This window comes from Ischnura elegans, chromosome 2 (assembly GCF_921293095.1).
Source record: "Ischnura elegans chromosome 2, ioIscEleg1.1, whole genome shotgun sequence".
Lineage (NCBI taxonomy): Eukaryota > Metazoa > Arthropoda > Insecta > Odonata > Coenagrionidae > Ischnura > Ischnura elegans.
In genome coordinates, this window is record NC_060247.1 from 5,033,911 (window position 1) to 5,094,858 (window position 60,948).

General features: G+C 38.5%; 1 protein-coding gene across 2 annotated transcripts; it reads left to right on the forward strand.

Annotated features, from left to right (window-relative positions):
- Positions 1-15,388: 15,388 nt before the first annotated feature.
- On the forward strand, positions 15,389-59,990 carry LOC124153337. Of its 2 annotated transcripts, XR_006863628.1 has the most exons (7): positions 15,389-15,783; positions 40,715-40,923; positions 49,812-49,947; positions 51,956-52,089; positions 57,747-58,035; positions 58,885-59,479; positions 59,570-59,990. XR_006863628.1 is itself a non-coding variant. In XM_046526439.1 (6 exons), exons 1-6 carry the CDS (start codon positions 15,738-15,740, stop codon positions 58,992-58,994), a joined length of 924 nt encoding a protein of 307 aa, XP_046382395.1. In that variant the 5' UTR covers positions 15,389-15,737; the 3' UTR covers positions 58,995-59,990. The 2 variants fall into 2 exon arrangements, 1 of the variants encoding a protein (XP_046382395.1); XM_046526439.1 differs by having other exon boundaries at positions 58,885-59,990.
- Positions 59,991-60,948: the final 958 nt, after the last annotated feature.

A 60,948-nucleotide genomic window follows, 5' to 3' on the forward strand; every position in this document is an offset into this window, starting at 1 on the left:
TAACGTATTTGCTATAATAATCGAATCGACTTTTCGATCATACTGACATCTGTACTTTGAAATTCGCAATGTTTTTGGTTTAATTTCGGGGATATGGGTATCTACTATGTATTTCCTTGTCTACTATGTCCTTAGATGTAAAATCCTATATGCTATAGCAATTTGATATATTTTAAGAAAAAGTAGATTCGATATATATCGAGCGTGAGACTATCTACAAAACATGTTTCCATTGCGCATTGTGAGGAATACCATGATGTACCAATTCACTAAATTTCATTGGTCCAACGTATACACTTATCATTTTATGCCAATTTCCGTATTTGCTATAAAAATCGAATCGTACATTCGACTATACTGCCACCTGTATTGAAAAATTCGCATCCTATTTTTAACCCCTCCATTCGATGGCCATACCCTTATCCCTCTCTTCTCTACTATCCCCGCTTTCAAAATTTCGCCTATGTTCTTATATTGGTGACGTATATAGGGCGATGCGTGTATTTCTTACGGGGACCTAATACAAAAAGATATAAATTCATATTGATATATCTTCGTAAGGAAACAATACTCATCTAAATAATTAATGTGTACGCATAGCTCATTCCTTCTTTTACATATTGCCATAATTTTTATTCCCGTAACTATGTAAATAGGTCTGAAAAATGGCTCAATCGAATGCAACCTTTTATCGATCATAACTTCGACTGTAATCGCTCGATTTGCTTGATTTAACTTTTGTCGAAGAAAAGACATTAACAGTAGTATTATATATAACTTTCACATTCATGCCTTGATTTAGAAAAAAGTTATTAGCGATTTAAGCGTAACCAAGGAGATTGGTATCGATATAACTCGCACATGAATCGATCGAGCGAAATGGTCATCATTGCAAAAGTTGACCATTTTGATAAAAGTATTACTCTGAAAATTTCATTTCTCTAGCTTAAACGGTTGCTAAGATATTCAAGATTGCATGCTCCACAAAAAAATGGCGACAATGATTTTTCGCGTGCAGGACATTTTTCGGAATTTAATTATGAATAACCCAAGAGGGATACGGAGAAAGTGAGCTCAAACGTGAGGGTTCGGAGAACCCTCTAACGGTTTTTCCTAAAGAGTCCAAATTTTCATATGGCACATGTCTCAAGGCTGAAATCCTAGTTTGAAAATTCGCCCATCACGACAATGTTAAATCGAAATCGTTTATTCCTCGGAATTGTATCGACGTACGAAAATTTTAAGATAGCCAAAAAATTAACCAAAGAATTATCTAACTTTTTGGCAAAGGAATTTGTCGTACGATTATTGGAAGTTGGTCAAAAAAATTCCCAAAGTTTTCCCATAAGAAAAGCATGGAGAGCATTCAAACAGTAATAAAAAATACTAAATATCAATTCGTCGCTATGACAACCACACCAAAAAATCGACCAAAAAATCTAGTCCATGTCCATTGAATATCATGTTCCTCGGGCGTTTAAAAAAACAAAATAAATGCGAAAAAGTCGTAGTCCCATAAGGCTCCCATGTTAATTCAAGTCGATATATCTCGAAAACTAATCGACTTTTTCAACTTTTCAGATTTTTCCTCCCGATGAATTTTTTTTTACTTTTACGTCCAATATTCCATATACCCACACCTATCACAGTTTGGGCTACTAATTTGTGTCAATCACCCAATCAATGAATTACTTTCCAGCTTTAAATATGTAACGAGTGGATGGGTGCTTGAATTCTTCAAGCGGGTTGGAGAGGGTAGAGAAAACATAATTGTGTCACGTGGTTTCGAGTCTCTTGTCCATACGTTTTTGAAAAGTTCTAAAATTCCACCACGTAATGTCAAAGCAATTCGATATATTTTATGATAGCGCAGATTCGATATTTATCGAAAGATAGCCCATCCTCTGCATTGATTTCTATTGAACAGTACGTGGAATACTAATATGTACTCACATACCAAATTTTATTGGTCTAACTGATATAGTTATGAAAATATATATATATTTGAATATTGGCTACAATAATGGAATCAAATGAATAAAGTGACATCTGTATTGAAAAATACGCAATTCTATTCATGTTTTTATAATGTTATCCATTTTTGTTCATTCTATTGATCCAATATCTATTACTTTATCAACTATGCCCTTCGATGGTGATGATGTGGTATAGCAATTCGATATATTTTAAGGAAACGCAGTTTCGATATTTATCGTATGTGAGACTTCATAGACAACATATTTACCGCGTGCATTATGAGGAATACCAATATGTACCCATTTACCAAATTTCATTCACCTACCTCAAACACTTATCAAGTTATGTCAATATTCGTATTTGTTATAATAATCGAATTGAACTTTCGATTATACTGACATATTTACAGTAAAATGCTCATAGCTATTGATTAGAGTTTCATTCTATGGTCATCCACTATCTATTACCTTATCAGGTATGCCCATGGATTTTAAATTCTATGTGCTATAGCAATTCGATATATTTTAAGGAAACGCAGATTCGATATATATCGAATGTGAAACAACATACAAAACATATTTTCCCTGTGCATTATGAGAAATGACAATGTGTACTTATTTACCAAATTTCATTCATCTACCTCAAATACGTATCAAGTTATGTCAACATTCGTATTTGTTATAATAGTCGAATCGAACATTCGATTATTCTGACAGCTGTACAGTAAAATGCTTATAACTATTGATTAGAATTTCATTTTATGGTCGTACACTATCTATTACCGTATCAACTATGCCGTTTGTTGCTAAATTCTATGTGGTATTGCAATTCGATATATTTTACGGAAACGCATAAACGATATATATCGAATGTGAGACTTCATAAGAAGCATATTTCCCCCGTGCGTTATGGGGACTACCAACATATACCCATTAACCAAATTTAATTCATATACCTCAAATGCTTATCAAGTTATGTCAATATTCGTATTTCTTATAATAATCGAATCGGAATTTCGATTATGCGGACGCTTGTAAGATAAAATTCGCAATTGAAATCATTCAGAATTAATTCTATTGTCATCCACAACAAAATCCAGCCTCAACTTTGCCCGCAGGTATTAAATCCTATGTGTTATAGCAATTCGATATATTTTAAGAAAACGCAGATTCGATATATATCGAATGTGAAACTACATACAGTAACTATTCTCAATGTACGTCAAGAGGATTACCAAGATGTACTCATTTACCGAATTTCGTTGGTGTAACGAAAATACTTATCACGTTATGCCAATTTACTTATTTGGTATAATAATCGAACCGAACTTTCGATTAAATTGACACCTGTAAAGTGAAATGCGCAATTATATTCATTCAAATTTGATTCTCTAGTCATCCACTACATATTTCCTACTCAACTTTCCCCGTGGATGTTAAATCCTATGTGGTATATCAATTCGATATATATTTAGAAAACGCAGATTCGATATATATCGAATGTGAGACTACATACCGTACGTATTCCCACTGTACATCATGAGGAATACCAAGATGTACTCATTTACCAAATTTCGTTGCTGTAACAAAAATACTTATCAAGTTATGCCAATATACTTATTTGGTATAATAATCGAATCGAACTTTCGATTAAACTTACACCTGTAAAGTGAAATGTGCATTGCTAGTGTTAAAAATTCAATTCTTTGCTCATCGACTACATATTTCCTACTCAACTCTCCCCGTGGGTGTTAAATCCTATGTGATTTAGCAATTCGATGTATTTTAAGAAAACGCAGATTCGATATATATCGAATTTTAGACTACATACAGTACCTATTCTCAAAGTACATCATGAGGAATACTAAAATGTACTTATTTACCAAATTTGGTTGGTTTACGATAAATACATGTCAAGAATTGCCAATTTACTTATTTGGTATAATAATCGAATCGAAATTTCGATAATACCGACACCTGTACAGTAAAATGCGCAAGGCTACTGATTCAAATAACCTTCTGTGGTCTTACACTATAATATTCTCCCTAAACTTTGCCCGTGGATGTTAAATCCCTCGTATTATAGCAATTCGATATATTTTAAGAAAACGCAGATTCGATATATATCGAATATGAGACAACATAGTAAACATATTTACACAATGCATTATGTGTAATACCAATATGTATCAATTCACTAAATTTCATTGGTCTAACTGTAATACTTATTAAGTTATACCAATATTCGTATTTGCTATAATAATCGAATCGAATTTTCGATTATACTGACACCTGTACAGTAAAATGCGCAATGCTACTGATTTAATTAACCTTCTGTGGTCTTACGCTATAATATTCCTCCTCAACTTTGCCCGTAGATGTTAAATCCTATGTATTATAGCAATTCGATATATTTTAAGAAAACGCAGATTCGATATATATCGAATATAAGACTACATAGTAAACATATTTACACAATGCATTATGTGTAATACCAAGATGTATCAATTCACTAAATTTCATTGGTCTAACAGTATTACTTATTAAGTTATACAAATATTCGTATTTCCTATAATAATCGAATCGAACTCTCGATTATACTGACACCTGTTGAGTAAAATGCGCAAAGGTACTTATTCAAATTACCTTCTATGGTCATACACTATAATATTCCTTCTCAACTTTGCCCGTAGATGTTAAATCCTATGTATTATAGCAATTCGATATATTTTAAGAAAACGCAGATTCGATATATATCAATTGTGTGACTACATAGCAAACATATTTACACAACAGGTTGTGAGTAATACCAAGATGTATCAGTTTACCAAATTTCGTTGGCCTAACAAATATACTTACCAAGTTATTCCAATTTACGTATTTGGTAAAATAATCGAATCGAACATTCGATTAAACTGACACCGGTACTCTGAAATACGCATTTCTATTGGGTTATATTCCATTAGTATGTCATTCTTCATGTTATGCTGGCACAACCATCTCAAGCGATGGATAATCCAAAAAGTTATTAGCCTTCGATAATATTCAAGAAAATGTAGATTCGATATATATCGAAAGTTAACTCACCAACAGTAGTCATTTAAACATTGCTGTATGGAGAATACCAAGATGTACCGTTTTGCCAACTTTCATTTGTCTATCCTAAACACCAACAGAGTTATGTTCATTTGCTTTTTTCAATGGCGGCATAGGGGACCCTAAGAGCCAATGGTCCTACCCATCCTGTATTCATATGCATATCCATATTCATGAGATAGCAGATATTAATTTGGAAACAATAGAAAAACGCATTTCGAAAAATGGACCGTGGTCTTTGGTTAAGAATCTCCGTATACATACCCAATGCAAGTTCCCAATGCCTACTGCCATGCTCCCTCCTATAAGGCGATGCGAGTTTTTCTTACCGAGTCCGACCACTTGCCGTTTGGCGGGGAGGAATGGCGGCGATCGCCGGGAAGCCAAAAAAATAATTTGGGAAAATTTCAAAATGAAATAAGTCATTAACTATTACGATACCTAATTAAAAAAGAAAACCCAAAGTCTAACGAATAGTTAGGCTTGTGCCAACAACTTCGCGAGCTACATAGCTTAAGTTTCGTTCGCCAGCTCTCAAATCGAAATCACATAAGGTCGCGTGTAAATCGATATCTCGAAAACGGTTCGACCTAGGCGCTTTTTTCGCATGTCAAAAAAATCGGCCAAAAAACTAATGTTTCCCATTTGGATCTCGTCCGCGTGCGGCGATTTAAAGTGGGTCATATCGCAAATTTATTTTTTTTCCATAAGAGCCCATGTTAAAGTAGATCGATATATCTCGAAAAGTATCGCACTTTTTGGCATTTTCAGATTTTTTCTCCCGATGAATATTTTTTTAGTTTTACCACAAAAAACCTCAGCTCGATCGGCCCGGTAGTTTGGGCTGCTAATTATGGTCAATCACGCAATTTTAATGAATTTCCAGCTTTAAATATATAACGAGTCGATTGGGCGCTTGAATTCATCAAGCGGGTAATTAGGGGGGGTGGAAACATAGTTGTGTCACATATTTTCGAGTCATGTGCCCATAAGTGGTTTAATATTCAAAAATTTCCCCGCCGTTTTTTGAAAGGGTGAGGAACTAAATTTTTCACTGTTAGAAATATTTGTTATTTTCAATATGATTTTATTTGACGGATAATTGATTCTTTGATCCATTAAGTTAACCATCGACACATAATCGGAATAAGGTTTTAAAAATTTCAAGAGAGTGTTGATTATGTGGTTATTTTTTAACTGTTTAAGTCCATAAGCATTGTGATAAGCCACTCTAGAAAATACAACGCAGATTCTTTAGAAAAATATATAAAGATATTCCACTTGCAAAACGAATGTCCATAATGCAGTTTGTAAAATACTGAATTGTAACGATTCCTCTAATTTCTTTGGTCTTAAAAAATAGTTATTCCAATTTGCAAAAAAGATTTGGCATATTTGCTATCATAATCGTATCGAATTATCAAGTATACTGACACGTGCATTGAAAATACGCAATCCGATTGATTTACCTTCCAATCTTTGATCATCAACACTAAAATTCCTGGTCGACTATGTGCGTGCATGCAAAATCCTATGTCATAACGATTCGATATATTTTAAGAAAAAGAATATTCGATATGCATCAATCGTGAGACTACATGCAAAACATATTACCTTTGGAAATTGTGAGGAATACCAAGATGTACCAAGCACCAAATTTCATTGGTCCAACGGATACACTATTCAACTTGTGCCAATGTTATGTATTTGTTATAATAATCGAATCCATTCTTCGATTATACTGGCATTTGTATTGCTGAATCCGCAATGCTATTGATTTAACTTACAGTCTATGGCTATCTTCCACATAATTATATTGGTCAACTATGTCCTTGGATGTAAAATCCTATATGTTATAGCAATACGATATATTTTAAGAAAAAGTAGATTCGATTAATACCGAACGTGAGACTATACACAAAATATGTTTAATTTGGGCATTGTGAGGAATACCAAGATGTACCCATTTGCCAAATTTCATTGGTCCAACGTATAAACTAATCAAGTTTTGCAAATTTGCGTATTTGATAGAATAATCGAATCGATCTTGCGATTACACTGCCATCTGTACTGTAAAATCCGCAATGCTATTGGTTTAATTTTCAGTCTGTGTATCTACTATACAATACCTAGCCAACTATGCCCTTGGATGTAAAATCCTATATGTTATAGCGGTTCGATATATTTGAAGAAAAAGCATATTCGATATATATCGCACGTTAGACAACATAGAAAGCATATTTCTGTTGGGCAGTGTGAGGATTACCAAGATGTGCACATTCGCCAAATTTCATTGGTCCAACGGGTATACTTTTCAAGTTATACCAATTTGTGTATATGCTATAATAATCGAATAGATTTTTCGATCATACTGACATCTGTACTGTAAAATCCGCAAGGCTATTGGTTTAAAATCCAGTCAATGGGTATCTACTATTTAATCCCTAGTAAACTATGTCCTTGGATGTAAAATCCTACATGTTATAGCAATTCGATACATTTTAAGAAAAAGTAGATTCGATATATATCGAATGTGAGACTACGTACAAAACAAATTTTCATTGGGCATTGTGAGGAATACCAATATGTACCCATTCACCAAATTTCATTGATCCAACGGTAAATCTATTGAAGTTATGCATATTGACGTATTTGCTATAATAATCGAATCGATTTTTCGATCATACTTACATCTGTACGGTAAAGTCCGCAATCCTATAGGTTTAAAACCCAGTCTATGGGTATCTACTATTTAATCCTTAGTCAACTATGTCCTTGGATGTAAAATCCTACATGTTATAGCAATTCGATACATTTTAAGAAAAAGTAGATTCGATATATATCGAATGTGAGACTACGTACAAAACAAATTTTCATTGGGCATCGTGAGGAATACCAATATGTACCCAATCACCAAATTTCATTGATCCAACGGTAAATCTATGGAAGTTATGCCCATTTACGTATTTGCTATAATAATCGAATCGATTTTTCGATCATACTGACATCTGTACTGTAAAATCTTCAAGGCTATTGGTTTAAAATCCAGTCAATGGGTATCTACTATTTAATCCCTAGTAAACTATGTCCTTGGATGTAAAATCCTACATGTTATAGCAATTCGATACATTTTAAGAAAAAGTAGTTTCGATATATATCGAATGTGAGACTACGTACAAAACAAATTTTCATTGGGCATCGTGAGGAATACCAATATGTACTCAATCACCAAATTTCATTGATCCAACGGTAAATCTATGGAAGTTATGCCCATTTACGTATTTGCTATAATAATCGAATCGATTTTTCGATCATACTGACATCTGTACTATAAATTCCGCAATGCTATTGGTTTTAAATCCAGTCTATGGGTATCTACTATTTAATCCCTAGTAAACTATGTCCTTGAATGTTAAATCCTACATGTTATAGCAATTCGATATATTTTAAGAAAAAGTAGATTCGATATATATCGAACGTGAGACTGAATACAAAACATACTACCATAGAGTATCATGAGAAATACCAAGATGTACCTGTTTACCAAGTTTCATTGGTCCAACGTACACACTTATCAAGTTATGCCAATTTGCGTATTTGCTATACTAATCGAATCGTACTTTAGACACTGCTGGCATCTGTACTGTAAAATCCGCAATCCTATTGATATCCCTTCTATGGTCACTCCCTTATCCCTGCCTTCTCTAATATCCCCGCTTTCAAAATTTAGCCTATGTTCTTATATTGGTGACGTAATTGGACGGGATGCGTGTATTTCTTACGGGGGCCTAATACAAAAAGATATAAATTCAAATCGATGTATCTTCATTAGGAAACATAATTCATCTAAATAATTTATGTGTGCGCATAATTCATTTTTTTCCTTACATATTGTTAAAATTTTTATCTCCGTAACTATGTAAATAAGCCCAAAAAATGGCTCAATCGAATACAACCTTGTATCGATCATAACTTCGAGTCTAATCAATCGATTCGCCTGATTTAACTTTTGTCGGATGAATGACATTTTCAGTCGTATTTTGTAAGACATCCATGTTCAAAACTTGATTAATAAAAAAGTTATTAGCGATTAAAGCGTATCCAAGGAGATTCGTATCGATATAACTCGCACATGAATCGATCGAGCGGAATGGTCATCATTGCAAAAGTTGACCATTTTAATAATATTATTTATCTGAAAATTTCATTCCTCTAGCTTAAACGGTTGCTAAGATATTCAAGATTGCATGCTCCACAAAAAAATGGCGACAATGATTTTTCGCTTGCAGGACATTTTTCGGAATTTAATTATGAATTAACCAAGAGGGTTACGGCGAAAGTAAGCTCAAACGTGAGGGTTCGGAGAACCCTCTAACGGTTTTTCTTAAAGATTCCAAATTTTCATATGGCACATGTCTCAACGCCGAAATCCAAGATTGAAAATTCGACCACCTCTACAATGGAAAGTCGAAATCGTTTATTCCTCGGAATTGTTTCGACATATGAAAATTCCGAGATAGCCAAAAAATCAACCAAAAAATCTAGTATCTTGCGTTTCAAGGAATTTGTCCTGTGATGATTGCAAGTTGGTCAAAAAAAATCCTAACGTAATGCCATAAGAAAAGCATGGGGCACTTTCAAAAAATCATAAAAAATACTAAATATTAATTCATCGCATTGAACACCACACCAAAAAATCAACCAAAAAATCTAGTTTTCGTCCAGGGAATCTCATTTTCCTGACGCATTTATAAATACCGAAAAAAACCTAAAACATTTTAGTCCCATAAGGCTCCCATGTTAATTCAAGTCGATATATCTCGAAAAGTTATCGACTTTTTTAAGATTTCAGATTTTTCCTCCCGATGAATTTTTTTTTACTTTTACGTCCAATATTCCATGTAGCCACATCTATCACCAGTTTGGCTACTAATTTGTATCAATCACCCAATCAGTGAATCAAATTGCAGCTATTATAGGGACGTTAATATATTTCCTCGAGACACATTGTTATATTATCAATGTGATGTATGACTAATGTGAAACATTTAGTGGCAAAAATCTAAGATATACGTTCTGCGTTTCTATGCATCATCTATATTCAGCTGTGTCACTCAGGGAAAAATCGCTTTAGAAAATAAACAAGAAACCCGATCTTTTCTACGAAAGCAGGATATTTGGGGAAATGCTTCGCTCGCTTAAGAGGCGACTTGCAATGTCTCAGCAATATACGCACGAAACTACTAACTACTACTAATTACTTTCACAAATCACTTTCTCTGTCAAAGTCGTATATGGTGTCTGCAATATTTAAATACGGTATTTGTTTATCTTTTGCTAAATTTACTTTAATCATTTCAGTTTATTGTGTCAACAATCACTAAGATACTCTATGAAGCCTAGTTTTAATTGATTTTATCTTTCGTTTTAAGATTTTCAGCCTTAGCTGACAACAGTACATACGCATTTGAGTCTAAATTATTCAGAAATTTACGCAAAAATAACTTCTTGGCTGACATTTTATGATATAGTCAAAGCAAGTTCACGCGTGTCCACCACTGTTTTTTCATTTGGCTTTACAGTTGAGTCTATTGAGAAAATTTCCACACGCTGATTGGACACCTAACTCCATTTCAGAGTCCAAAATTGTAAACCCGAAAAAAATCGTATGACACTTTCACGCACCTCTTTGCTTCGTTCCAAGTTCCTCATTTAATGTCTCCCTTCTTTTTTTCACTTTTTATTTCGCCCTCAAGTCATACATTTGGGTTGCATTCAATTTATTACGGCGTGGTTTGAAAATAACGGCCCCATCCGTCTTTTCCAAGCTCGTCTTCGGGGTTAACTTAATTAACATCTTCATAAGTGTTTTTATATCGAATATAGAGTAAAAGTAGTTGGCGTTTGTACGTAACTCCCCGCTTTTCCATAGCACTGCTGTGTGCTGTGTTTTCCATTCCATAACGATGATTGTACTGCCTGCACACAAGAATTTTTCCGCAGGTTATATCCGAGTGGACATAAAATTATTAGATTCAATGTCATGTATGTACCTATCAAGCGAAACTCTTCAATGCAGAAAATAAATTGAGCCAAATTAAAAAAAAAATAAAGATATCATTTTAAAGCACATTGCAAAAATTCGTTCAAATTTTTAGGGTGTAAATTTTTTTTCAATTGAAAGTATCGTATGTTGTCGATCACCCAGTATAATCAAGAGGTATTGAAACTGCAGCTAAAGAGGTTGAATTAAGCTGATACCGAAATCTCCGGCTGAATTCATTTAAAGTGTTTTTACTCCACGTTAAGGTATTGATCAATTAAAGTGGCACGATCACTTTTAGTCGGGCTTTTTCGTATTTATCACAGGACGATGGAAAGAGTTAAAAATCCCAATCCCTTTGTCGACACTTAGTCAACGCGTTTTCATCTCATTCGCTTTTCATCATTTTCTAAAAGAGCAAGACCGCGTGAGCGAGTGGTTTCATATCATCTTCAGTTTCACGACCGAGAAATACCCCAAAATAACACAAAATCGTTGGGCGGAAGCGCGCATGCATAAATAAAGACCCCTTCCGAAAAAATGACCGTTTTGGCCTGCGTCGCGTCAAAAAATAACGATTCCTGCCGTTTTGGAATGATGGACGGATCATTTCGGAACTTTAAAAACATTTTTGTGCTTATTTCTCCCCGATCAACGTTCCATCCACGATTCAAGCTGATGCGGGTGAACTCCTGTCAACAAACCTCTCCAATGGCAGCAGACAAATACACTCAGAATGACGTAAAAATATAAAAAATTGCGTAATGATAAAGCCAAATCTATGGAAAGCTCGGCCTATTAAAGTTTCAACTGATCCTTCGGAAGTTGGAATCACCTCAGGAATTAATGAGAAGAACAAATGTATAAATGGAAATTAATAGAACGAAAGTAAAATGTGAAGAAATCTTAACCAACAATGGTGGGGTGGTGGTGAATATGGGGTGTGCTCCGCTTAGGGAGAGAATGAATCACACCAAAATCACCCTTACCATTTAGTAGATCAAAGACCTTGGCCTTTAACAGGAGCTATTGGAGCAATAGCAATAGCAATTGGTGTTCAGTCTATCATGGACGTGTGCACGGTGGTATTCAAGGGAGGGAAATTAATTAATGGCTGTCAAGATTTTACTCTTTTAAAAGGGGCACTGGCGTTTATAAATCCCATTAATTATGAGATACTTTTCATTCCTTTAATTTATACCGAGTTATTGAATCACAAGACAATAATAATAAAAAAACGCAAATGGTAAACGACGAAAGTCTTCTCCTCTCTCTCTCTCATCTATTGCAATTCATTTTTATGACTCAAATCACTATTCCCTCATCGTGCTGATGGCTTCATTATTTCACTTCTTTGCCACTTTTCACTTTTTTGGTCTTCTTAAATAAATATTCTAACTTGATCAAGCAAGGTAATTGACTGGAAAAACAATCACCTCAAATTTAGATGTTATCTATGGGACGTAATATGAAAGGATGTGCCTACTATGGCCCTCTAATATTGCCGACATTTTCAACTTCTGGCTGAATTCTTTTGCCTGAGTGACTTTTGCTCAATCCTTGACCCTATTAGCTCGATTAACTTTATAGAAAATTTTAGGTTTTCCCGGAGTATAGATTGAAGAAAAATTTCTTGGTATTCCCGCCGGGTGTGGTACTGGGGTAATTCTCCCAACGTTGAATAGGGATAAGGGCTTCCAACTGAGCAGTGCCTGGAATACCATAATTAATCGCACTCAACAATTACGGCAACCAGGGATATCAATAAATAAATGAATAAATGCCATAAGAAGTACCATTACAAGTGAACCCCTGAAGACGATGGCAGACTCAGCCATTGAAACGTTGGGAGAATTAACCCAATACCACACCCGGTGGGAATCCCGAGAAATTTTTCATCAACTTTATAGAAGTTGTCCGAAGAAGTCTAAAACACAAAAACTCTCTCTCACAATGGTATACTCTATAAATGAAGAATATTTATCTGGTGATAAACGATGATGAAGTCGAAGCAAGCAGCCCAAGTGAAAATTCTCCTTGACCGAGAACCAAGCCCTGGTCATTCCATTTCAAGGTCTCGCCTGTCATTATCACGGCAATTTGTAGGGATTCAAGGACATTGAGTGGACAGAAATATGTGCCAACATTTTAGTCAACCCGCAAAAGTGCTCTTCGAGGGTCGTCATGTTGCGCGGGAAAGGCGATTATAACCTCCACCACCTCATCCTCATCCGACCCTCGACGCAGCCAAAAAAAAGCCATTGAGAACCGTGTGTACTTAAATACGTAATCTTTTGCTCACGAAATTATATCGAAAATCAGTTTGTCTCAGTTGGTAGAAGTCTGCTGTTTAAGTCCTTGGAAAAATAATTATTTACACTATAGAAGCAATGTTAAACATGAAACTGTATTGGAACCAATCAACAAGCAACATTTTATAAATTAATTGGGATGAACACCACAATGTCGACGACTTGCACAAGCACGATCACTTTCAGTTTTTTTACCCCGCGTTTTTACTCATAGGCATAAAAAATTGGAATGAAAATTGTCGTCTTGAGAATTCACGGAATTTGATTGATTGTGCTGCAGTGATTTGAAACTCTACGTCGGATTGAACAAATGTTACGCATTCTTCATTCTGCGCTAAGGAAACTAACTAAATAAGAAGTACCAGGATAACAAAAGTGGCCGTTAAAAGGAAACGCAGGATTGTGTTCAAATGCTCGTCACTGCGACAAAAAATAGTAACAGGGAAAATAATAAGGATAGGTATAAATAGTACCTAACAGGAAAAAAGGCATAGCGAAGGACATACAGGCATTTCAAAATCAAGAGCAACTTCAAAGAAGCGAACATATAACTAAGTATTCGGAAAATTTCTGCAAAGCGATTGTGTATGAAAATGCATTATGGGATTACAGCATAGGTTGAATGCTTCAAAAAAGAGAGCTGAACGATCAGAAGTAAAGGTGTGGATTTGGAGGAGTATACTGAGTGCAGATCGCACAATGAGCGGTACCATTGAGAGCATATTTAGGGAAAGATGGCTGGGAAGTGTAAGAATGGAGAAAATTCATAAGCGTCAACCACAAACACATTCGATGGTGGTTTGCTTCAACTGCTCATGGATAGATTTGGTTGGCATGAATCGATAGAGCACAGATTTTGTGCGTTAATAGAGCACTATAACCGAGTTTCACGAGCAACGCTATCGAGACTAACATCTTTCGAGCACGATCAAATCTATTAAAGCAGATTAATTGTATAAAAAATATAATATCTTATTGTTAGTACTACATTTCATTTCCATTCCATAAAACCTAATTTCATCACTTTATTGCTATATTTATCATCGATAAGATACAAAATGGAGGACTCTGTTTTTCGTCGAAATTTTGTGCTTATTTGGGATTAGAAGAAAAGGATTACCGAGTTACCTCGAGATATTTACGTTAAATCACATCAAACGTTTTAGAGTGACCATCCAAAGAAATAAACTACGACCGTTAGCATCAAGCAAGATAAAAATCGATGTTTTTTTCCGCGTGCGCAGTCCGCGGCAGTTCCCTGATGGTATGGAATGTCGTGACGCGGCGTAATTAACAATATCATATGTATAGTCAGTCATATAGGCTTTTTTACGTATATCGTTAGTCTTATTATTTACTTAATATGATACACATATTTTATCCTTTTTTCTCTGTGTCTCCATTTAAATAAAGGATTAGCCCTGTATAGGTTGATAGCTGCTGGACATACCGCACACGTACTTGCATGACTTGGATTCGGTAGAAGTACTGTGCCTTCCACTTCCATGGTGTGAATGCCATACGAATCTTCTAATAATAAGAAATTATTCATCAGTCCAATTGGCAAGCCTCGGGATTTCTTTGTTATTACTATCTGTGCGGTGCTCGATATTAATGCAGTCGAAGTTCGAAAGAGGTGGCGCAAAATCTTCATTGATTGATATACTCGAGTATTTTCTGATGACCCATTTAATTTGCAACCAAATAAAAAAATATCGCTTGGGAATATAACTGAGACCCTTGCTAGCTTAAATGTTTCCTTGTGAGTGAATTTTTCTGAGGGTAGAGCTCACCCCTGACGAAGTTGGAGGCGTGTTAATTCCTCACGAGACACGCCTTTCACTCAACAGCCATGGGGCGCTCCCTATAAGCAGTAGAGTGGACATCCCTTCCCCTCCCTCCCCCTTCCACAGCGGAGGCCGCCGAGAGAGAGAGGGAGTCGGCCCCCAGTGTCACTTGGATAGGGGTCCGAGGCACACGCTCGCCTGCCGACGCTTTTGAGTGATTCCACGCGAAGCATTCGTCCCGATTGAAACGGGATGTCTTTGAAAAATATACCTACTCGTTAAGGGCGGAGGAAGTCAGTCATCATTGAGGCGAAGGAAAACGCAAGAGTGGAGAATACGAGAGTGTTCTCTCGTGCCCGCTTTTGCCGCGGTTTCTCCACCGAGAAGAAGGGAAGTAAGTGTTCCCAGGAAAGTGTTCCCTCGCTCTGGAGAAGCGCAGCACGCCTGCCTCCTTTCGCTCCGCCTGCGAGGGCCATGCCCTGAGGAACACTTGCGAAGTGGACGCCGCCTCCCTCAGCGAGAGATGATGGCTGCGATCAAGTGCCTCCTCGCCGTTCTGCTCGCGCTCGGTGAGTCTCCACTGTTTGTTTTTCGCCCCCTCTGCTCTGACTAATATCAGAAGAATTCTACAAAATTCAACCGGGGATTATCTTTTATATTCTTTCGATGTTTTCACTCGTAGCGTAGAGCGCCCGATCAATTTCTCCGTAACCATTCTAATTTTAATGTGCAATTTCCATTAAGTATAGCATGGACGCTGAACAGCCCTGTTTTTTCGCCGTCAGTCGAAACCCATTCACTCACCAAGCCATTCTTTACTTTAAGGTTAGTTTGGATAGGTGAGGGTAGATCCCGCCCGGTGACATTTAGGGTAAAGATGTCCATGGGCTGCATTGCAATTCGGGGATTGTTGTATTTTGGGTGTCCGAAGGCTGTCACTCTCTCCCCGGTGGGCAACATTGAAATTCGATATTTCCCGTAGAAAATACTCATCGCAATAAATTTGCAACGTTGAGTACCTAATTTGTGTACTATTACCGGCGATGATAAGGTGAGTGCAATTGCCTTCCGCCTGCCGTTTTTTCCATCTCTTTACGATTTTACGCTTTGTCATTCCATCATCGAAATCTCTCTTGGCACTCATTCTTCACTGAAATATAATTTCTAGGTAATGCATTTTTAAGTGACTGGTATGATTTGCTTTATAAGTTATTTTTTTTTCATTAAGTTTTTATTCCAATCATTGATTCAGGAATCACCATCCTGATGGTGATAATAATTATCATTTTAATGTTCAAGACCCAAGCGATGATATTGCCTATACATCGGTCAGAATGAAATAGTGATCGTCGTGTTCTCTCTTGTTCTTGGGCTGGGTTGGATGATGCTCAAGACAACTGCACGACACATTGCCAACCGCTCTTGTCACCCACTGCCCTCTTTCTATCTTTCTTTCTTTCACTCCCCATTCGCCCTTATTGGCAGTCAAGGCGCGGAAACAAGACTACTTTATAGAATTATGTGGCGTAAATAGCAAATTATTTCCACTGGTTATTTTATAGCCCCACACTTGTCTATTTCTCGCTATTGTATTTTCATGACTACTCCGTCATACGTTTACGGCGTTATCCCTAATAACTACCTAAAGCATTCTTTAACCTCAACTGTCGTTATCCTCTCTTTTCCTTTTTGGTTACCTGACTTAATTTATGCCGATATCATAGATCAGTGGGTACACATAGACTAGTCCTGATCAGCTCATTTCCTGTGGTGGATAATACCGACCAAAATATGAAACAGACCATACATTTCCCATATTTGCGTCTCATTCCATTAAAAAATCTCTTATTTATGCATTTAAGGTGATTATTGATTATGAAAACTAATAATTAATTTTAATAAACTGGAAAGAACTCGTGTCTTTGACATATGATCTATGTATTAAGCATGTTCTGAAGATTTCATTTTGTAGAGCATGAATGACGTCAGTGGAAGGTGAGCTATTATTAATTTGAGTCATAAACCGATTTTGATAGCTTTTGCTGAAATGACACATTGCAATATTTCCACTTATAGATTTATTTTACACTACGCGTTTCGTCGTTACAGCGACATTTTCAAGTGTAACGACGAAACGCGTAGTGTAAAATAAATCTATAAGTGGAAATATTGCAATGTGTCATTTCAACAATATTACGAACTTCCACCACATCGTGCCTAACATCATACAAGATATTGATAGCTTTTGATGGAAGCTGGAAAAATTTCCACCTCAGAGTTGACATCCCTTCACACACTGAAAGAAGTAATATTTAGCATTTCATCTTTACAATCCTACTTCTCCTAATGATATCGCGATATACAAATAAACAATAAAAAATAAAGAATCCTTTCATGTAGATTCTTATTGGGCTTGACCATGAAGTAAATACGTACTCACTACACAGGATCAAGTCTCAACATTGGCAGACGTTTTCTTGCAATGGTTTTTCAATATCCTTAACAAGGTTGAGTTGTGAATGACGCCATCTTGCCTCTACCCTCGGGATCATAGAGTTTATAACACTATATAAACAGTATTGTAGTATATTAGACTATATTATTCTGGTATATTATATATATTAGACTACATATAATATACTAGGCTAGTATAATATAGTATACTGTATTTATGCTCAGGGTGTTGGAAAAGTATTCCAGGGGATTATTGGCCATTTGGGATACTCGACTCTTCCCCGACGTAAAACCCGAAAATAATTTGCTAGCGCTATTCACCGTTGAAGTCTGCAATCATAAAGTCCTTAATTCTTCTCGCATTGAGTGCCGTTTTGCACATGGACATTGCTCTCTGCGGTGGACTCGATCTAAGGACGGCATAAAAATCAGCGAAAGCACAAATCAGCCTCTTACCACTGACGATGTCAGGGTGCATCGTTGGCCATTAATGTCTTGACTTCGCGTACGTCTTCGGTATCGCTATTGCGCGAGACGCCGTTGGACCAATTCATGTAAATAAACTACGCCAATCAATCAGGTGAATGATATAAACGAAATTCTTTTTTAGACTTGCAGTCTCATTATCAAAGTGATGTGATATACACTGACTACAGTAAGGCGTGTCCTGTCCTGACAGATCGCGTCAATCACTAGGTACTTATATCCAAATTAAATTCCTTAGGTGTTCATGGCAGACTCTTAAGTTGGTTTGAGAACAACCTAAATTCAAGATCTCTGATATTATATCTCTGATCTGATATCGGGTGTAACTCAGGGTGGTCATCTTGGTCCTTCTTTATTTTTTCTTATCGTAAATGATGCTTATAATACGCTGTCAACGTCTTGCTCTTTGCGAATGACTTAAAGATTTATAAGCATATTGTTTCTCTGCAGGATTCTCTTATATTAAAGAAAAATATTGGCCAACTAGAGCAATGCGCTGATGCATATGACTTATCATTCAATGTACCCTAGGTAAAGGTTACCTTGGCCCGCTTTCAAACATTTTTTTTTAAAGATTCTTCACTTTTTTCTATTTTACCTTTTCATGCCTTTAAAGCATTATAATACATATATTATGTCTTTAGTACAGTATCTGAATAGTATTAAACTGTTTTTTTTGTTAAAAAAATATTCTTTCTTTAGCCAATGTTACCGTGGAGATAGAGTGGCCTAAAGTGGTTTTACTCACATTTTATAAAAAACACATTTTAGAGGGGGTTTGCATCAAACAAAAGTTTGGATTCCTGAATGAGACGATGGGAGATTTGCTCGTCGAAACGTTGGAAGGAGATATGGAGGATCGATGCAAAATCTTCACTGCTGTTGTTCGCCGAGAAAAAACAGGCATTGTAATTTATCTATATTTTAAATCCTTATACATGAATATACAAAACAAGTACGTAGCTGTGACCCTAAAAAACGCACACTACTGCTTACAATAGTTTTCTTTCATTTTAATAAATGAATATATATCCCGATATTGTTAAATAATGATATTTTTGTGAAGCATCGATACTTTTATTCGGCAGTTTTACCAGGCTCTTATGGAACTTCCCCGAAAACAGGACAGATATAATAAATAATAGCAAAAATGTAGATCTACAGCCACAGAAAAAGAACGCAGCATGAAATTAAAGGATTTATAATAGGGAAAATAAGTTTTGCAAAATTTACTGCTAAAATTACAAACCAAATTAGGTTTCTGGAACAAAAACTACTTTGGTCTAGAAAAAATCTGGGCCAAAGTAGGTCTTGTAGTAAAGTATACTGAATTCGTATATGTCAATTATTCAAATAGTCATATTTAATTCATTTTGGAAGTCACCTAGAAAATTCAAACGAATAGTATCGGAGAGTGAATCCAAAAACATGTAAATGAAAAATTATCCCAAATGACTGCAGAGATGATAAGATATCTTTAATGCGGCAACACTTCCCTCAAAACTCAGAATGAAAGCAGAGTATGTAATCCCCCACATGCCGCTATTTAAATTTATTACACATAAGTATGCAATGAAAGATGTTTATAATATTCATTCAATGCTTATCGAGTTCCTGTGAATATTTTTTCATGAATTAAAGACTTTAAATGAATACTTGGATTTTAATCATTTTCGTGCAATGTATACAATGGTATCAAATTACATAAAGAATTAATACCCACGAATCTATTAGAAATGTATTCTGATAGATGTGGGTGCACTTAATTTCAGTCAACAAATTCATGCCATTTCATATCATTTGGTGCAAATTGTAGGATACATATGTTCTGAAAGTTCTGAGGAAATATTTGTGCATTAATCAATAAGGTACAGAAGACTGTATTGACAAAAAAGTAATGGTGCTGCGATCTGCCTACCGACAACCAATAAATTAAAAACGTATGCCGGAGACATTACTTATCCATTTAGTCAAATAAATAATTGCGATCACTCACTTTCCGTTACTCTCTTTCTATGGAGAGTTTTCGTCGAGCTCCCAATGAAATCTGTGAAATTTCCTGTGCGGAATGTGAATTCTTTTTTCCCTTTGAGGCACGCTGCTATCTCAATCTATTGACGCCAGTTATCCAACTTGAAGAGGTCATTCCAGACTGCATCCCGCGCCATAAGGAGGCTTTAAACGAATTACCTTTTCGTCCTCATTTTGCCCATGGCGAGGAGGCAGGAGGGACATTATTCCACTCTTTAATAAGTGCAAAATCATCTGGCCAGGGTTGATCTTTTCTGTTATTCCTTGTTGGTTATCAATTGAATTCGAGATTACTCACTTGCACTTTGAATACTTCATTTTCATCTCATCAAGGCACAGACCGGTGGGTCATTCCATGTCAACTCAACGAATTTTCGGGGGATCCCACGCCTCGCATCTAGGATTTTGATCATTTTTTCCCTGTTGTTAGTTTCAACCTTAATTAAGAAAAATCCAAAATATTAAAGACCCATTGCAAGTATTTTCCATGATATGAGTGTTTGAAGTCAATGAGGCACACAAAATTCTGCCCATCGATCAAATTATTCAAAACTATCATATTTGAGCCCCTGTAAAACCTAAACCAAATGAGCCAAGCAAGTAAAACTTTTTGAGGATATAATGATAAACATGCTGTGATAGTTTTTAAAAATGTTATCAAAATCATTTTCAATTGATATTTTTTCTAGAAATGTTAAAAAAATTGCACATTTGACAAATTTCGACAAAAAAGTGACATTTTCAAACATATATAAAACACGGTAAAACATGGAAAAGACCACCTTTAAAATAGAGTGAGGTTTTGGGCAATTTTGAATTTATATGTTGATAAATCTTATGAAAATGATCATTCCGCTAATGTTTTTTGTTGAAAATGCCACTTTTTCAACTTCTGATAGCAAAAAAAGGGACACAAATTTGGTGACGAAGTTTTTTAATATAACTTGCACTATCCTCCCTCTTTTAGGAAAATTAAACCTGAAGTTCCTCCCATGATTGATAGTGCTTCTATGATTTATTTTAGTGATGGTTGTAAAATGGCGGGCTACAACACTTCTGTTTCAGGGCTTCCCCCAAAAAGTGAGTTAAATTTTGGTATTGAGGTTCCTGTAAACCCCCATTTTTCTTTAAATTTAGCAGCCAATCTATTTTTAGTTTCCAAATAGTATAAAATGGCAACATTTTAGCAAAAATATGGATTTACTAGATATTTGCAATTAGGCAAAAAAATGGTTGAATATTAGAAGAATAAGTACACACCTCTGACCTCTAATCCTGATGGTAAGCATCCTCAACTGTTTGAAAAACACAGCCAATATACCATGTGTTTTCATACACCGCGGTAACGTAAGTTCCAGAGTTTTTAATAATGCTCTTGGCACAAGATTTCGTCTTTCTCTTTTATAAATCAACTTTTTTCGACATTCTTTACTTGGGCAGAGAAAGTCCACTGATCTGTGACTCCTTTTCACCGATTGAAATGTTTCAATCGTGGTGGGCCTAGCGCGAGCGTTGCTTTGCGCATGGGTGACTCTATTTTGGTCAAGTGCACTTTCACGAAGGCGAGGGTTGAAATAGGGTAGTTTCCTTCGTCAAAGAAAACGAGAGGCATTCATTGCGATTCGTTACCCACCATTAGTGTATTCATAATATACAAATTATTTGCTTTTAGAATTCCCAGTGGAGACGAATGTTAATGGTCAATTTTCACCTCATTTGAAGAAGGCCAGATTGGCGCCCATACGAAGCCACTTCACGTGACGTCACAGGGACTTAGTTTCTATAGGAGTAGTTTGGAGTTTTTATCGTCTGAGATTTCCAATGCATGCATGAGACACAGAGCTCAGGGAAACATCTCTTAATAATCACCCATTAAAATTACCTAAGTTCGGATAGTTTCCTTCGTTTTATAGGGTAATAATAATCCTTATTTAAGGCAAGCGCTACCTGCTAGCAGGGTACTCTGCTACCTGCTAGCAACCTGCGTCGTATCAGCGCTCAAAGCCTCGCCCCAAGGTCACCTCACACGGCGACAGGGGGAACTAGAATGACGTCTAACGGGCTTTTTCCAGCATTCCTACTTAGCCGTCGCGTTTTCGCGCTTTTGAAATTTTTCACTGTTCGTTTAATCTCGAAAATTAGATATCGTAATTCAAAAATCTAAGAGTGTTAAATGCGTACTCCAGGAGTAATAATCTTTCGATTAAGGTAATTAAAAAACTAAAGGAAACCACCCTATTGATGTGTGGATGGACTGACATGCTCTATCGTTTCAATATCAATGAATATCAACGGTTCGCTGACCTCAGAAGGCCGTCTGCTTCGTAGTACTGAATAGAGGAGGAAGGCGTTCGCCGAACGCCACTGCCAAACCCACTCGAGGGAGCAAACGTTTAAAAGGATTTGACAAAGACCGAGCTACCAATTTCCTCCTTGATAAGGGGCCAAAAGGTAACAGAATTCCCTCACTGTACGCTCAAAGCCTCCTTCCGGCACGGGATGCACTCCGGAAGGTGCATAAAATAATCAACTGGGTCATGCAAATTGCACCAGCAACTGACAAAATCAAATCATATCGATAACGCACGCCAATCATCTCTTCACACAATCATATATATCGTACCCTGATGAGGTGAAGGATGAATTGGAAATTTAACTCATCACGTAAAATATGGATGACGTGAATACATACGAATTCAAATGATAACCAACAAGCAATACAGAAATAATGAATTCCGGCCAGAAGATTTAAATGAAGTTCATATGGAATACGGAAATGACCGATAAGTTATCATATTTACATTTCATGGATTCAATAGTTCCTTCTTTGACAGTAAAAGTTTCAATTTGTAATTCGCAATTTCATTTATTCGGGAGACTTCACGTCATTATTTTCTCAGCGCATTATTGCGTCCGCAACTGAACAGGACGTGTTCGAGAAACAAGAGAGTAACGGAATACATTTTTCTATTAGCGGAGACTATATCCGCTTTTAATGCCAGTATCCACGGATACGAGAAATAGACGCTCGCGGGACTGTTCCACGAGAGGGTTCACGAATTGGGACTTTGGTGTGCGTTGGCAGTCGTGAGAGGCGTTTGCGAATGCATTGGCGACATTCTGCCTCGACTCTCGCCGTGACTGCTCCATCAGTGCGCCGCCGATCTTCCTCTGTCAGTCTCGTTGCGTTCCGCTACACTTCTGCGCTTCCTTCTACCCTTCCCATCCTCTCACTGACAATCCCAATTTATCATTACACCCACCAAATCACAACTTCTGGCGCACGCTATGCATGCACACGCACAAATACGACTCTATAGGCAGTGGCGGCTCGTGAGTCAAATGTTCGGGGGGGCACACTCCACCGGGGGGTCAAAATTTATTAATATTTGGTGTATTTTAGTGAGTTTTTAAGGCAATCTAGAGGCCATTATGATTCACTAAAACACGTAAAATCACCGAATCGATCAAATCAACTACAACTAGGCCTATTTACACATAATAAGTCAACTGGTCACCAAAACAAGGTATTCTGCAACACCTAGATTATACGACCGCCGGCCGGCGCGGCGATGTCAACTCAGTAGATACGTCGCTCGGTGCATGTTCGGACGGCGCGGCGCCCCAAGACTTCCATAAGGCACGAGCTCAGACGCGTCATAGCACCAGCAGACCTCACCACTACCACTCTTCATATAACTGCATGGAGATAGAATGGGACGTTCTGGCCAGCTCCCCGCGGCTACAAATGCGAACTTCTCGCGCTATTTTTGCGTGTTTTTCCTACATTTTCGATGCATGCGATTGAAAAGAATACTTTGGTTAATTAGATATATAATTATAATTGAATGGGTATTTAATTTTTTTTCCTTTTTCAAATCTTTGGGAGGGGCGGCGTCCGAGAGTCCTTATGGGCTAGCCGCCACTGTCTATAGGAGTCTTGAGGAAACACACAGGAACCCAAGCACACAAAATAATCGCCAGTGGACACTTTCACCAGCTAAAATTAATTCGCTGCATGCCATAAATTCCCAACCAAAAATCACACTAGGTAACGCGACCCCATGTTGAACTGAATGATATTCACATTTGGAAGAAGTCCACAATTGCCTGCGGGAAGTGGAGGCAGTTAAGCCTCTTCGCCCTTATTCTCTCCTTGTAAGGATATCGAGCAGGAAATCGTCGTTGAGGAGAGCACCCCGGTGTGAAGGGACGAACTGCTGACCCCAATGGCCCACACACACACAACACGCGTTTTCTTCTGAAAGAACCAAGTAGTAGGTTGGCATGATAGTAACTGACAAAGCCACATGAAATGCATTTTAATGCAATAATGAGGTAATTGGAGCAAGTACGATTTCGGTGTCGCTATCTTGTAGTCAAATTGCCTTCTTTTCTAGTTTTCCCGATTTATAAATTATGATCACGCGAGTATTTCCGACATTCCTTTGTCGAATCACGATTTATGAAAGTATTGTTCTCCTAGTTCGTTCCAGACTGACAATTCATTTAAAACGAAAGATGCATTACAAGGTAAAGATACATTAGGTACCTTTTTAGGGCATAAAAATCGTGATACGAAACGTGGGCTCCAGAACTCATTTCGACGATAGTGCCGGGAAGGAGGCCATCTGTCGGAGCGTTTGCTGCCCTCGACAAGTCGCGGTTCATCGGCATTCGGCGTCTATTTGCGACTTTTTGATCGGTCAAATTGTCTGCTCCCACCTGGTGACAATTTTCTGTACAGGACTGCACTAAGTTGGTGAAGGTTATACCATAGAGAAGGTGGTTACTCTATGGTTATGCTTACTGCACTGCGGAAACTCGTTAATGTTGAGTTGCCCACCAGAGAGTGCAATCTTTAAAAAGTGCCACAGTATTGTAGTATTTTTGCACGGAATAATTGAGAGCGTTCGAAGAAGTAACGACCAAATAGTATCCTTTGATCGTGTCACGAGATTATCCGTTTTTTTATAAAACTTTGGTGGCACACGAGATCAAATACCCTTTAAAAGACCCGGCACTGGGGCAACACTTCGGTTATTTAAGAGAGTTTGAGTTGCAATCCCAGCCTGTGTGAATGATGACTGAAACTGAAATGAAGCCATGAACAGCGTGTGTTTCTCAACAAAAGAGATGCCAGCAAACACGCTTAAGGCATTTGGAATGGCAGGTATCTGAGACTCCTTTTAATGTGCAGATATCGCACTTGTTCATTCATCAATGCTGAGAACGGCAGGAGGGAAGGGAAACTTCATCAGACACTCCCTGATTTCGGTTTTTGCTTGGCGGAACTTGCAAGTTTTCGCCATGTGTGTCGCATTTCCTCTTGCTTTCCTATATGGTCGATTTAGAAATTAGTCTCCCCGCATCAGTTCTTCTTGCTTCTATTCATTCGCCGATAAGTACAGGCACTTCAATTGTATCACCGATTACAAAGTGAAATTATGTGGAATAGAGTCTTTAATTCTTTCTATACACTCATCGGTCGTTCGATTTTAACCCATTATAGCCCAATGTTGCTTATAAGCAACATCAAAAATGTATATATTTTCAGGTCTATTCAGGAAATATCTAAAATTCGTATTATTTTGTGGCGCAAATTTTAATGAAGAAATATTTATCTGCCACGACGATAATGATTGAGTGCAAAATTTTTAAGTTTTCAAAATGAGAAATCTTGAAATTTGATTTCTTCCAAATCCAGCTCTGGATTAGAGAGGGTTAAGCATCACATTGCCACAACCTCCGTTATCCCTATTAATATATATGTATATATCTGCTCAAGGATGCCTACTTACAAAAAATATTGGGGGGGCCCAAACCGGGGATCTTGCCCCGCGAAATTTTATAAGTAGTGAGCTTTAAGTTTTTTAAGCATTTCAGAAGAGTCATATGATCAAAATTAGAACCCTGATAACTCGAATCTCGATATCAGGGCACACCGGGGAAAATCGACAAGCCTGACACATTTTTTCTTCACACCCATAACGAATTTTTGAGGGGGCTCGGGCCCCCTCAAGACCCATGGAGTCGGCGCCACTGTACTTGCTTGTAATAAAAAAGATTCATATTGCTTGAACCAAAGCTCTTTTGTGATAATCAAATTCTAAGATTTCATTAGTTAATGTATTTCCTACATTCTCAGTGTAAAAATATTGTATAAAAAGTAAGCAAAATAAAGAAAAAAAGAGCTTGATGCATTTTTGAAAGGGTTACAGGGAATGTGCAGTCTCGAGGAATTAATTCACAATATAGATAATAAAACCATGATTACAATTTATAAGCTGTAAAATTATCACTTTCCATAGTATTTTTTCTTACTAAAATTACTAGCTTTCGTTTAACTTTAATCTTGTCTTAATTAGTAAAGCCAGAATAGCGTCAAAATACATTTCCGAGCGTGCGTTTTCCTAATTTTTTCCCTGGGAGGGCCTCATCATGACCTCCAGCCGACACCATTCACCATTCAAACCCACCTGAGGCATTCATTGCAAACCGGCCCTGAAGTCTATTAAAGAGGATATTCGCTGTTGAAATTGTGATTACATTAAGAGATTTCTTCTCAGTCGACTTAAAACTTACATTTTTTTATCAAAATAATCACAAAAAGGGATTGCAGATGAAAAATGCCTTATTTTTTTATATTCGTACGGCGATATTTTGACGCCTTATTTCCTACATTATCCTAATTCTTTAGAAATTTTACAGAATATTTTAGTAATAGTTAGTCTGTGTACCGTAGGGTGGGGCACGGGCCTCCAGCCACCTGAGTCGGCCCGCGAGCGCCAGGGGGGAGGAGGGGGAGAAAGAACCGACCACAAAAACTGTGTGGAGTCGACTGAGGTGGCTGGCGCAAGGGCCCGCCGCGCCGCCGCGAGCGCCCAAGGGAGAGAAGGACCGACCATAATGCCTCGTTCACATTACAATTGTCCGAGCGATCGTTCAAACGATAGTTGACCGAACTATCCGTGTGAATGCATGTCCTAACAATAGTTTACGTGGTTCCGAACGTTGCCACTTTACGATGGTTAGGCGCTGGGAGACCGGAAACGCAAGCGACAAGAGAAAGACGAAAAGCTCGTGAAGCTCTTTTTTTTCATGGATATGTCCTAGGAAGGAAGAATATGGGCGGAAGAAAAATTACTCAGTAAATACACGTTAAACACAATAATATCTTGTCCCTTCATACCTCAACAGCTTTGCTAACCGTCAATTTCCCGTTTACCTTTAGATGTCAGCACTAGGGGGCAGCACAGGTTTTAACAGTCGTCATGTGAATGCACGATAGTCCCGACAATCGCTGGAACAATCGTAATGTGAATGAGGCATGACCGACTCAGGTAGCCGGCGGACCCGTGCGCCACCCTATGGTATACAGACTAAAAGCAGTTACAAATAAAGACGCATTCAAATATACAAATTTCATTACAAGAACTTTTTTTAAATTTGAGGATACGCGTTTGTGTATTTATTCGTAAATATGTGGGGAGGGAGATCTTAAACCACGTTAGTCGTCTGTGTTGCCATGCCATGCTTGGGTGATCCTTATTTGCTATTTTACGCGTGTGATTCTGAGTCGCCACCAAATCGTGGCAGCTAGCATGTAGGTAGACCACGAACATATCTGAGAAAGGAAATTAGCTCAACCTTCTTAGCCCTCCAGCCAACCACGATAACATCTCCAAGCATTTCAATTTCACATTGAAAAGTGTCGGGGTCGTGGCAGGAATTGTCAACCACTGGGAACCATGGCAGCCTTAATGGGACACGCAGAGTATAAACTAATGACGAATAAAATGGGTGGGGGTGGGAAGTGCGTGGGAGGGGGGAATCCATTGGCCGGAACAGCGCACGCACAATCGGCTCGCTGCGTCTTTTTTTTGCGCAGCGCGTGTGGCTTCGCAATCGCGCGTTGAGTCGCGAGTGTTGTTGTGAAAAGGAGGAAATGGGGGGGGGGAGGAAGTTCACACGACGAATGCGGAAGGAGGATGTCACGCGTGGACGTCACGCCGAGAATAATGAGTAAAAGTTTGAATGGATGTTCCATAGTTAAATAATCACGCGTGTCGCACCCTTGTGGAACCGCCGTGCACTTTCATATTTTTTTAAATTATTTCAATGATATATTTTTATTTAATACGTTCCGTAATTCGGCGCGCCATTGTCATCACCGAGTCCAATTAATACAAAATATATGTTTACACCATTAAAGTCTGTCAATTTCCAAACGATTCTTGCTTTACCTTCTCTTTCAAGAACCATGAACGTTTGTTTCTCAACGAACATTGGCGTGAGATGCCAGCAAACATACTCGAGGCAATTTCAATCTCTCATGTCGGTCAAAGCGCCTTTACGTGTGATACCTCCCCAATTTTTTCTTATTTATTGTTTGCTGTTTAATTTTTGGACATTTATGAATCCCTGTGGAGTGATCCAATCTGATTGCGACCGAACCCTGTTCGAAGTACTTGATTGTTGGGATTAGCCGATGTTATAATTTTAAAAAACTGTTTGAAGCGGAATAACGAATGACAAACGTACGCAGTGCACAGGGCTGGACAAGACCGTAAATTCAAAATTCTCACTGGCAAAAGTTCTTCCGGAAATGAAAATCAATTTATTTGTCATTAGATAGTTTAAACCACAATAGAAATTGTCAAGTGGTGACATTGGAAAGAAAAAAATTTGCATTTACATGCAAAACCAAAAAGAAAAAACGCATTCTGATACAAATTGATGCATAAAACTATGTACAAGTCAAGTATTATATAATATATTGCAATTGTGATTATAATCGACCCTTTAGTTACAAAGACCTTCGAAGTCCCCGGACATGTATTCTTCCATTGAAACAGAGGTTTCCTGCACAGCCATTTGTGGGCCATGTTTTTATATTATTTTAGTCATAACTTCACATCCATATGCAGTATGTTGTATGCCTTAATAGCCATGTTTTTTAAAATATTATTTGCCTTTGACAGTCTATGGTATGCTGTACCCAGGTCTTCTTTAAGCCTAGTATGATGTGTGCGTGTTCATCAGACCTACATGTCAAAGTTGTCAGGTTATCTTTGGCAAATTTTAGTAGCTCATATATATGGAGAGAATACAGTGTCATAATTCCTGATAGAAAATAGAGAAGTAGAAAAAAAGCGTTTTTGAACCATCAGTACCAATTTTCAATGATACATGTGGTAAATTTAATGAAGATACACCTCAGTTGAGTAAATAATTTCAAAAGCAGACAACGTTCGAGTCGTTTTGGAGGTGAGATAAAAAAATCTTCCGTTACATTAAGTAGGGATATAGAGCCTAAAAATAGCTTAATCGACAAGAGCGGATCAGAAATAGTCTCGAATCGCAATAATACGTGATACTCTCTAGACAATTGTAGGCTATCGCCTCAAATATCTTTCATTTCTGTCCTTTGGTTCCCGGAATATCGCATCAAGAATGAGCGCCCGCCACCCCTGGCAGACACTTTGGGTGACTGATGAGACTGACTCAGAGCACAATCGTTCCGGTGGTATAGTGGGTTAAATAGCATGCAACGAATCATAGGTTCCACGGATCAAGTTTCAGTGACGGATGATTTGATGCTGCTCACACACTGCGGACATTTTTCTGATCTTAAAAAGCTATCAAAAGCTCCAGAGGATGTTGCATGACTGTTGAATTCTTACGCGCTAATTTATTTGTCGAGATTCAACTCTTATGTTGCATAACCATTTGGGCAGCTGACTGTGGAGTGAATGTCGACTACCTACTCCGCGTTGTCCAGCCCCGCTTCAAGGCCCCTTATATTAGCTGCATGTGCGATGTGTCACGGCCTAACCCTCCTCCCTCATTCCAAGGGAAAATTCCTCGTACGTTCCTCAGAGCTGAGCGAAGGCAGAATATCGAGCCGACTAAACTCAGTTGTTTTCAATTGGGAAATTTTGGGGCCTGCGTGTGTATATCGTCAGAAACATTGACCAAATGATTGAGCCTACAGAATGTTAAGCTTGCCCTTATATTTTCTGAAAAAATGTGCATTACGCATACTTCTATAAAAATATTTCAAAATACAGTTATGTTGATCTACATACTAAATTATGAAGTCCACTAATCTGTCAAAGAAGGCTATTCTGGCTTCCATCGGGTGCAGATCCTCCTCCATTCTGCCGACGTCCACTCATTTAGCCCTGAGGATGGAACACGACTCGAGTGCCGAAACGTCTGCAGAAAGGAGAGGGACCACCCGGATGGAATCCCGAATAGCCCTCTACATCTACATAATACCCTGCGAGCCACCTCTAGGGTGTTTGGCAGGGGGTGATCGATCACCAGCATGCAGCATGCAATTCGACTCCCACAAGCACACCACACCATCCAAAAAACGCCACGCATACTAACAAATTTCACTACCATATACTGTTAGAAATAATAATAAAATTAAGAAACATGCACTAAGTTTTACATAAGTTAGTAGGCTATACTACAAGTCATCTACGCTATACTATTTAGCAGTCCTAATGCTGCCGTTAAAATCTCTTATTGATCGTGGAAAAAAATATATTCTGAATCTGTCTGTTCTACAGTCTATCTCTCTAATTTCTTTTATTTATATGATCTGATCTTCCGTAGTATGTTGGCGTCCGTAAGATATGGCTAACTTCGTTATAAAAGACACTGCTCTTGAATGTATCTAAAAGGTTTAGTCTATCTTTCAATTAACGGTCTGAAAAAGATTCACATCCGAGTCTATATAAGAGGTGAGTTATAGCCACTGGAGGCCCCGAATTATATAGCTATGGTGTAGGGAGTTATTCTTCTTCCAGAAATTCATTACGACGCATTTTTTTCAAGTTTAATTCTAACTGCCATGCATCGCACCACGCTTGGATAGCACCAAGGTCGTTCGTTAGTTCATCCCTATTTTTGCTGGAACGGATATCCCTGTAAACTACATATTAACTTCCATGAGGTACTTTATCAAATGCTTTCTTGAAATCGCGTCTACTGGAATGTTGTCTTCTCCGGATACTAAAATATCGTGGGCGAAAAACGCTAACTGGGTTTCGCATGATCTACTTATCCTGAATCCATGTTGAGTTCTCATTAACAAGTTTTGCGCGTCCATGTGTTTCATCACTGAGCTGACTACGATGTGTTCGAGGACTTTGCATGAGAGGGACGTTAAAGATTGGTCTGTAATTAGATGGCTGTTCCTTGTCTACACTTTTGAATATTGGCGTTACATTAGCAATTTTCCAGTCATTAGTTACTTTGTGTTGCTTGATGTATTTACTGAATATTAATTGCAAGAAGGGGGCAATTTCTGAGGCTAGTTCTCCATATACGCGAGAAGGGATTTCGTCTGGACTAGGTGATTTATTTGGACAGAGCGATTTCAATATATTTTCAATTCTGTGCGCACTAATGCCAATAAGCGGCATCTTTCGTAGGCAGAGATTGTCAAATGTCACGGATGAGTTCTCAGAAGGCTCGGTGAACACGCTCTTGAAGTAGGAATTTAATAAATTGACTTGATCGGAACTGTTTGTCAACACATCTCCATTATCGTTTCTCAGCGAACATACGGTAGATTGTTAACCTTGAACTTCCCTAACATAAGACCAAAATGCTTTTGAGTTATCCCGTAACTGCTCTACTAGTGTTTTTCTTTTAAAATTCGTGAATGCATTCCTGAACGCTTCCTTCGTGGCGTCTTTAGACAACCTATATATTTTAATTATTAACTCGCGTACATTAGTGGATAAATCCGTGCTGACTTTTTTCATTTTGGCATGACACGCTCTCTGTCGCCTCAATGATTTTCTCACATCCGCGTCGTACCATCTCGGTTCACTGCCTTCTTTTTTTTGTTTTACTAGGGATGTAGCTATTTATTCCCGAGGTTAGGAGCTAAAGAAAAGCTTTCCAAGTACCCTCTACATTTCACTTTAATACTGATTCTTGAAACTCGGGGAAAGCATTTTTCAAATGACTCTTAAACCCACCAAAATCAGCTCTTTTATAAACGAAAACTTTACGTTCTTTTTTAACATTTTCAGCTGTATCCACAGATTAGTAACTGAAAACTTTTCAGTTACTAATCTGTGGTCACTTATTCCTTTGACGGTTATCACGTTTATTACCTGATGAGGTATATATATCGCTAATAAAGCAAGAATACTTTCTCCTCTATTTGGTACGGATGCTATATGAAACGAGTTAGATGCAAAAGTGTGCAACAAAGCCTCGCAAATCACTTTATCCCTCCCACCAGGAATGAAGCTATACGTCTCCCAAACTATAGAAGGTACGTTAAAATCTCCACCTACAATCAAGTTTCTTTCAGGATACTTGGATGCTACGCTGTTTATTTGAGTTTGAAAATCCAACATTGACGTTATATCTGAGTAAGGTGGTCTGTAATACGAGCATAGTAAAATAGCTTTGAATTTTGGACATTTAATTGAACACCACATAGGTTCAACGGTGGTCTCAGTTACGGTTACCACTTGGCTGACGATTGCATTCTTTACAGCTATAAATACTCCGCCCCCAACTCGATTAATTCTATCTTTCCGATAAACAGTGAACGATTTTGGGAAGATCTCATTGACTAAATCATCATCTGTTAGCCAATTTTCAGTTTCAATAATTACGTTACACTTCGTGCAATGAATTAAATGGTGGAATTCGGGAATCTTATATCTTAAATTACGGCAATTAACCACAGCCACGATTAATACTTCGGAACTAGTATTATTGCAATTTGGGACTATTTCTGTTTTTCTCTTGTCGATTAGACTGTTTTTAGGCTCCTTACCCCTGATAAACGGAAATTCAGAATTTATTGTCTCACCATTAAAATTACTTTAGCCTTGATTGCCTTTGAAATTATTGCTCGACTGACGCTTCTCGTGCTTAAATGTATTACCTGTATTATTGTAAATTGGTTATGCAGATTCTGAAACGCTGATTTTTCTTTCAAATACTCTATTCTCATTTCTGGAAGAACTTTTGCGAGTGAAAACATTTGAATTCTCCCCTTTATTTTTCAACCCACTCTTATATCTACACTCTGCCCTACTCTCTACTCTAAAAAAGACCTACAGCGCTCAAATATGCTACTCGCTACACAGCTAGCCGACTCGGCCGCGTAATGGACTCCCTAACGGTTCAGAGGCATCCGACACGATCGGACACAAAAAAGGAGAAGACGGGTAAAGGACTGCATGGTACAGCGTATGAGCTTAAGAGAAGAGGGTAATTATGTAGGGATATAAAAAGAAAGCAAGATCTGATCGAATCGAAAGAGATCAAAGATCGGATTTGATCCAAAAATTAAAAATAAAACATTCGCTTGAATAGGAAGAATTGCATTCAAGAATCAATAGATTGACCGCGTCTGAAATTCACGATGAAAAATATAACATTCAATGAGATGTACCTATCAACGTTTAGCCAGGAAAATATTAATTATAATTCGATTATCACGGAAACAAAATCTAGAAATAAAGTCATTCTCTCCTTTTTACTCAAAAATAGAGATGATTTCCATTACGTTCCTTTCCACCAATTCACATTTCAGTAACCTTTCCAGTTTTTTTTTATTTGGAAATAGATTAAAATCATAGTGAATACTTTTTCTGATTATCATTTTATGTCAGTTTACAGACTCAAAAACACTTAAAGCGGATTCCAGGTACAACTACTTTGATAAATATCTATTTTTTAAATTACTGTTCTTAATCAAATATGCGTTCGATGGGATCATCTATGTAATTTAAAATCAAGTTTCAAATAGATCATGAACTTCACAAACGTCTATTTGCACCTCTCATCTAGCCATTCAAGGCAGTCTCAATGCGCAGTATGTCAGCTGTGTCCACAGATGTCTCTACGAGAGTGAACTCCATTCTAGGTGAGTCGTGGGCGAAGCACACTTCGGAGAATATGCGGAAGAATTCGTAGCTGGATCGTTGTCATAATGCAACGGATATGACTATTTCCCTGGTATAAGGGGCATATACCTTTTAAAATTCCAGTTATATGAGAGCATTGCGGGGGAAAAATTTTGGAAGACAATTAGTTCCTGGACTGGCCGCTTTCAGACGCCAATTATCTCTGCGTTAATTTTTTCTGCCACTGTACAAGCTACATTTTGATGAGATAAAACAATTTAATGAAAGTAATTTTAGGAATCCAAGTAATAACTGGGTCTGGAATAGGGTAATTTCCTTCATCAAAGAAAACGAAAGGCATTAATTGCGATTCGTTACCCACCATTAGTGTACTTAAAATATAAAAATAATTTGGTTTTACAAATCCCAGTTTCGACGAATGTTAAACGTCAATTTTAACCTCATTTGAAAAAGGCCAGATTGGCGCCCATGCGATTCCACTCCACGTAACGTCACAGGGACCTAGTTTCTATACAAGTAGATAGGAGTTTTACATCGTCTGAGATTACCAATGCATGCATGAGGCACAGACTTCAGGGAAACTTGTCTTAATAATCACCTGTTATAACTGCCTAAGGTCGGAAAGTTTTCTTTGTTTGATAGGGTATTAAAAATTAATCCTTATTTAAGCCAAGCGCTACCTGCTAGCAGGGTACTCTGCTACCTGCGTCGTAGCAGCGCTCATAGCCTCGCACCAAGGCGGCCTCACAGCGGCAGCCGGAACCAGAATGACGTCACACGGGCTTTTCCCCGCATTCATACTTAGCCGTCGCGTTTTCGCGCGCTTGAAAATTTTCCCATTTTATTTAATCGCGAAAAATAGATATCGTCATTTAAAAATCTAAAAGCGTAAAGTACGTACTCCAGGAGTAATAATCTTTCGATTTAGGCAGTAAAATATAAATAGGAAAACACCCTATTATAGTATTTAGTTGAAGTCTTAGTTGAAATCATTTTCCGTTGAGATTGCTGGATTTTATTTTACCTTTTTTGGGAAACGATGTTCAATGTGGACGGCCTGCGCAGTGATCATCAGGCGAGACGATGAGTGTTCCCTTGAGAAATCATTCTGGTGCCTCGCGCGCGTCGCGTTGAAGACTTCTGACGACGACCTTAAATCCTCTGGCTCCTCGCGTCATCCACTCTCAGCATAAGGGTGTGTGTGTGAGGGATAACACCTCTTAATACCCGCTCATTCGAGACCGTCATCGGAGCGGAATTGCTGGCAGGTCCTTTCCAATATTTTCATAGCACTCGGGAAATTCCTTGTGCGATGCCATCGAAGGTGTCCCAATGTGGGCGGAGAAGGCCGATCGCCTGTGTCCCAAGGCAACTCCTCTTTCATCTCTACAAACTCGTCAAAGCCGAGAGAATTGCATTTACCCAGGGAGAGAGAGCGGGTCCATCGCTGCGTGACCCCACAATCTATTTCCGACTACTACCACAACTGAATGCGCTGCGATGCTATGGAACTACATCTGCATACTACCCCAATGCCAGCCGCCTAGATAGGAGTGGGGTGTTAGGACACGGCCGTGAACAAAATAAACTTAATACATACACGAAATTACGTCTAGCGTTTTTATATTCCTTAATTTTTCAGGGGAAAAATTAATCCCTATTCCTATGCATTGGACAAAATATCTCCGTTAATACGTCGTTTCTTTCGAACCTGCAAACATAGTGGGGCCCTTATCTGATGTTCTTCGAGTCACTCTGAGAGAAATTTCTTCTTAAGTAATATGTGTCTAGCACATAGTCTCCAAGGCTTCCAGCATAATTCTTTTCTCATCAGTTTATCAACGCCTCCTGTATTCCCGAAGTAGACGCCCTCTCACTGACTGTTTAATGCTGGCAGTGAGTGAGGGTGACGATGAGCGATTAAACATTTAAATGAACCATGTTGGCCCAATGGGTGGAGCATTTGCATGCTCTCCGGTTGGCACACCACTACTCTCTCCATTTCACCTTTTTCCCGGGATACTAATGAGATATGCGGATGGCTAATTACTAAAATGTAACACTCTAGAAAGAATTTGTGAAGTTTTCAAAATTTCGATGTCTTATTGTGTTTCAAAAATTACTTCAAAATTTAAAATTCTCAAGTTGAAACTAATAGGGTAGTTTCATTCATCAAAGAAAACGAAATGCATTGATTGCGATTCCTTACCCACCATTAATGTATTCATAATATATAAATTATTTGGTTTTAGAAATCCTAGTTTAGACGAATGTTAAACGTCAATTTTAACCTCAATTGAAAAAGGCCAGATTGGCGCCCATGCGATTCCACTTCTCGTGACGTCACAGGGACCTAGTTTCTATACGAGTAGATAGGAGTTTTACATTGCCTGAGATTACCAAGGCATGCACGAGGCACAGAGCTCAAGGAATAATCTCTTAATAATCACCCATTAAAATTACCTAAGATCTGAAATTTTCCTTTGTTTGATAGGGTAATAATAATCCTTATTTAAGCCAAGCGCTACCTGCTAGCAGGGTACTCTGCTACCTGGTAACAGCCTGCGTCGTATCAGTGCTCAATGCCTCGACCCAAGGTCATCTCACATGGCGACAGCTGGAACCAGAAATACGTCACGCGGACTTTTCCCAAGATTCATACTTAGCCGTCGCGTTTTCGCGCGCTTAAAATTTTTCACTTTTCGTTCAATCGCGAAAAATAGATATCGTCATTCGAAAATCCAAGAGCGTGAAATGCGTACTCCAGGAGTAATAATCTTTCGATATAGGCAATTAAAAAATAATAGGAAACCACCCTATTGCATTGATAAATGGATCGTATTTTCCCCGGGTTGTCATTATCACCCTCTCTAGATCCACTCTGCCAGCATGTCAGGGGAAGGAGGGAAGATCCACGGCACGGAGGAGTGCCGCGCGAATCAAGAAACGCGCGGCGCGGCTGGCGGCATGCGCCTTTGAGGCGGCAGCGTTTCGGCATGAAGGAATTCTTCTAAACGGTTGAAAGTTTCGTCCAAAAAAAATGGCTCTTAAATGTCATTTTTACCCAAATAAACATTTTATCCGGGTCGAAAACTCATCATTCAAAATAAGAGCCTTTAAGAGCCTCAGGCACGGCGATCCGACGTCTCATGAACCTGGAACTTTTACATAATTTTTTTCTTACTAATTCGCACATTTTCAGACCACAAATTCAAAAAAATAGAATCATTTTTTACGAATAAGCGCCGGCCTTGCGTGACATCTAAAAATTGCCCTCGAGAGGAAGCAATGCACGATGAATGCGTTGGTCTTGCAGTTTCATTTGAGCGCAGACACACGCGTGGGGTTGAGGCTTCGGCTCAAACAAATGAACAACGTGCAACAACGACCCGATGTACGTTCGCCTTCCGTGAAGCAATGCCATCACAAGTACTTACTTCACACTCTTTACATTATTTACACTGCTTTACCTTTGCGTGGTTGGAGGTCTTTCAAAGTGATGAAACTAAAACTCGCCAGCATGATTTCTCGAACTGGAATCCAATCTAGTCGAGTATCTCATCTAACGTAATTTTTTTCTTTGAAAATTAATTTGCTCAGTGAATTTAAAATCGATTAAAAATTCTCCAGGATTCTGACACATTTTTTCTTTAAAAATTTCTAAGCCTTATTTTTCCCTAAAAATTCAACGTTTTTGTTTATAAATAATTGGCTTCGAATATCTCTGCAGTTGGAGATTATATACCTTCCTAAAGGCAGATTTTTCGATTTGCCAGGAGGGATTTGGAGCGCACATGTTTGCTTATATTCCTCACTATTCCCCTCTTTATTTTGTCGCTAAATGCCTAATTAACCAAATTTATATTTATAAACATAAAAATATCTGGAAGCTAGGTGCGTTGCTAGGCAAAGGCCTGTTTTAGGGAACCGACAGCTTTTTTCATACATTTCTCATAAGAAGTACGGATGTTTCATTATACTTAAACAGGAAAATCTTAGCCGACACAAAACAAACAATCTTTCTTTGACACGCAACTTGATTCTGGACTCAAAATAAAAAGAAAAAAGTCTTAAAGAAGCGCATTTTCAATCTTTATGGAGGAAATTAACCATGCTTATTTCTAGCTTATGCAATTATAGTTGTTCAAAACGTCTTCTCTTTAATTTTTTTCGGTATTTTATTGCATATTTCAGGTCCTATGAAAAAAAAATTGTCGAAAAGCGTGAGGCACACTTCCGGCATGCGAACTCAGGGGCCTCCACGACGATTACATACGTAATCAGTCTGCCCATTTCACATGGCATATTGTCGCCTCTTAAATTAAATATTATAATGCCTTATATCGGTACATATTTCCAAGATATCAGTTTAGAGAGAGAAGAAAAGTAGTATGCTCCATCAATTTTCACTCTCCACATTCCATGATGTCATGAAACTAATTTTCGTGAGAAAAGAGAGTAATGAAACTGCACTATTTCCTACGTTCCTTACATTCACATTCGTCTCCACGCCAATATAAATAACCTTTCAATTTCAAGCAAAGGTAAAAATAAACTGAAGCGTGTTCCCATCTTTTCACTGAAATGACTGCAAGGAATATTCAGTAACAGGTGCGAAACGGTTTCCTTCGTTCCCAATTTCGTACTTGTGATTTCTATCTTCCAACACCTTCTAGCTATTAGCTGATGATCCCCCCATGAAGCCAAGAAGTTGCGCATTTGGCCATCTTGAGAAACACCCCCGTCTATTTAAGCACCAACCAGGGACATCGCAAGACTTGACTTTATTTTTCTTGGCTAATACATTTCATGTGAGGTAAATAATCATATGAGGTGAGGAATATGAGCTGATAAAAAGTTATTAGATGATTACCAATCATTTCATTACTTATTTTGAATTTTAACTCTATGAATTCCCTTCGTTCCCAAGTTCGTATTTGTGATTTCTATCTTCCAACACCTTCTAGCTATTAGCTAGTATCGTCGATTTGATTATTTCTCCCACTTCCTGGAGGCGCCCTCTTTAAAGCTAACCGTAACCGCATGAAAAACAATCAGGGAAGTGTTCGGCAGTGGGTCTGCATCACAAGGCCCGCGTCTATATTCAATTTTTTGCGTCGGACTCCCCGTGGCCGCGCGTAGCAGCGAAGTGGAATGGCCGAGACACAATGAGAGCCTTTTCAGACAGACGTCTTGGCAGTGGCACCCGCCCATTAATTACTCATATCGTCCTCTCCCTTTCCAGCTGTGTAGAAACTAATCCAACTCAGTACCAAGAAAAATGGAGAAATAACGAGTGGAGCAGATGCGGTCATCCCACGGAGCGCCAAATAAGCCCCACCACATCCTCACTCTGCTGTGGCAAGTCCCACTGCCCAGAGAAGAATGTCCCGCTATTCATATCATGCGCAGCTACCTTAAAAAAATTACAATGTCAAGTAAAGATTGCCTTGTGCAAATATTCAATTACAATAAAAACTTTTTTCCGAAGCTGAGACCTTACTAACATATCATAAAAATACAAGCAAACACGTTGCTCATCAAATAAACATGATAAAAACATAGCGTGTAACTTATGTAGCATATTCTGGACAGAAAAATTTTCGCGTTTGTATGAGAGATCAGTGAAGTGGAGTTATGGTCGTTTGGCACCGCAATGCACCATGCGAGCACGAGAAGCCGCGCCTCCAATACATTATAATTGAATTGGGAAAATTCGCGAAATTCGATTGAAATAAATGGGTGTGTTGAGATGAAAAAATTTTCGCCTGTGATCCAAGTGATTTGTGTTCCCAGTCGCAACCTCATATGAAATGTATCAGCTAAGAAAAATAAAGTCAAGTATTGCGATGTCCCCGTTTGGTGCTTAAATAGAGGGGGGTGTTTCTCAAGATGGCCAAATGCGCAACTTCTTGAATTCATTTGGGGATAATCAGCATTCGATTGTTTACAGCTCAATGTAAGGACATGGATATTATAATAACGGTTATAGATGCTATTGTAAAAAATCTAATGTTTAAAAGATTATACACAAAGTAAAACATTTTTTAAATAACGGAGCAATTATTCATGGATAAAAATGTAGGCCTGGCTTGTGATTCTTACAAAACCATATCGGGATTTCCACGTGAGACGGCGGCTGCCGATATGATAGACGCCGTATCTCTCGCGGCGTCCTTAGGATGAGTCGAAAAGTCGTTCTCACTTACTCGGTAAAGACCCCGGGAAGACTTTTTTAATTTATTTCCCATTTCCCCGTAAACAACACATTGCGGCCTTTACAGCGGGTTTTTCAACATCAACAACGCACAATACAAACATCCATGCCCTCGTTAGGGATCACCTACCCAGGCGGGCTTCGAACCCGCGACCTACGCATTGGCTGGCGAGGACTTTACCCCACCGCCACCGAGGCCGGCAATTATCAAAAGTTATTAGATGATTACTTATCATTTCAGTACTTATTTTGAATTTTAACAGTATGGATACACACCTAATCCACGGGGAGATTTAAACCACGCGGAGCTCAGTCCGGATTTCCGATTGTAATGATCATAGTCTGTGTGAGATGAACTTGCGCCTTGTATGACGTGGTTTTTCTCGTCCCCAGGAGCAGAGTGCCTTCGCGACGTGCGATTGGACATAAAGCCGGAGCAGGTAGCCGTTGGTGGATCGGTGACTATCACTTGCATGTACGACACGGATGGGGCGCCGCTCTACGCCGTCAAATTCTACAAGGGAAGGCGGGAGTTCTACCGCTACATGCCGCACGACAACCCCGCAGCCGTCGTCTTCCCCTTGCTAGGCATCAATGTGGACGTGAGTCTAATTTACTGTTACCATGGTTGGAAAACTAGCCAATTACGAAAGCTCGTATGGGAGCGACGTAAAAGTACTTCACTATTACATTGATTTACAAAGCAATGGGAATGTGTGGTATTTTTGCTGACATTTCGAAACTTTATACTGGCAGTGGGCATTTATTTTAGCTATTTGAAATTTTTGACAGGCTTTAATTGGGGGTAAACTCATACCGGGTAAATTCTTCTTCTCATCGGTTGATTGACTTGTTTTCCAGGCGCTACCCTAAGAGTACCATGTTCAAACCAAGTTTGAACATTAGATTATATACATGAATTGCCATTAGAAAAAATCAATCAATAATTGCCATGGGAATTAAAGAACTTGGATAGCGTAGTGGTCTGCGCATTGGCCCGGATAGCCAAATGTCCGTGGTTCGATTCCCGGTCCAGGGGAATTTTTTCTCATGGCAAATATTGTATATTTCACCGCCGTTCACGCGGCAGGGTTAGAAATATTATACATTAGGTTATACTTTGATTGAAAATTTATTCGGCATTCTATTTTAATTTAATATTTCTGAATTAATTCTCCTGTACAAAATCTTCTAAATGTTTATAAAATCCCGGATTAATAGTGTTATGCGACGAAAAACGGTCATATTTTCTGTAGGGGCTGAGCCAAGTAAGGAAGATTAGGGATGTACTAGACTATTTAAAATAATGTCTTACATTTTAGGGTTTCTAACTATCGCGATGCTTATGCGTGAGATATGATGCATAAAAAAGGCACCGGTAAAATTACGCTCTTTATTCATAAGTTGATATGAAATTTGAAAATCTGAAACATAAATAAGTCCGATAATGAAGAGAATTTGGATCAATACGTGCTTACACTCCCAATTTATTTCGCTGGCGCTAGTATCAGGTGGATAAATGGAATTTAAATGCTACCAATATTGAATAAAATTTTTTGGCAATGTCGCCGCGTCAATTTTTGGGTGGCCCCAACATTTCCCTACCGATGCTGGTCGCTTTCTCAAGGGATTCTGATGAGAAGGGAATTTATATCCATGTATATAGGTATCCGAGTCAGGTGGTGGGGGAGGGGAGGGGAGCGGGAAGTTGGAGGAGTAGGTTGTTCATTGTTTTCGCTGATTACGGGTTGCCAAGTGCGACTTATTATAAGGCCGGTGTCCCTGTTCAAATATTTCTTCTCCTATTTAGATATTTCTATGGCCTCTCTGACTCGTCTCTGTTTGAAACCTTTCACTTTGGCAACAATTTTTACTTCCTTAAGGTCGATAATGTGGGCCAGGGCTGCGTGTTCGGCTACCGCGGATTGAGCAATTTTCGGCGCCAGTTTCCACAAAAATCAGTCCCTGTGGTGGGTATTACAATCGGTATGAGCGTTTGCGTTCGTGATAGGACGAAATGTTTGTAAAATGGTCTATAAAGGGTGTTATGGAGGGCCAGAACATAGAAAAATAGGCCATAGGATGCACTAGCTAAAAGGTTTTCAAAAATGTCCCCGGAAAACATTTTTTCTTCGTGGCCCTCTCAAAAATATTTTATGAAAACATGCGTCATAATTTTCAAATCGACGCCATTTCTCCTTTTTCCGCTGAAATTTATTGAAAATAATTGAACATTGGCTCCATTAAATAAGCTTTCAAATGCCGCGAACCGAATTTAAAAAAAAATAAGCTTTCTTGACCGGGATATCTCAAAAAGAGTTAAAATCGTATTTCCGCGCTATCCGGCCGTGGTGGTCCTCTAGCGGGCTGGAAGTGTGGGGAGGTCAGTCCTATTTGATCCCAAATCGCATGCACTAAGTACGGAGGGGGGACTGTTCACCCTCTTATTCAGCCATACCCTTAAGGAGTAAAATTCGTCTCTTTCCAATGCGTCCTCTTCAACGCACTGTGATAATAGGGCTCCTCCAGGGCGTCGGGATAATGATCTGGATGGAGCCGTAAACTTAGCCGCATGTTTACGTGACATTGTGTACTTTCCAGTCGTTTACAGGAGGTGTTTGAGTTTGGAGTTGGAGCGGGCTGAGTGAGGGAGGAATTCATAAGAAGATTTTAAGGAGAGGGGACCCCAGTTGGAGTTTCTCCGGCGAGTGGTTCTTCCCTTGACTGACAGGTGGCGGGCGGATGGAGAGTTATGGGCTTTTTCCGGAATCGCTCGCATAAACATCTTCACCAGTGGCATCTGAGCTTATTCAGGCCATTTCACATCGGCCATCCACGAGCCTAACAATTTTGAAGGTTTTCGACCCTTATGCTACCCGATTTAGGGATCGCAGGATACTTTTGAAGGGCAGCAGCAGAGCGCAGCCCGCACAACTATCGTCAGCGATGCTCGTATGGAAGCCGATATTATAGCCGGTGCCAACCCACGTCTGAATACTGCACAAAGAATACTTTTAACCAATAAATTTAGATGCATTGATGTAGGTTCGGATATTCCCTCTCATTGATCATTGTTGCGTAGTGTGATCAGGTCTTACCCTAGCAGTGCACAGAGAAATCCCCGTTTCAGGCAAATTATGTGGTTAAATACGCAAAATGATAAATATTACATCTCTTTGGAGATTTTTGAACTAACTTTTAGAGAGCAGAAATATTTTAGCATTTCTTGCCTAAAGCGTTTCGCAACAATCCTGACAGCCTCCTTCATTTCTCTCGATCAAATACATACCTTTCCTTTTCCCCAGGCTACACTCGAACTTCTTTGCAAATACCTACTCTTATCAATTATTTGTGCAAAAATTTCCTGTAACTTATAATTTACTGATACAGTCATTATGAAAAGTAGTAATAATAGCGTATAAAATCGTTTAGGGCACGATTTTGTGGAAGTTCGATATATCTATGATAAAATAACACAGATGGTAATTTCCACACTTTTAATACAAAACTCAACAACCGACCCAATTTTCAACACTTAATGTCATTTTCAAGGTGATACCGCTGGCTTGAAAATGGCACGATGTGTTGAAACCACATCGTGCCGGTTGTAGAGTTTTGCATTAAAAGTGTGGAAATTACCATTTGTATTATTTTATCATGGATAATAGTAATAGCTTTGTTATTCCACATATTTTTAATGTACAATCATTCGTAGGTTTCGAAGAAGCCCGAAACAACTAATACAATGTTATAATTCCTCCATGCTAAGCCCGAGGCAACTATCTCATTCCAAATAGCCTCTGGAACTAAACTTTGGTAAAATTCTGGAACCTCATGCCCTAGAAACAAGGTTCCTCAATTAATTACTTCCATTAAAACAAAGTCATATTAATATTCAATAGAACAGTATAATATTTAACCCTCTTGTTGCAGTTTCTTCCTTACATTCAATCTAATGAATTTCATTTATTAAACTTATTGACTAGGTGTTTATTTTGAAAGACAAATTGAAGATGCATATTATCACTTTGTACTGAGATTTGACTCTAACAACCCAAATATCGGCCTAAATTCTCATTCCCATGCCATTTTACGCGTCGAAAAAAGTTTCATTCGTTTAAAAACTTAATATTTCCGTTTAACACTCTCATTTATTCATTAATCCGGACATAGAAGCTTAGGAAACGTACTCGATAAATTGTATGGAAAGTATTGGTGGACGGTTCCACTCTTCCGAAAAAAACCTCATTCAGGGAAAGAAAACACAAAAAAAACTTCGATTTTAAGTGGCCCTTAGCCACCCGATCTTCTGCTCTAATTATTCGGATAACGTGAAACTTCTATCTTTTATTTACAAATTTCATCAGTTTTACACTACAATCAGTACTAGCTTATCGATGGCTTAGTTCTAACAACACGTATCTCAAAAATAGCAACTTTTCAGGAGAGCTAAAAAACGATTAATTACTTTTATTTGTACACTGAAATTAAAAATCTAAAGTTCATAAAAATGAAAAAGAAGCATTCATTTTCAATCAAAAAGTTGGTTTTCTCTTGTATTTTATTTCTTTAATGTTATTACACTTTGTTTAAGATACCTACCTTAAACCGGCCGAATTTGAGATACGTGTTGTTAGAACTTAGCCATCGATATACCGAAATAAGATTATATTTCCAGTGTCTGGCTATCGTTGTGGTCAGTTCAAGTAGATGATTATTGCAGTCTATGGAAATTTATGAAAGTTTGTCTGCACTCTACAATAGTTATAATTGTAGAAAAAAGAGAAATTGACATATCGTTTGAATAATTTTTCAGTGCCAAAATTTTATCGTGGATACCTATAGCTTCCCTACATGACATATAAGAAAAATATTTCTCGTAATGCTTTCTTTCTGACCGTTTCCGAATGATCGAAGGAGAATTCCTTCCTAAAAACACAGCAAACAATACTTCTCGATGGAAGTGCCTCCGTTCGGCCTTTTGTTGTTGATCAGGGCAGAGCGCGACCGAAATAGTTTTTACGGCTGAGAATAAGAAGAGAGCGTCGGGAGAACAAAGGAAGAGAAGAGAGGAATAAAAGGAAGGACGACTTGCCCCCGACCACTCCCTTGCTCCACACCTCCCCCTCTCCGATCCTAAAAGTGCTTGGGAAAAACATCATCTTCATAATTTGGGTTAGATATGAAATTTTTATGCGTTTTCCACTAAGGCGAATCGTGTTTGGTATTTTAGAAGTTACTCGCTGGACTACATACATTTTTAATTTCAAATAAATTCATTGTTAATAAAGTGATTGTGCTTTCACGAATTCCATTTTGCTCTTATTCCCTAAGAATGGCGCTTACAGAGGCTACACATCTTACTGCCAACCATTGAGGGACAGAGCGAAAAATAAAAATTTAGATTTTCTGTCGATTTCCTTTTAGTGAGAACTATTTAAGCGGAAGAATCTAGTAGGACCTGCATCTCATTAGTAGAACCTAGCCACAAAAAAATTATATTTCTCTTTTTTAGGTGGATCCGAATGCCAAGAACTTATGTTTTGCCAATTGAAAAAAGTATGAATAAATAATCAAAATTAATTCATAAAGCCTGAGATTGGTGCAATGCAACCCACCATTTATCCCTTTCCCAAGCTAGTTTCTTGAGTCCCTTGTTGACTAAATTTAGGGCTGAAATTCAATCCGTCTCCTAAATATTGACCACCATATGAGGAGCCGAAAAAAAGATTTTGATCTTTCTGCCCTTGTAAATCTTCTGCTCTGGTAAGAAAGTTGCTGGGAAGCGAGGGAGGAGAGAATTGTGGCTGACACTTTGACACTAGCGGGTTCCATTGGAGGGCCCCCATCTAATTTGCTTGTTTTCGAACGTTGCCTTGTCTACCAGGAACGCGGAACAGATGTCATTTTACTTTCGCCCTTAAAAGGCTAATTATGGAAATGCGAAGGGAAATGATGCCCCCAGTTAGTAAAAGAGGGGCCGCGATCCCCCCGGCAGCGCCCGGCGTCACGCATAGGTGTGAACACATTACATGCAACAATGTAAACTTAGAGGCACGGAGAAAAAGCAGGAACGATTCCCACAAAATTTATATTTATTTTACGACCAGTTTCGCTTACAGTATCATCAGGTACCTGAGGATGCTGTAAGAGAAACCGATCGTAAAATAAATATAAAATTGTGGAAATTGCTCCTGCTTCTTCATTATGTTCCGTTTCCACTCCATCTCGCCTGAAACCTCAGATTATATTAGAGGCACGGTATATTTTTGCTACACTACTTGGCTTCATCCTGATTCACCAAATGGAATATCATGTTGCTTTGGCGACAGAGAAGTCTTCAGTACCCTCGTGAATATAAGACAACGAGGTACCAACTAGCGTACATGGGACTGATGTGAGCTTGAGAACTGACGCATAACCTTGGGCGAGCGAGAAAATGTGAAACGCTATTTGCATCACTCGCGAAGAGCGTGCATCGCCCTCGTTGAAGGACTGGGTGTTATTGAACGTGGAACCGAAGATTCACGTCTGCGCCCACGCACCACCCCACAATAGGACCATGTGCTTTTGAAACACCTATAGGAGATGAAGCAAAGCAGCACAACAAACAAATGACGGCTGAGATGGAATGAAGATGGCCGAAAACACAGTTCACCGCGACCGGGCGTCATCATTTCTTCCTCCCACTTCTATTCATCTGCTTATGAAAACTCTCATGTGCTGCGAATTGGATGCAGGTATACATCAAATGCTCATTCACACTGGTCGCTATAGGCGAAAGTATAATCATAAATAGGAGGCGAAAGAATGGAACAGGAACACATGTATACTTTGAGGCGAGGGTTAGTTGGACGATTTGACTGCGGTCTTATATTTTTAAAATTGCTTTATTTCTGCGAGGAGGAACGAATTCCTTCTCCTATCCGTGCGGAAAAAATCTCTCTAATGCTATATTCTCTGTTGGATCTGGAGTCATGCTGGGGTTCTATCATAAGGTGATGTTTTCGGTAGCGCTCACTCAGTCATGAATTTCCCAATCAATCGGAACGTAGCACGTGTCCTCCGAATCTCTAGCGACTCCCAAACAAATTTTTATGGAGCACTATCTGGCTTCTTTGGAATTTCTTCAAGAATGTTCGCTTAACTACTGTCATTGCGAGATTTTGCGTTTTCTTATTGATGGCCGTTGGATTGTCGGTGCCCTGTTTCATTAGTGCCTGCAGGGAAAGTCAAGAAATAATTTTTATTCACTTCAGGATGGTTTCTCGTGTTTTCGCTCCATCTCTACCTCCAATCAATATTCCGAGATATTGGGACGACTTCCCTATTCTTCTGCAGGACAGACTTTTTGCATTTTCACTGTGGTTATTGTCGTTGAACAATTTTACGGATTGGTGTGACTTTTGACGGAGAGTTAATTTCCTCCTTGAGCTCTTGCGCAATAAAGCTTCTCAGCTGCTTCGCGCGAGGGTCTCGTGTGACCCGTTGCAGTTTAAACTTTTGTGAACGATTCAAAGAGCGCTTCTCCCTCGACAAGCATATGAAACGAAACTCTATTGGCGTCACTCAACTCGTCAATACTATGCGGCAGCCTCCGCATTTTTTACTTTAAAAGGACGAGAGATTTGCTGGCTGGATATTCCCTCGTCACGTGACTAATTATCCCTTCCATCTTTGCATTGGGATTGCTTGTGAGTGCGTTGTTTTTAAATCGCCACATGTCTAACGATGCCTTTCGCATATACAGCGGGAGCAATCGGACAGTACTTGTTTCCAGCTATTTTGACTCCGTTGTACATGTTCTTCGGGTTCAACATGAATGTAGTATTATCATTCGCTGTTCTAGTAAAGGTTTACATGTTGAAAGATGGACAATTTGTTGCTAATTTGCTATAAATCGAGTGCAATGGACGAATATGCAAAACTTTCGCGCGCAAAAAGTATTCGGACACACGGTGTGTAAGTCGATTTAAACGCGTTTATATGAGAGTCCACAGGTGTCCAGCTGTGGACGCACATGCTTCCCCCTGGCTTTGGCGAGGTGAAACGCATCTTTGACCGAACGGCGACCTGAATCAAATTGCTGTACATGTCGGACGACCAAGGTCAACTGTCTACGATACAGTAAATCGGTTCGGGAAGACCAAGAATGTTCTAAGCATGCCCCTAAGCCAAACGCCCACGGAAATTGACTAACAGTGATACCCGATTCATCGTGCGGGAGATCAAAAAGGACCCAAAAACCAGCGCTCCCAAGGTAACTATTAATCAACAGAAGTGTAATGTTTACGCATACGAAAGTACCGTCCGGAATGTGTTGAGGCAAAACGGTTACCACGGCCGAGTAGCAAGAAGGAGGATGCCGTGTATCAGCGTGGTCAATCGCAAGATGCAGGTATATTTCGCTCGGAAACATCAATCTGAGCCTTTAAAATTGTGGGATCGCGTGATATTCACTGACGAGAGCAAGAACAACATATTGTGATCCGATGGTCATCAAATGATGTGGCGTCGGAACATTACTGAGCTTGTGGGGGTGCATGGGTTTGTCTGGAGTGGGTAATTTGCAATTTTAGAAAGGGATCATGGACCGCAAGATGTGAATAGACATACTGAAGCAAAATGTTTTAGTTAGTACTGATAGAATGGGACTGAGAAACAAATTTTCATTTCAACAGGACAATGATCCAAAACTCAAGGCAAAGAATACAATGCTGTGGATCAAGCATAAAACACCCAAACGCAGTCGAACACCCCTCCACAATCACCTGACCTCAATCCAATAGAACATCTGGAGATACAGATAAAGTAGAGGCAAATAGAAAACACGAATGACCTCAAGATTGCCTTGCTAGAAGAATGAAAAAAAAATACCCCCTATTGCCACATGAAAATTGGTCCATTGAATATCTAATCGCCTTCAGGCAGTCCTGAAAACCAAAAGGAATACCACAAAATACTAATTATTGCGTGTATCTTATGACCTCATTTAACATGAAAGTACGATACTTTCTGTGCTACACATTTTAAGTTATTTTTCTATTTTGTTTAAAGTTAGGAAAGTTTAGTACAAAAGAGAGAAAGAGAAAAAAGAGAGAAATATTGTTTTGAATTTATTTCAGGAGCCCTCGTAATTTCTTCGGGTATACGTGTGTGCTCCGGTCAGTAATCATATTTTCTCTCATGAAGTGAAATTGAAATGCATGTATTCATTGAAGCGTTTCTATTAAATAGACAGTTTTTATTATGTCCAGGATTTGTGTTGAGAATTAGCAGATATAGTAATGATGATTGGACACTGCATTATCCGCATACGCTTATTTTTCAATAATTTCAGTGTTATTTACATCGTGGTGTTGATCAATCGGGCTTTGTAGGGTAATGCACACACCTTTGTAATGATTTCTTATTCGATCCGCAGTGTGGCGAGATGTAATTTCGAGCAATTAGGTGTCTATACTGACTGCCACATTTCTCTCCACTGCAGCTCTCAGAGTCGGACGCCAATCGCGTGGTGCTGAAGGGAGTGAGCCGCAAGCTGTCGGGCGACTTCAGCTGCGAGGTGTCCGAGGATGCACCCTCCTTCTCCACGGCCGTCGTCTCCAAGCAACTGCTCGTGGCCAGTAAGTACCACCGCTCATCGTAGCAGTCAGTTAAGTATCGCAGTCATACGCAGTAGGCATCGGAGCAGAGGGCGCGCTCATTTCGGAACCAAATGCCGAGGCCACCATTTTTATTTTATTTCATTCTCAAACCACCTAATACCGCTCATATTAGCCATATTAGATCGGGGTATTCAACAAATGTAACAATCAAACGCACACGGACAACCATGCCCCGGATAGGATAAATCTACCCAGGCGGGACTCCAACCCGCGACCTCTTGTATGGCAGGCGAGGACTTACCCCGCCGCCACCGAGGCCGGAAAATAGAGTATTTAAAGTATCACCATAGAGTTATTGAAGACTGAAATCTCCTACTTCAATATTTGTAAGGCAAGTGGAAGTACTGATTAATAGATTGTGCTGAAATCTTGAGGTTCGTCCTTCTCCTCGAGGGTTAAATTTAACGGAAGTCCAATTTTCATTCGCAGTAAAACGGCATAAAAATCACTGAACGCCGAGATCAGCTAATCAGACTAATTTGGCATTTTGCCAATCAAATCTTAGTCGCAAGCGTAATGGCTGAGAATCAGTCTTATAAATCACATTTACTCTCAGCATACCTGATAAGGTTCTTGGACGAGCAATTAATAAGAAGACTGGATAAAAGCAACGTTCAGGCTTTATTGCCCACACTAGTATAACTTACGACGCACAGTTTAGAAAAAAGCTGGCCAATTAATAACGTCGTAATTTTACCAAAATTAGCAACAAAAATAGAAGTCCCTTGCTGATTTGGATCGTCTGAATCTGATTTTGGCATTATTTTCACGATATCTCTTCATTTTAGCATTTTTTGAGCTGTTATTATTTAATCAATTTTTAGAAAATCTCGATATAGATGTCATTGCGATTGGCGATTACTTGGTGTTCGTGGAGAGCTTAGAACAGTATATTGTAAGGTAAAAGATATATAAATTGTGGTTAAAAGCCATGATAGAACTTACTACATGAAATTTACGAGATTCGAACCCGCGACCATCAGCATAGTCGGTGAGGTACCAAAATCGGAAAAAATACTCACACCTTAATTTTTGGCTTCCATGTATTAGATGAGTCACATTAGATGATATAAAATGGGTTAAGGAGAATAATGTTTGAATTTCAATAAAATCGCTTTCATGTTTCACATAAAACGAATTTTATAGGAATCACCGTCCGATATTACCCCATCGGACTAATTGTCGCTCTGCGAATCATAGATATAATATATAAAGTGGCCATATCGCGTCCACGCGCTTGCCGCGTCGCCGTACTCATCGCCGCCGCCGCGGCGGAAGTTTCGAAGTTAGCAGAGGTTTGCGTTGTTTAAAACAAAACTCTCAATTTCAGTTATGTAAACAATTTGTTTTCTAAAAACTGATAATAATAGACCTGGCTCTCTTATATCAAAATTGCAAGTATTTGGAAAGAAAACTACGGGAATACCTAACGCTCAAAGTTGGGCAATTGGGAAATTTTACGCGTAAAAAACGGGTACTTTTTTTAGAAAAAAATAAGTACGGGAAATAATATGAGACGGATTTTTTAATTAAATGATCCAACGTAGAAATAAATTTTCTTTCGTATGCTTTTTGTTGCATTGAAACTAATTGCCTCGTTTAGACGATAGAGCTCCTCAAATTGAAAAAAAAGTGTCCTGCTTTTTTTACAGACGTAAACATAATTACAATATTTTATTTCGGATGTGATGCAAGGTATTTTTTAATTTTTATTGATATCTGCTTTAATATGAATGACATCTTCTCCGATTTATATGGTATGATCATTTATGGAAACTTAACGCTGATATAAAAACTGAAAATTATTTTACATTATCGACAATCTTATTACTTTGCTGGTCAATTTGCTTATGTGAATGGTATTACATTGTGAGCGGACCTATCAATTTGTTGAAATTTTCCATCTCAAAACTTGTGTCATGCATGTGAAAGGCTTTTGAGTCCACGTTCTTCGCCTCCTTCGCAGTACTTCCGAGCCAGAAACCCATGTTACACACGCGGAGAGCCAAGTATGAAGCGGGAGACGTGCTGGTTGCGAATTGCACGGCAGCGCTCTCGCGGCCAGCTGCCAACCTCACCTTCTTCATCAACGAACTGCCGGTGAGTGGAAATCTTCATTGAAATAAAATTGGAAAATGGTTTTGCACACAGGTCCTTTCGGGAAGATTTTTTTTTTCATTTTATCCCCTTTCGACACCATAAAACTAAAAGCATTTATTCAAATCTGAAAAATCTGAAATTTAATCTGAAACACAAGTTTAAGCTTCGATGCTTTTCGAACCATTTAACTTCAATCAACCTTCGAGGTAATTTGTGGATGTTTGATATCGATATTCATGGTTATCAATCGAGGCCCATTGCGACCATGTACCTATAAATAGAGCAATCTGACAGGCGGTGTGTCAGCCAATGAAGGAGGCGGCCCTTTCATATTTTGGCCATTACCAGCCGTCTCAGCCAAAATTTACGATCGCTCGAAATTTATTTTTCTCTTGCTCCCCGTCGCGCCTCTTCCAAGTCAGTCGGACGTTCATATCGAATGACTCGCCCGTCTGGACTGGAGTGAGGGCATCAGGACACTAGCTCGCGATTAGGGAGCAGGCGAAGGAAGCCAGACGAACAGGGTAAACAAATGCAACCCTTAAAGTCTCCAGGAAGTGCTGAGAAGTAGCATACCTACCATTGGAAACAAATGCAAACAGCCGGGCGCAAGGACTGCGTCACAAAGAAGGCTCATGGTGGCCAGACTGAAAGCAAAGGGAGGGGAGACAAAGGTCCACCGGGACGTAGGATTTAGACATGGGCAGTGTTTATGCATATATTTGGAGTTACTCTCTGCTCTGCTACCGTTATTTTCTATGAATGAATACGCCATGAAGTGAAATGAAAAAAAATACAATACATTTATGACCGAAGTAGATGTCATCCATATCTTCAAACTTATTAATCACGATCACCAGTTATTGCTGCAATGACGTTGGATGGGGTGAATGAGCCAGCCATGGTGTTTTTCCAGGGGTGAAATCAGAAGGCGAGGCCAATAGATTTCCAAATAGAAATATTCGGTATGATAACTTAAAAATTATTTAGAAGTTAAAGAAATAGGTAGACAATATCCATTCCGTCATATTTGCATCATTATTTATAGTCGTCGGATATTTAAGTGAAAGAGTTTAATTACCAATTTATTACACCTGCCCCTTATAGCTGACTAAAGTCATTATTTTAATAACTTAAATCGTTTAAAAAATTCAGTACTGAGGTTTTCCTGAGTGATTTGCGTAGATTATGTAGATGTTATATACGTCTTTTAAAATATAATATACGTATATAATAATATAATAAGACGTATAATAATACGTCTTTTAAAAAATGAAAAAGTAGAGTCACCCCGGAGTCGACCCCTTACAGAACTCTACATTTACTACAGCGCACAGTATAGACCTACCTCGATCGACCCCCATCCCACATAAATTCCCCTTTAACGAAGTTGTAATTTGAAACTCGATTTCCAAACTGCGGCGAAAGTGGCGCCGCTTAATCCGTTACAATACTTTTGAATCTGACTGTACATTTAGGGTGCGATTCATAGACGACACTGAAATTGCTCACTTTACAAAGTCTCACTTTACGGTAAAGTGAGACTTTAGCTAAAGTTCGTTGCAGAGTCGTTTCAAGGATCTCACTTTATAAAGTGGCACTTTAGCTCCTAAAGTCTCGATCATGCATTGAAATTTTGAGTGTTGGCAATGAACGCTGCGAAAAAGTGAAGAAAAAGATGACACACGATATTAAATGCGTACTTGTTTACATGTTTCTGGCGACTGGGTTTTCATGTTGTATTTTGCTAAGGTTTTATTAAGCTGCATTTTCTCGTTTTCTCATATTATGAGCAAATGTAAATGAATACTGCGTCATTGAAAGCTTTTCTCCACTAGCTTTATTGTACGTTAATGACTGATTTGGCTGAATAAAAGCTCGCTTTTAATTAGCTTCGTGCATTGGTAATGCCCTTCGATGTTTCTAGAGAAGTAAATATTCAAATGATGATATTTTCACGACATTTTATGATCATTTTCCATGATTAACTGCAAACGGTTGTTTGGACTATATGTTAGTCGAAGTTTGATGGTGTAGGTTCATTGAAGGTGGGTGAAATAGTGAAATTCTCTCGCGTTAACTTGAAACTGTACCAATTAATTTGAAGATTTACCGATCAGTGGTTGTCTCAGTTGGACGTATATTATGAATGATGTATGGGCGTTTGTTGAATTCTTTTGAGCTTACCAGTATTTTAATTCTTGGAATGTTAACCTAAGGGGTTATATATTTAGAGAAATGTACTTTCAATAATACCTACATCATCAAAACCAATGAATGAATGGCCACGCAATGAAACATTTTGAATGTGAAAATGGATTTATATCAATAAATATCTCTTTATCTACTTCAAATGATGCCTCGACATGTGAATACCTAACCCGAGTATCCATTCACGAATTTCGTAGTAAAAAATTTCAATGAAGTCTGTGATGCTGTGTAAATAAAATTTCATAACAATCTTACATCCTCGAGAAAACATCGCTTTGCTGCAGATAATATGATTATGAAGGAAAGTGTGTTTTACTTTTTATTGCTGCCTTTCATGACGAGATCTTATATCATCATTATAAACATTCAAATGCATAGACGAAAAACGAATCAGAAACTCGACTATAGTTTCAAAATCACAGAAACATGTTAAACGCGATATGGAGGCATACGGCAAGAGTACATTAAGCAATATTGAATGAAAACACTTAAAATACAATGCAAGGTATAGAAGCTAGCATTTGGCTAGCCAAACGACATGAAAATCAAGTCTTAGCGTACGAAGGCTATTGACGCCAATGTAAACAGAATTTTGCTATCATATTCAAGTATCTTTAAGGAAAATTCTAGAATATGAACGTATAAATAACCTAAGAATTCAACAATTAACTTGTATATAAAATCAACATAAATTATGGCAACCTGTTCAACCACTTACTGTGTTGTAATTATCACACGACCGATAGAGTTAAATTTCAAAATATAAGAATTGGGTCATCTCCATCAATACCGACTCGATATATATTCAGGGAAAAGACATATATTACTTGTCTGGTTATTTCTTGAAACGCGCCAGTTTGCTGCTGTGTTCTCACCAAAAAATTAGTTCATATTCATTTCCGTAACCCAAATATCTTCATATTTCAACTTCAATAACAGCCGGTGCAGCCATATTTATTCATCCGTAAAGGACACTTTAGCCCTAAAGTGAGCTCCGGTTGGGCACTTTACGGTAAAGTGACGATTCGGCCATTTTTCCTCTAAAGTGGCGTTTATGAAACGGAAAAAGCAGACTTTAGCCCGGCTAAAGTATACTTTAGCCTAAAGTGCCGTCTATGAATCGCACCCTATGATCGTTGATAAAAAATTTCTTAATTTACGATTGGTTAACCAATGAAGAATCTTCTAAAATTACTCACGCGTTTCTTTTTTACCCGCCGCTGATCGTCGTCTGCACTGCTAGATCAGACGTTCAAATAAACTTGACACATTCCTGGTAAGCAGGTAAATAAAAAAATTCCATTTTACAAAGGAGATTCTAATAGAATAATAGGCCCGGTGTGGCCATGCATTGCAATGCAAATATCCTGCTTCTTTTGCGTCCGATTAAAAAAAAAAATAATATAAAGATCGCGGAAAGCATCGAAGGGATGTGAACTCATGCGCGGATAATCCGCAACTCGGATTAACCGTATCCGGATAATCGGGAGTCTGCTGTACGCACTTCTCTGTATATGATGTGAAACCAGTAGCGGGTACAGAAAAAACTCAAGGGGGGGGGGGGGGGGCGTGGCGCAAAAGATATCTTGAGCTACCTTTACTTTATCTTAATGAAAAATAGTCAAGTCACATGTAAAGTTTAATAAAGTATTATTTAAACTGATTATACACATATACAGGACAATGCCATTCTATGATATAAAAAAAGTTAAAATTGTGATTCTGCAATGTTAGACAATGGGAGCGAAACCGCACGGGGTGGGCAGAAGTATCCGTCACTGTGCAAAACACAGATAGTAGCCCTACTCTACTTCCAAACACAACAGAGGGTAGCCCTACCTTTCATCTACCCTCCATTGAGGGTAGCACTACCCTTTGTCTAAGCTTCAATGAGAGTAGCCCTAGGGCCCATAGGCGGATCCAGGGGGGGGGCACGGGGGCACGTGCCCCCCCCAGACCCTCAAAAATATGCAAGATTTTTAATACGGTCCCATTATCATTGCATTCGTTTTGTATTACGAGGTATCCTTGTGCCCCACCCAGAACAAAATCCTGGATACGGCCTTGCTTGTGCCCCTCCCAGAAAAAAATCCTGGATCCGCCCCTGCTAGGGCCTGCTCTGATGTTCTAAAATACCCTCTGTCTACCATTGCTGAAGGGTATACCCAGCCTTCCATTGCATATTTTAATTCTGCTTTTTATGGGTTCATGCAACTTTGTATGCATGCAGATGAGTGTGCCACAAATTTTAAGAAAGAGGTAAATTTACGGCCCCATACCTTGTGACCAGACATTATTGCCCTCTATGCAGCATGGGCAAGAAATATTTTTTCTAAAAGTTGCTAGCATATGCTTCTCACTATATTAGACCCTGCCAAATCATGCTTGAATATTTCAGCTCTTTGATGTTGAAAATTAGCTACTTCACTGGGATTACCCTGAGATTGTACAGGATTCAACAGGATATACATACCTAAGATGGTTATCAGAAAGAATAACATTTTTTGATGATTTAAGTTACTTCGCCCAATAAGTACCTTGATTATTGGTTTTTGATTTGAAACTTTTTATACTTTCTATTCATAAAAATGTGTGAATTGTCTTTAACGTCGATTATACTATAGTATTTTCTTCAAAAGACAGTCTTTGATAGTGGCCAAACTCTGTTAGGCAGTACTATCATAAATATTTTTGTGCTAATGATATTTAAATTTTAACTTCAGAATATTGGATTCCCTTCCATAATATTACCCCTTTCAGGATCCTCAGAGCAAAGGCTTGGTTAATACCCGTAATGCTAAGGAATAAATAAATCCTGGACAAAAAGTCACTCAGGAGAGAAAAATCAATTGCCATCCCTCATCAAATACGGTGTAGGTATATCATTCAAAATCAAAAATTCCTACACTTGTTCACAAACAGCTGCCAACTCAGGACTAAAATTTGATAGAGTCTCCCATCAAATGGAATAGTTTACAAAGGCACATTTGAAGTTAAAATTCATATAATGTTACATTCCAACGCATATTCAATAACTGTGAATGTGTGAAAATGTTTGAACATTTTGAAGTATATTTCTCACTTTTATTTTAAAATACTCTCAAAGTTTGTTTTTCCCTGTCACATTGCCAACTTTTAAATAGTATAACATAGTTTCACCATTATTGAAATGAGACCATATGAGTGGAAATTTAGTAGTGCACATGTGCCGTAGTCAAGTAAGCTCATAATCAGCAAGAGTAAGTGGATGATAAAATGTTTCCTAGTTGATGTCAATTGGTATCAGATTGAAGCCATGCTGATGCACACAGGGACAAATATTGTGCACATGTTAGTCTGTCCTATGCTGACATGAAACATTTTCATCCACTAATTTTTAGATTATTTGACTGTAGGAATACATACTAATTTCCAAGGCATGATATTATCCATTCCTATTTTTCCAGGTCCCCCAATCTACTATCAGGGTTCACCCTCCTCGCATAGAACTAACTTCATCTCAAGAGGATTCGTCCGAGTTCCCCCTCGAATCCTCCTCGGTGGGTTTGGAGATTCGCTTGCAAAGATCTCACTTCAGACCTGACCGAGTCAATCGCCTCTACTGCCAACAAAGAGTCCTCAACCTCTCAGTGCATAATTCAGACCCTTTCATTCTCTCTGTGCCTCCAACCACACCCTCACCTCCTCCCACAACACCTAAAGAAGATACAATTGCAGAGCCAGTCCCAGAAAGAGGTGTGTATGTATTTCCCCTTAACACGTTGCGTACGGATGGCGAGAATTCTCGTCATTTTTTTCCCAAATGTTCCGGACGGATGATGAAGATTCTCGTCAACCTAAACACCCGATCAAAAACCTAAACACTGATTACGTTAAAGCATAAATACGCTTTAAAATTGTTTAGGCTGATCGGGTGTTTAGGTTCAGCCCGATCAGCCTAAACAATTTTAAAGCGTATTTATGCTTTAACGTAATCAGTGTTTAGGTTTTTGATCGGGTGTTTAGGTTGACGAGAATCTTCGTCATTCGTCTGGAACATTCGGGAAAAAAATGAAGAGAATAGTGCTTATGACATCTCCTCCCAAATGAACCAATTCTAGATGCACAGAGACCATGCATACCTTAAACCCTTGCTAGAAAAACCTAAATTTTAGCATTTGTGAGAAGGTGGAGAGTTGGAAAGCCATGCCTCTCTCCTCATTTTAGCATGTGTATTTCTCAATCTCTATTAACACTTTCTATTGGCTGCAGTGTCTTACATGGTGTACAACTCAAAAATTTGAATTATTTTCATGCCAATAACTTTAAAATGGTATGTAAAGCATGAGAAAAATACAATTTTATTTCAAGGTCATTATGAGCCGGTAGAGTGAAGGAGATCAAATCAACACCTCTCCCCCCCCCCCCAATTTTTTCTGGCAATCACTTTGCTGTGATTTTTCATTTTTCCCACTTATATTACCATCACTCAATTTATGTTGAATGAAAGTTGATCAGCATGTCAAACAATGACTTCTACCACTAGCGCAGAAGGAGAAAATTACTGAATTACTACAACTTACATGTAACCATCGTTTATTTCAGTGACATCACCCAATCATAGCTCTACATGTGTGAAGAAGAAAGATCCTACAGCTTTAATTGCAACTGCGATATTCATTTGTCTGGCTATGCAGATGGCAATGATCAGATAGTGCAAATGTCTTGGAGTGAGGGCATTCTCAGAAATGCTGGGTGAGATTGATAGAATTTTCAGTGCCACGTTAAGTGCTAAAGACACTCACTCACTGAAGAATCCTGTGCGTTGTGAGATGTGAGGGTGTTAACGAATGAATGTGCTGGAGAAACTTTCCATTGCTCAGTACATACATTCTTGTTCATCCATAAGTATGCTAAAGGCATTAATGTGTATAAGTGCAATGATATGCATAATGTTTCTTTGCCCATCTTTTCGTAATAGTGCTGTTGTGCGGAGTTGCAAGACACTCTGATAGTGATTACTTGAGTGACAATAATGAGTGAAATGAGGATTAAAATGGACATCAGTCATTTCGAAGGGACGACACATGTGTGGAGGTGACTTTGTTTGTATGTACCTACAGCATAAGGCACAAAACTTGAAGGAACAAAGTGCTGGCGAGAAGGACGTGTTAACAAAATTGTGAAATACTACACAGATGTAATTATCTTGTAATGTGGCATTTAGTTTTTGTAGTATTCTCAACACTCTATGTAGTTTATGACTTTTCAAATGCGTTTTTGGTTTCAGGAATTAAAAAAATAGCATTCACTAACAGCATCTTCAGAGGGGCATTGTGGCTGAGGTGATAGATGAAAAATCATAAAATCAGAACCTGAGAGCCTCCACAGTTCCATTCATCAATGAAATAGGGTGACCCATATTTGTTTCCAGCCAAGGGCCCAAAATAATACTGGACCGCCCCTGCTTCTATGCAATACAAAGTTCAGTGATTGAATTTTATATCTTGCATAGTAATCACTGAGCTAGAGTACATGAGATAAAACTGTGGATAATGTATTTGTATTTTTTTGTGATATTGTATTTAACTCAAAGCCTTGGAACAAGTATTACCCTTTACAGATTGTTACCGGATTTTTTTTCTGAAATGTACTAGTCAGCAAAGTTGGTTTAAATTTTTTCATGAAATTGTAAATACAATTGTTTGTAACTCCGAAAAAGAAAGTGCTATTTTCTCCCCTATACCAGAATTAAGGGCAAATTATGTGTTTAAATTGCTAATATTTTAGAGGGTTTTATTCAGGAATATTAATTGTAGGAGACTGCTATTCAATGATGCAAGGAATCTGATATCATAGTTGGCTAGAATAATGCAGGAAAAGGCCAAGATTTAACAATTTTTGATTGCTATTGCTGATATGGAATGGGAGAAAGATAATAAGTCTTACCATAGATAATAAGTTCATTGAGGTTGTTCCTTTAGATACTTCATCTTCTTTTCCTTTCTAACCAATGGAAATATTTTTTCTGTTTCGTACAGTTACCACAAAGGTCAAGGGCGTACCTACAATTATAACTAGTGGGGGGAAAGCCATGGTCTACGGGGGTATGCCAAGTTGTGACATTTATAATGGAAAAGGTGAATGAAACCAACATTTAGAGAAAATTATGCCAGCGCTTTATTAGTTTATAACATTATTTCCTTGAAAAAATAGTTTTATTTTAGCTCATATTTCATACTAATACATATCATTTTTCGTGGGTTTAAAGAAAATTTGTTGAATACTTTCGTTTAAATTCAGTGCTGATTTTGCTTTAAGACTTTAGCGATTTTTGCTTCTGGGGGGGCAGCTGCCCCCCATGCACCTTGCTGAGTATGCCCATGACTAGTGTGTACTAAAGGTACATTAATACAACAGAATCATAGGGGGAGTAAAATAATTAATTCTGATGTATGAATTTATATACTTAATCATTGAATATGGCCTCTATCCTTTTGATTAATGTCCACCTATTTTCTTGCCTTGAATTGGCTTCACTCCTCTAATTCCATCGGCAGTACCCTAGTACTTCGCTGAATTACATCTAAAACAAAAAATATGCATACTGCCAAGAGGTAATGTATCAAGACATGGACTTTGTTTAAACAAATACTCCCCCCTGAAAAT

What these genes read in the sequence shown, in the direction of transcription:
- LOC124153337 (XM_046526439.1), top strand. Translation starts at nt 15,738, where the DNA reads ATGATGGCTGCGATCAAGTGCCTCCTCGCCGTTCTGCTCGCGCTCG. An exon ending in CGCCGTTCTGCTCGCGCTCG is followed by an intron (nt 15,784 to 40,714) that starts GTGAGTCTCCAC and finishes TCTCGTCCCCAG; the next exon opens with GAGCAGAGTGCCTTCGCGAC. An exon ending in TGCTAGGCATCAATGTGGAC is followed by an intron (nt 40,924 to 49,811) that starts GTGAGTCTAATT and finishes TCTCCACTGCAG; the next exon opens with CTCTCAGAGTCGGACGCCAA.